Source organism: Danio aesculapii, chromosome 23 (assembly GCF_903798145.1).
Source record: "Danio aesculapii chromosome 23, fDanAes4.1, whole genome shotgun sequence".
Classification (NCBI taxonomy): Eukaryota; Metazoa; Chordata; class Actinopteri; order Cypriniformes; family Danionidae; genus Danio; species Danio aesculapii.
The window spans coordinates 38,380,224-38,452,312 of NC_079457.1; the positions used below are offsets into that span (position 1 = coordinate 38,380,224).

The 72,089-nt window shown below is 36.5% G+C and overlaps 2 protein-coding genes and 1 long non-coding RNA gene across 3 annotated transcripts; 2 read left to right on the forward strand and 1 right to left on the reverse strand.

The window, feature by feature from the left end:
• Nucleotides 1-2,902: 2,902 nt before the first annotated feature.
• LOC130216832 (regulator of G-protein signaling 17-like) lies at nt 2,903-24,271 on the forward strand. The gene is given in 7 exon segments (XM_056448714.1): nt 2,903-3,004; nt 3,006-3,037; nt 11,503-11,574; nt 11,815-11,981; nt 11,984-12,047; nt 16,556-16,601; nt 17,684-24,271. Coding segments are annotated over 7 exon segments (642 nt in total). The 5' UTR covers nt 2,903-2,932; the 3' UTR covers nt 17,873-24,271.
• An 11,529-nt stretch (nt 24,272-35,800) lies between these two features.
• On the reverse strand, nt 35,801-48,627 carry tcea2 (transcription elongation factor A (SII), 2). Its single transcript, XM_056449174.1, is given in 11 exon segments — nt 35,801-36,445; nt 38,617-38,688; nt 40,723-40,832; nt 40,835-40,868; nt 40,965-41,114; nt 41,880-41,941; nt 43,426-43,562; nt 44,472-44,565; nt 45,093-45,198; nt 47,808-47,870; nt 48,379-48,627. Coding segments are annotated over 11 exon segments (906 nt in total). The 5' UTR covers nt 48,448-48,627; the 3' UTR covers nt 35,801-36,436.
• A 2-nt stretch (nt 48,628-48,629) lies between these two features.
• LOC130217138 (uncharacterized) lies at nt 48,630-59,154 on the forward strand. The gene is made up of 3 exons (XR_008835856.1): nt 48,630-48,831; nt 58,388-58,446; nt 58,625-59,154. It is a non-coding gene; the product is annotated as an uncharacterized LOC130217138 (long non-coding RNA).
• Nucleotides 59,155-72,089: the final 12,935 nt, after the last annotated feature.

Consider the following 72,089-nt stretch of genomic DNA (forward strand, 5'->3'; position numbering starts at 1 on the left):
CAACGCAAAATCAACAAAAATCGCAAATTTTTCTTTAATAATTTTAATGCTAAATAATCACAAAAAATTAAATCTCATAAAACATCCAATTTCAAATCTATAATCAAATTATTTTAATTTGCAATTAATGTTTTAACATACTTTAGACGTTGCACACGCACATTACATTACATGGAAGTGGTGGTATTGTTTTGCAGCCTGTGCTGTAAGCAGATGCTGATGAAGTGCGAGAGATTTACATGTTAAGCCAATGCAAAGATGCCATTAGACATCCTGTGGCACAAATCAAGTTAATAGCATGCTGCGAATTGGTGTTTTGTGACTTTATTGCGCTTCAGACTACAATAGAAAGTGGGAGCAAACATCTAATAAACGGAGAAATGGAACAGACAGCAAGGTTACAATGATGGAGATTGGTTCAAGGATGACGGCCACTGATGCGACAGAATTGAAGGACATTATATTTGATTTACATTTATGGCTGGTATTATGATCGATCAAATCTAAATGATTTTGCTTAACTCTTTCCCTGTCGTTGACGGGAGAAACACTTCGCTGCAATCCATGTTTTAGGTGTATTATGGTAGGGGAAACCCCGATGCATGTCCTGAGTGAGATATATGATGAGGAGTGAAATCTGCCAAAGAAAAAATAAGATCCTGGAATAGGAGTCACACACACCTTCCTTTGGCTTAATCCCTACCGTTTTATTTCTGTTTTGGATCTTGTTTTGACAACAGACTAAATAGAAGCTATGATTTGTATCATTGTCATTACATTATATATATATATATATATATATATATATATATATATATATATATATTATATATATATATATATATAATATATATATATATATATATATATATATAGATATATATATATATTATATATATAGTATATATAATTGCAAAATTGTCAGTAAATTCTGGGAATTACCACCACAAAATCAGTCATTTTTATCACAAAAAATAAATAAAAATTGTAAAGAACTAGGGGGTCTGAATATTGGAATGGTTGCAATATTTAGTTTTTCGAAATTAATTCACCAGATGGCTTGAATAGCTCTATTGGAAAATAAATCATTCATTTAGATTGATTGGGGTCATTTTTTGATTTTTTTTTTTTAACTCTAAAACAATTTCTTTAAAACACATGTAAATGATAAACTTTCACTCTGTTATGGTTATACTTTGCAGTGACTTGTCAAATCTCAAAACTGAACTGTGGTGCTGAATGATGCTTAACTCAACATTGCAGATCCCACGATGTGACTATTCCAGATGCAAACATTGATGTCAATGCTGAAGCGATGTATTGTGCAGCCCAAATTGGAAACTGTAGACTATGCAGACATTTTTTATATAGTAGTTATTGGCAGTTCATTATATTGTTGTTTGGACCCCTGATAAAGCAAAGGTCTGAGCCGAATGAAGTGATTGAGTGAGTATATAGTAGTTTAAATAGCTGGCAGCTAGCTCTTTGCAACTCTTGGTCACCCCACAGAAGAAGCCTGTGCCCAGTCAGTACCTGAATGGGTGACCACATGGAAAGCTAGATTGTGCCGGAAGTGGTGTTAGTGAGACCAGATGGGGGCGCTCAACCTGCAGTCTGGTGGGTCCTAACGCCCAGTATAGTGAAAGGGGACATTAAACTGAGGTCCTGACTCTCTGTGGTCATTAAAAATCCCAGGATGTCCTCTCGAAAAAGAGTAGGGGTTTAACCCCGGTATTTGCATCTTTTTTTTGCAGACTTGCCTTTGTCCAATCATCCCCATATCATAATTGGCTTCATCACTCTGTCTCCTCTCCACCAATAAGGTGGTGTGCCATCTGGCGCAATATGGCTGTCGTCACGCCTTCCAGGTAGATGTTGTACACTGGTGGTGAATGAGGAGATTCCCCCAAAAAATGTGTAAATTGCTATTTAATATAAAGAATTATTATTAATATTAATTATTAAATTGTTTTTGCAACAACTAAATATCTACAATATTAACTTCAATCCTAGCTTCCCATATAAGTGACTGATTTTCTGGGGTCGTTTAGCATGAACCAAAAGCATCGTCCACATTAACTTTAAAGTACTGAACCACCGGTGATTTGAGTTAGTAAAATTGATATATAATCTTATATGAAGTCTCTTTAAATCAATCTTTTGATTCCACTTTGAATGCAATACTTGTGTGAATCATCCAAATTTGACTCCAATTAAACCGTAAAATGTCATTGTATACCAGTGAATGCTGTCGAGCTCAATCTGGCGTAATATGTCGGTTATTTTCATGACTTCCAGTAAACTAATCTCTTATGTGCTGCATTTATCCTAGTTTGACCTTTCTAGTGGTCAGATTCAACAAATGAGAGGAAAAAGTGTGCTTAGGAGTTCATAGGGCTAAAGCATCCCCATATATATTTCGGGGTTATTCTTAGGTTGATGTTTTTAGTTACCAAAGTGCACTTGTGGTGACAGAATTGAACTACACCCATATCATGTGATGTATCACATGGCCTTTCGCTCAGATTCTGTTCCCTGTGTCTCTTTACCTTGCTTTCACTCATTTTCAGCCTTTGCTCAGGCATTTACTAATCTGATTGGGGGAATCAGGTCGCATGCTCTTTATGTCCTCCTGACTTCATTCTGATTGGTTGCTTCAGGTGACAGCTTGAGTCTTGGCCCCTTCTAAAGGTGGGATCATGAGTTGAAAAAGCTAATATTTGTGATTTGTCAGAGGATTATGACCATGCGGGATTGTTTAGATGGACCGATTATGACCTCACGACCATGTGCATGTTAATTTCCAAACTCAAGTCACCAGATGTAGAGGATTTCCTGTGTGTATATGTGTGTGTGAGTAACAAGGGGTTGGGGTATTTACTCTGATGTGTGTCAGTACACAGGACCTGTCCCGGCAGACCGCGAGTCTCCGATGACGCGGAGCGAGACGTCCCCAGCCGCGCCCAGCACCCCTCCCCCCACACAGAAACCCAACACCTGCTGCTTTCTGCTGGTGCTGCTGCTGTAGCTGCTCATGGTACGACCCGCTCACCTGTGCTCTGTCTTCACATGGTACATTCCACTCATCACTGCTGCAAGTGTTACATTCCACATTCATTCCTTCGCACTGAGATTATATTGACCTCCATATAGAGCGCCATAGTCAGTGATGTATTTCTGTAGGTGTAGCGACACCATGCTTCCCACAAAAAAAAACTTCTATTGGGTTTGGATTAATTAAATGGACAGTTCATCCAAAAACGAACATTCTGTCGTAAGTTTACTCTCTCCCCTCACTTGTTCCAAACCAAATGCAAAAGAAGATATTTTGAAGAAAGTTGGAACCCTCTAACCATTTGACCCTCCATTGTATTTGTTTTCTTACCAGAGATGTCAGTGGTTACATGTTTTTAGCTTTCTTCAAAATGTCGTCTTTAGTGTCCAACAGAAGAATGTAACTCATAAAGGTTTATAACACTTGAGGGTAGGAGGGCTGCACGATATTAGAAAAAATTGACATTGCGCTATTTTGTTTTGCTGTGATATGTATTGTTATAGGAATATATTTTGACCAGAAGATTCGAATGTCTCTATTGGGAAATATTTAAATACATTTTAATCGACCGGGATGATTAAGTCGTTTTCTATGCAGTGCATCTGCATAAAATGTAAATTACATACATATAAAATTAAACAGGGCTGCACGGTGGCGCAGTGGTTAGCACGTTTGCCTCACAGCAAAGAAGGTCACTGGTTTGAGCCTCGGCTGTTTCAGTTGGCATTTCTGTGAAGAGTTTGCATGTTCTCTTTGTGTTCGCGTGGGTTTCCTCAGGGTGCTCTGGTTTTCCCCCACAGTCCAAAGATACAGTATGCGGTACAGGTGAATTGTGTATAGGCTAAATTGTCCATAGTGTATGAGTGTAAATGAATGTGTATGATGTTTGACAGTGAATGAGTTGCCGCTGGAAGGGTATCCGCTGCGTAAAACATATGGTGGATAAGTTGGTGGTTCATTCCGCTGTGGCGAACCCAGATAAAGATCCCCAATAAAGGCGAAAAGAAAAATGCACTGAATGAATAAATAAAAATGAACCACAACACGACGGCCATGTTTTTTTGCGTTGAGAGGTGCCTTTTTTGAATGGTTTACTAACAGCCACCTCGCATTTTTTAACTGTCTGCTGCGCATCGTGTTTTTACCCTTGTGCGCCGTGCGCTCGCAATTGGAAAAATGTCAACTCTGAGCGGGAAAAAGCATGTTAAATCATTTGTTATATTTGTTATATCGCGTCTCTTTCATTCTCCAATCAAATAAAAGCAGAGGCGGGTTTCCCTTGAAATGCCTGCAGTGTTTGTGCAGCCAAGGACAACTAGCGACGATGAACTAGAAGATGAACTTCTGCTCATTGTTGTGAGTTATATGGTGCTGCATTAATCACAAATCTTGAATATCACAATATTATAAATTCAGAAAATTCAAATTAACATCAACAGCAACACTCGCACTCGTTGCCTAGCATCATAAAAAGTGCACCGCGCTTCTTTTTTTCTTGTCAACCAAAAAGGCAGTGAGGTGCGGCTCGCAGTTTTGGAACGTATAAGTGCGTTCAGTGTGATCATCCCCTTAAACCATTTTAAATAAAACTGTAAGTAAATAGGGCAGGTCTAAGGGGTCCGATCACACCGAACGCACTTTTACATTTTAAAAACGCGAGAAGGTGCACGTTTTATGTCGCTATAGTAATGGCTAAATCAGCTGCGTAATGTGCACGAAATGTTGTTGTTGATATTGTTAGCATTTTTATATTTAATAATATTGTGATATTTAAGATTTAAGTCATATAGCTCCAGATAACGGAAAACAGCGACCGCTAGTCTCTCCTCCATCTTTAAAATTCTCTGTAGTTGTCTTGACAACACAACCACTGCTGTCGCCTAAATGGAAACCCCGACTCCGACACGACTGACAAAGCATTCTTTTTCCACTCAGAGTTTACTTTTTCGGCTGCGAGAACAACAGCATGCAACGGCAAAAGCGTGAGGTGCAGCAGGCGGTTAAAAACGCAAGGCGTGAAGGCGCATAAGCAGCGCGCAAATGCTCGCGGCTGTTAGTAACCATTCAAAAAGGCACCTCTCAACGCAAAAAGTGCATTTGGTGTGATCGGCGGCCCCTAACAGCATCAAGTACAGAAATTGAACCACCAAACGAAAAATAACTTGGTCATCATTGTATAAATAATACTTTTAATTTAATCATCTTTTAATCATCATGAATAATTAATTCAATGTGACTATTGTGGATACACACATTGTAATATCGATGCTCAAACGATACATTGTTCGGCCCTAGTAAATAGTGTGTGCATTTTATTTTTGGGTGAACTGTCGCTTAAAATGAAATGAGATCTCGTGAACAATAAACGTTTATGTTTAATATCTCAGACAACCTCTGTAGTCTGTTTATGCTCTTGTTAGTGTAACTGAAGCCAGCTAGTCAGAGATTGTGAGTAACCTAACTTCACTTGCCTCAAGAGATGCACTAGCAACTGAAGCTAAACCAGGGGTGTCCAGTCCTGCTCCATCATAGATAGATGTAGCAATTTATTGTCAGACGAGTCTACATTTTTCTTGCAAAACAGTATCTGTGTTGACAAACGATCAATGTTACATGCACTTCAATCAACAACACTTCAGTGAAACATTCACACAACTTCATCATAAAGCAGAACATTATATATTCAAACATATAAAGCAAAAAAAAATAAAAATCTTCTACATATTTACAGTGCATCTGTTTTTTAATAAAGCTTCTTTTAAACTCCATGATTGCCTGATAAACACAAGAGTGTTTTGGCTTGAATTTGTTCAATCTTGGGACCCTATACCTCCAATTTAATGATAACAATTAAAACTCAATATACAATAACATGGTTAAGTTAGAAATTATATTATTAGCTAATCTCATTTAAGTTTGTTATGAAAGGCTGTCAAGGTGGTTGGTTGCTGGTTAAGGTGGATTTCATTGGGGTTAGAGCTAAACGCAGGATAGTGTCCTGATTAGAACATGTTTGAACAATCCCTGCTTTAGTGTCCCTTTGTACCATCCTACAGAAATACGTCATCACTGGAGCGCTCTGTTGGTACTGTATGCTATAGATATTGTTTCATTCCCATCCCTCGGTATTGCTGTATCCCTGCTCTGCACCTGTTTTAGTGATCAGAAAACAACATAGGCTCATTCTGAAAACGTCCCCCTATATACATTTCTGGAGATCTTTAAAATGAACACTACGGAGCTGTATGACGGCGTTCCTTTTCGCGCTTACCAGCTGACCGCTTACCTCCATATAGACGGCTTCTGGCTGTTAACAGATTGTCCAGTGGTTCTCCACGTACGACTTGAGACGCAGAGAGGAGTTGACCATGATGACGTGGTTTGAGTCTGGTGAAGAACAATTCCAGAAAGCGGGTAAAACAAAAACAGAAGCCAAAAACTAAAATAAACAAGTAAATAACAGGGTGAGAATGTGGTAAAATCTGAAAACGTGGTAAAATCAGGTGAGGGCTTTTCTTTTCTTCATTGCTTTTTAAAACACTGTCGGTCGTGTTTAGAGAAGTGAGTGGACGGGTCGATCGGTGCTTTTGAAAAGACTTTTGATTGGGTTTAGGGAAGGAGGAGGGTGGGTCAGTCGTTCAGTCAGTCATTCAGTCAGTGGGCAGCGGCCTCTACTGGATTTACGCGAGAAGGGCAGGTGTGAATGGCACTTGCGAGAGAAATTTCAAAAAGTGGACACAGCGGCCTCTGGTGGATTCGCGAAAACAACTGCAAAAAAAAAAAAAACGTACCTGCTGCGACGTATTTGGCGCTCTCCAGAAATGTATATAGAGGTTTGTTTTTAGAATGAGCCTGGGTTGTTAGAAATTGTTCTTATTTTTGTGAAAGGGTCATATAACAAGAACTCAAATGTGCAATTAATTGAACATTACTCAAGCAAAGAGGTTTATATAGGAGAATGGCAAAAGTTAAACAATTAACAAATCACACATTCTTGGTTACACTGCATTTCACAAAATGTCAACTTTTTCGGAATTTGTACAGTTTATTTCTGAAACTTTGTTTAGTTTAATAATATATGTTTGCCTTTAAACCTTTCTCATCGCACCTATTTGTGGTGATTGCAAGCTAATAATTAAAGCTTGTTAATTTCTAAAAACAATGATCATCAAAACTCAATTAAGGCCTTGGCTAACTTTGTAAGTGTTCTTTAGTATGCAAATTAAGTAAATAAAGTATATGTCTATGGATCAAATACAAAAACAGTATGAAACAATTAAAGTGTAAAAAAATACAGTTTCAAATTATTTCATTATTAGAGTCTTTTCCTGAAAAAAAATCAAGTAACTTAAACATATACTAAAATCAAACTAAGATGTCAAGAGTGTAACAACAGTTCATAAGGCAAAAAAACTTGTCAACCGTATTAAGAGCTAGACTCGTTAGAGGATATTAGTACTGTGCTTGCATTATATTTAATATGCTAATTAACTGTCATTTTAAACTATCCATTATGCTTGCTATTATCTTATATTTTAGACTACTAAATTTTACCCAGTTGTCTACTAAAAGTTTTTGATTATTTTAAATCTGATCAAATTTAGTATGCTCACTTATTCATTCATTTTCCTTCAGCTTAGTCTCTATTTCAGAGGTCGCAACAGCGGAATAAACCACCAACTATTCTAGCATATGTTTTTTACTCAGAGGATTCCCTTCCAGCTGCAATCCAATACTGGGAAACACCCACACACACATTCACACACTACCAATTTAGTTTATTCAGTTCACTTATGCCCGCATGTCTTTGGACTGTGGGGGAAACCAGAGCATCCGGAGGAAAACCCATGTGAACACGGGAAGAACATGCAAAACTCCACACAGAAATGTCAATTAGCCCAGCTAGGACTCGAAACAGTGACCTTCTTCTGCAAAGCGACAGTGCTAACCACTGAGCCACCATGATCACTTATTCTTTTACATATTTTCAGTCCAGTCAGTATAAGTTTGCTTTTAGGATGACAGAACTTATTTCACCCCTTATTTTAACTCTTTATTTTCCGCGCAAAACGTTAAAGCAGACTCTAATTGCTCATTCAATTGTTTTGTGTATATATAATCATTCCTTTACATCTCATCTTTGACCCAGATTATAATGTTTTTAATTCTCATCATCATGAACCCATAAGAGAGCCTTATACTGTACCTGTTTACTTTCCTAACAGATTCTTGTTTTTCTTTTGGTTTGTTTATTTTCGCGCCAAGATTCATCAGTGTACATTATCCTAAAGTAATAAAAATATCTCTTTTCATAATCTTTCATCAAACTCTAATAACTTTTCCTTACCGTTGGTAAGGGGAAAATAACATTAACCAATAAAATCATAGCCTACTTCTTACAATACAATCAAATCCCTGTGGATAAAATCAATCCTGCTTTATTTCCGGCTGAATATTCAGTTTCACTCAGAAATACGCCACATTAAGTTACTGTATATGCTATGAAGCTCTCCCACCTACCGTGATATCAAGATCCCTCAACAACACTGTCAGTTATTTTAAGCAAGGTATATATATGATATGCATTTGAATGCAGGTGAATACATGCTTTTATGATCACACACACTTTAATTGCTGTGTTTGTGCTCCTCTGGATGAGTGAAAATTCAAGCTTATCGTGAGTCAGGAGAGTAAATGTGGTTAAGATTGCTCTCATTTCAGCAGAATCCCCGAAGGGAAATGGGAGCCGTATTCACACCCACACGTCTTTCATACACCCGCTCATTCACACTCGTTCTTCGAGCACACCTGCTGCACAGAGCCATTTACACTGACCGCTAAGATCCAAACTCTGATGACCTTCTATGACAGAGCTTCATTACAGCTGACTCTGTAGAATCAGTGGGATCCAAACAACTCTGCATGAACAATGAATCATTTATGTCTTAAAGCACAAGCAGTCAAAAAACCCTGGAATATGCATTTGAATGTTTTGAAAATAATAACTGGGGCATTTAATATGAGTGCTATGATTGGTCAGATTGCCTGTCAATCAAATTCCCTGCGAAAGATCAAAATGAAAAATTGTTATGAACTGGTTCCTTGTAGTGATTCTGACCCACACAGTGTGACAAGAGTAGCTGATTCCTAAATGAATGACTCTTATGAACCAGTTGTTTCTAGTGATTCAAAACAATACCTCATGACCGGTGCAGTTCAGCCAATTACCAAATAAATGAATTAAGTGAATCGGTTGGATTGCGCTGAGTGGCTTTGAAAGCTCTAATGATTGAGAAACAAATTGTATAATCTGTATACCTGAGACGATTGATAGATGAATGACTATTATGAACCGATTCCTTTTAACATTTCAAAGTCAAGCAGTTCAGAGGTTCTACTCATTCATGAACAGATGATTCTTAGAAACTGGATGTTTAGAGCTATACAATTTACACTCACTGGCCACTTTATTAGGTACACCTTACTAGTACCATATTTGACCCCCTTTTGCCTTCAGAACTGCCTTAATCCTTGGCATAGATTGAACAAGGCACTGGAAATATTCCTCAGAGATTTTCATCCACATTGACATGATAGCATCACGCAGGATGTGCTGCATGGCTTGCAAGTCTCCTGTTCTACCACAACCCAAAGGGGCTCTATTGGATTGAGATCTGGTGGCTGTGGAGGCCATTTGAGTACAGTGAACTCATTGTCATGTTAAAGAAACCAGTCTAAGATGATTTGTGCTTTAAGACATAGAGCATTATCCTGCTGGAAGTAGCCATCAGATGGTGGACATGGTCAGCAACAATACTCAGGTAGGCTGTGGCGTTGACACGATACTCAATTGGTACTAATAGGCCCAAAGTGTGCCCAATATCCCCCACACCATTACACCACCTCCATTCTGAACCATTGATACAAGGGAGGATAGATCCATGCTTTCATGTTGCTGACACCAAATTCTGACCCTACCATCTGAATGTCGCAACAGAAATTGAGACTCATCAGGCAACGTTTTTCCAATCTTCTATTGATCAATTAGGATGAGCCTGTGCAAATTGTAGCCTCAGTTTCCTGTTTTTAGCTGACAGGAGTGGCACCCGGTGTAGTCTTTCTGCTGCTTTAGCCCATCCGCCTGAAGGTTTGACATGTTGTGCGTTCAGAGATGCTCATACGGCTTAATTTGGTTTGTATTGAGTGTTTATTTGAAATACTGTTGCCTTTCTATCAGTTTGAATCAGTCTGGCCATTCTCCTCTGACCTCTGGCATCAACAATGCATTTGGGCCCACAGAACTGCAGCTCACTGGATATTTTCTCTTTTTCGGACTATTCTCTGTAAACCCTAGAGATGGTTGTGCATGAAAATCCCAGTACAGCTGCAGTTTCTGAAAGTCTGCCACCAACAAACATGCCATGGTCAAAGTCACTTAAATTACCTTTCTTCCCCATTCTGATGCTCGTTTTGAACTGCAGCAGATCCTCTTGACCATGTTTACATGTCTAAATGCATTGAGTTGCTGCCATGTGATTGTACCTAACAAAGTGGCGGGTGAGTGTAATTGGTGTAGTCTACCTGATGGCTAACGAATGACTGTTACAAACTGATTCCTTTTAATAACCACATCTTTTTAGAGATTGAATGCTACATTGTGAACACTATAGTCCAACTTAGTTGCAAAATGTATGAATATTACAAACCAATTCTGTTAAGCAATTCAAAGCCATAAAATGCAAACAGTGTCAAACAAATGATTCTTAGCAATGTTTTTGTTTGTGCTTTAAAAGCTATACATTGCTAACAGGGTAGTCGGACTCATTCTAAAATAAACGACTGCAGTAAATTGATTTCTTTTAGTGATTCCAAGCCATATATTGCCACCAGTATGGGCCACTGATTGCAGAGTTAATGACTGCTACAAATCAATTCTTTTTAGTGATTTAAAGCTACAGTGCGAGCAGTAATGCTGAATGCTAATATGACTCTTATTAAGATTATATCACTTCCCTAATGACTCTCATAAACTGGCTCTTTCTAGTAATTGGAAACTATACATAAGTTCCAGGAGCATTTCCCAAAAGCATTGCTAATGGAAACAAATTCTGAACAAATTATGTTTTAGAGATTCTGTGTAACTAGTGTAATCCAATCAATTCCCAAACTAGTACTACTTTTGAACCAGCACAAAGCCATAAGGTATGACTTGAAAAAATACTTATGAAATAAGGTTCACAATCACATTAGAAAACTCCATTAAGTTTGCTGAGGCATGAAAAAGTCGTCCCGGAGCAATAACAAATGCTAAGGCCTCACATGAATTGAACTTAAATGTATGTACTTGAGTGTGTGTGAGTGCGTTGTGTGTCTTGGGTGTGTTGTTTTGTTCAGGCACTGCTGTTATTTCTCAATGCCGTTTTACCACCTTCTAGTCTCACTGTTAGGAGTGAAGATGACAAGCGCGGGCGGAGGAAAGCCCAGGAGACAAAGCTGGAGCCCTTTCCATGGGAAACATGGTGAGAGCACCCACAACAACCACACATCAATCAAATCAGCATTATTAGTACACTGAAAAAAAAAATGTAATCAAAGAAATACTTCAGCTTGGTAGACCCTAAATGAACCTATTTAATTTAAAAACAGTACCAAATAAAGTTGATTTATTTACTTTTTTATTTAAGCATTCACTTTTTAATGCAATATGTTTATAGGGACGTGAATATACCTATTTGGTCTATCTCTCTGTCTCTCGCCAGTCCCAAACCGACGATGGAGGAGATTAAACAGTGGGCGCAGTCTTTCGATAAGCTGATGAAAAACCCAGCGGGACGGAACAAGTTTCGTGAGTTCCTGCGGACGGAGTACAGCGAGGAGAACATGCTTTTCTGGCTGGCCTGTGAGGACCTGAAGAATGAGATCAACAAAGTGCCATCGAGGAGAAGGCGCGTATGATCTATGAAGACTACATCTCCATCCTCTCGCCCAAGAGGTACATTTACACACATACACACACACACACACACACACACACACACACACACACACAAAGGCATTGTCAATGCGGTGGATGAACGCTTTACAATACTTTAAATACTTTTACATTTTACTTTTCAGTAGTCAGAGAAAAGATTTTTTGAATTGTTTTGAGGCTTTTTGAAATGCGTTTTACCACACATGCTCTTGTGCTTTGATAACAATCCAATCAAATGTGATGGAGGTGGGTGAGAGTAGACCAGCTCAAAGGATTTTAGATATGACATTTTGTTCTACCCGTCTGATTATACTACCAACACATTGTATTTGAATGGCGTTGGGGAGGTATTACAGCCTCCTATCACACGACTCCAGATCCAAATTTACACTAGTAGCACAATCTGATAGGTAGCATATTTGTCATCAAAATGTGCTATGGACTTTTTGAATGGGAGGAAGGAAAATCTGAAAGGGAAACACAAATGATAGAACACAGGTTACAACTCTTTTTAGTGTTGTCCATTTGAGCTTGGATGGTGCTTAAATTGCTAAGCGACCATCAGCTGTTTTCTCAGAGGAAGACAAACTGACAAAACATTGCTGCAACTCTAATACAAGTTTTATTTATGGAAAAAAAATTACAAAGCACTGCAGCGTTTGGGTGTTCTGTGTTTGTCTGAGATAATTAGTCTTACTGAAATGTTTCTTTGTATTCCATACAAGCTAAATTGAGCTGAACCTGATTTGTTGACAAATAGGTTGCTGATCCATTCCTTGGCAGTTCGTGGGTCCTTCAAAGGCCTTCTTGAGCCTTTTCCCCTTAGTAAAGAAACTTTCCAAAGACGTCTGTTTTTTACTCATTTTGCCGCTTGTGGTTTAAATTTGGGCACTCAGGTGACCAAGATGAACCGAGAGAATACGGTCATTTTTATAAATAAAAGATTGTTCAGACTCAGATAATAAATAAAACAGAAATAATTAATGATTTTTTTGTGCGGCCCGGTGCCAATTGATCCGGTGGTTGAGGACCACTGGTATAAAGTTAATAGCAACAATAGGAAGTCACCATAAAGATATCTGTAAAAGTTTGTGTGTGCGTGTGTCTGTGTCACTCGCACACAGTCAAATCAAACACGTCACAAAAACAGTTGCTGGATGTCATTCGAACATGAAACAGGGTTGTTTAATGCTGTTTTACAGATGAGCAAAGACTTTTAAACTCACATGACAATAAAAAAGGCAAAACTCTCGTAGAACAGATGCCATGGTGGTATAAATGTGTCATCAGGCCAGGTTGTAAAGGTAAAATGTAAATGTGAAAAGTAAATGTGTGAAACTGGCAACACCTCTAGTGTGCGTATTCAGAGAAAGGATTTATTAAAGTATTTGAATTCTAGTATTTTTTTTTTTTTTATGTGAATCGGTTTATGTTGGTTTGGTTTTAGTTAAAATGTTCACCTTAATGAGAAGAGATTTGAAGGATTGAGGATTTGTCTAATGTGAAAATGCATTATTTAGGGAACCCTAGCAAAAATGTAATTAAATTGGTGTCCTTTGTGCAATTAACAGCGGGGAAAATAAGTATTGAACATGTCACCATTTTTCTCAGAAAACATAATTTAAAAGGTGATGTTACCGGATGTTGGTAACAACCAAAGAAATCCATATACAGTGATCCCTCACTATAACACGGTTCAATTTTCAGGGCCTCGCAGTTTTGCAGATTTTTTTCTTGCAATTTGACATGCTTTTGTTCTACAGCGCATTGTGTTCTGCGTCCTGACTGGCTATGAAGGGGTCCGCTTGCCAAAATTACATAAATCTAGCAGTGTGACTCTGTACTCTGTGACTCTTGCTGTACTGTATGTTCGTAAGTTTCCTCTCCACAATGTCGAAGAAACATTAGGCAGCGTCAAAGGCACCTGCGGTAGCACCCTATAGGCAGAGGAAGATGCTAACCATCACACAAACAGTTAAACTTTTGGACATGCTAAAGGAAGGTAGAAGTTACGCTGCTATAGGGCACCATAATGGAACAAATAAATGAAGATCAAATGGTTTTGATCTTTGAGTTCATTCTATGATACTGGACTTATTTTTCTAAGAAGAACTTTGAGAGTGTTTAAACAAGAGAGAAAAGAGTGAAAATGGTAATGACTGTCTGAGAAAAGTGTATAAAATATGTAGTGAGGGGTTTAACAGCCTTAAAGCATCTAGAATAATTGTTAAAAATAAAAGCTAACTATTTTGCCAATTTCAGGTTATTTTTAGATCGTAACTCCCGCAAATAACGAGGGACCATTGTATGCAAAGAAAACAAATCTTAATCGTTTAAACGGTAAGTAAAGCTTAATAAAACGAAATGACGCAGAAAAAAAAAGTATTGAACACTTGAAGGAAGGTGTAGAAAGGCGGTAACAGCCCAGACAGCTGCTGAAATCTCTCAGTACTTATTCAGCAACTCTCTGCCCTTTGTCAGTGTAAATTAACATCAGCTGCTTCATTCCAACATCTACATTAGCAGGATGATGAAGATGAACCAGGGTGGACATTTTAGCAAGACAATGATCCAAAACACAGCCAAGGAAACTCTTAAAATGCTTTCAGAGAAAGAAAATAAAGCTGTAGAATGGCCCAGCCAATCCAATACTTAAATCCAATAGAAAATACAAATTAAAGCTCTAATTTGACAGACGAGACCCACAGAATCATCAAGATTTTTACACTTTGTTGAGGTCTGTGAAAAACACACACTTGGGCAATACATGTAATTCATTCTCCACATGAGAGACGATTTTAAGCTGCCATCACCAAAAGCCTTTGATATAAAGTATTAAATGCGTTTCAGTAGTTTTTCCACTTCCTCCTTGTGTCATTTCATTGTTATTACGCATCACTATTGTTTTAGATTTTTATTTTTATGTTTGTATTGTTTGGGTTTGATGTGACGTGTTAAATACTTGGGGTGTTTTCACATCTAGACTTTGGTTTTGGAACCTGGCGCGTTTCCCCAGTTAGCGCAGTTCGTTTGGCATACTGTATGTGAATCCAGCAATTGCGCTCGGATCCGCACCAAAACAATTGGTCCGAGATCGCCTGAATGAGGTGGTCTCGGCTCTATTGAAATGAACTCTGGAGCAGATCGATTGTAGTGAGAAAGCAATACAATCCAAACCAGGCTAGAATGGATTATTAACCAGTGTATTATGGATATGTAATAGGCATATGGCTATACGAAGAGAGAATTATGAGTGGGGGGGGGGGTCATTCCTACCAGTAAATGTGCGTATCATGTCAAATACGAAAGAGAAAGCATATTAACTATTAACATAAAGCCTATAGTGCATAAGCCAACTGCGATGTATGAGAAATTCTTACCTCTGATTTATATTTGGTGACAATGTCTGTGGGTGTCACTATTCAAAATTAAAAGCACAGCTTTTCGCTTATAATGTCTTATTGCTCATCGTCATAAATTAAAATAAGTATGCATGACAGCTGAGCAGGACTCTGCAAAACAAACCCTGATGTGAGGAAAGTTTTACTTACATGTGACTTGCTTTAGCTATTTTGGTCCTTTTAGAAACTTTGCTGTGTGAAGTGCACAAAGTGCAACAATGTAACAATTGTCATCCCTGTTTCGGAACAAAGAATCAATCCACAGGTGTGAAAGCACCCTTATTTTCCGGCTGTATGTATTGATTAATAAAGATAAATCCCCCTCTATTCTGTTATTAGTGTTTTTTAAAATTATTTTGATGAAAACCACAGGAAAACAAGACATCACACCGTGTTAGTTTTTCAGACATTGTAAAAATGATTATAAAAGGTTACCGTCCAACTGATGAGTAACACTGCTTCACAAGGTATATTCACCAGTGCCAATTTTAACACTCATTTGGTGCTCGACGAAAGTTAATTTTATCCTCTCTAATCAAGCACCGAATATAGGCTAATATCCATAAAAGTCCAATGGTAAGTGCAGTGGAAAAAAATCAGTGGCTGTTCTTTATCACCTCTGTCTTGTCTCTTCTTTCTGGAATGCAGATTTTAGGCTCTCTGATTGGCTACGATCAGACCAATGAGCAACTACAGCCTAATTTTTTTGTTTTTTTTTTTAAACCTACGCTTATTTAGGTGCCTGGCTTGAGCTTCACACCACCAAATGTAAAAAAGTAAGAGCTCAAGTGCGATAATGAAATGAGGCATGAAGGAATTCTGCCAAATGATTGAAGCTTAATGATTTATAGAGCTCATTTCATGAGATACATGAACACTAGCACCATATGTGGATGTCGATCCTGCTTTCTGTTGGGAGCTGTTTATGTTTGGTCTCTTGTTGGTGCGAGACAGCAGGGTGGACGTGTACTTTACACACTATCATTGCATTCTCGCTGTGCATGTGTGCTGTTGGTATGCGGTTTAATTCATTGTGTTGACGTGTTGGATTCGCCTTTTGGCTTTTTCATCGCCAGAGCCAGAACTCACACCTTCTAACTCTGCTACTTATTTTTTTTTTTAAAGGCGGCTGAGGAAAAAAGACTTTGTAGAAATAAATGAAGGAGCAAAGGTTGAGCAAAGGAAGCTATAAATTGATCCCTGCTGGACTCACTACTGTAAAAGAGGTTTATATAAATAGGCTGTGGAGCGAGTGAGTTGGATGGATGTGGTTTGTGTTGCCCTGAGCTGCTAGTTTCAGTATGTGTGTGCACTGTCGAGTGTCTGTTATGACAGTCAAAGGAATCACTCAATAGAGTCATGGAAGTAAATCCAGTAGAGAGATCAGAGTCATATTTTTAGTCTGTGGATTTAAAGTAAACTGGTTTCTCTGAAGTTTGATATGTTTGTGGGACTTCTGAGTTACACTGCTTTTAAAAGGTGATTATACGTTCGCAGTTTGGATATATTTGATCAGGGATATAGTAAGCAGTATCTAATTTATTCCTGTGATAGCCAAACTTTTCAGCATTATTTTCAGCATCAGCACTCCAATGTAACAAGATCATTCAGAAATCATTAGAATATTCAGATTTTAAAACCTGTGAGACATTTGTCGATATACATTTTAAAGAGTAGATGTTCTCTTCACGTTCGCGAGAGTTTCCTCCGGGTGCTCAGGTTTCCCCCACAGTCCAAAGATCTCTCATCTAAACTTCTATCAGTGCTTTAAAGATGGTTGTGCTTTTTTATAACCAAACTAACAGAGTTGACCAGAACGTAGGGCCAGACTTTTTTTTAAGATCTGAAATGATAATTAATACAGAAAAATTACTAAACACAAAATTACTTATGTAATAATATTAATTAATAACATGTTCTTCATATCTGTGGACTCAGCAAACCTTACAGTATATCAGGAGTTTAAACCAACAAGGATTTAAATCAATGTTTTTATTGCCTGAATAACAGAGACACATGCTGTAAAGACTCCTCCTTCTTCTGGAAGAGGGGCGGGAATGCAGCAGCTTATTTGCATTTAAAGAGACGCATAAAAAATGTTTTTGCTTCCACCTAAAAAAGGGAATGATGCAAAAAGTTATTTAGACTTACAAACATATTCTGGGAATGTCTGACATTCTATAAAATCTTGGGCATGAAAAAAAACAAAAAAAACATCGGTTTTAATATTCTCTCTCTGTCTCCATGTTGTAGGTGAGTCTGGACTCTCGCGTGAGGGAAGTGATCAACAGGAGGATGCAGGATCCCACCCCTCACATATTTGAGGACGCACAGCTGCAGATCTACACCCTCATGCACAGAGACTCCTACCCACGATTCCTCAATTCCTCCGTCTACAGATCACTGGTGCAGGGGGGCTCGCGCTCCTCATCTGAGTCATAGACCCCCGACCTCTTTCTCTCGCTCTCTTTCTACACATTTCTCTCCATTGCACAACCACTCACGGAGAAAGTGCTCCTTTTTTGTGTCGTCATGGATTATAAGCATTCTTTTCTTTGCTTGTTGAGGGAATCCCTCAATTCTTCTGAGCCTACACAGACTGAAACTGGAAGACACAGGGTTCTAATGCAGTTTTCATTTCATTACCCCCAAACCCTCCCCCCCCCCACATCATTCCTAGCATATGTGCCAGCAGCATCAACTACTGATTTTCACAGCCATCTTTTTTTTTTTCTCACGCAAACATGCTTCTTTTTTCTTCTGGTATCTCTAGTTGAAGAGAGCTGAGAGGGCCTCTGCAATACCATACACTGGGGTGGCCTGACCAATCAACTCCTCTCTCCTCGCACCTCTGTGGTCTGATTGGCTCAGTGAGACGATTGGCTGTATCATAAAAGAAAGAGATAGCACTTTTTCTGACTAGTTACACACATGCATCTACATTTATTCCTTTAGCACACAGGTGTCAAACTCGGTTCCTGGAGAGCCGCAGCTCTGCACCCTTTAGTTCCAATCCGAATTAAACACACCTGATCAAACGAATTAGTCCTTCAGGCTTGTTTATACTTCTGTGTCGAGTGAACGGCTTGACCCATGGCACCTGCCTTGCACGTAGTCGTGCATTGATACGCTGTTTGTGTTGCTCTGCAATAACACTTCTAAAACGCTAGCTGTTTTTATGTTCCTCTGTGTCAAGTTTCTTCGCGGGTGTTATGCTACAAGTAGACTAAATTCGTTCATTCAGAGGTGGGAACTGGCGGACGTGCAGCAACTTTAATTATAAGGTAAACCCAAAACAAAAGTCTCCTTCACGTGACTCGACACTTGTAAACAAATCACTCCATCGGGCTTGCGGCTCAAAGTGTAGCAGAGGCCAGCTAGTGAAGTGCCGTGCAGGTAAACCTCACTCCTCTGACCTCTAAAAGGTGCTCTAGCGACGGCCGCTAGAGGCCATGGTCTTTAGCCTCCTTGTTAGAGCAACCAACTCCCATGCGGACAGTCGCCTGTTCGATCCCAGATCAGAACAGGTTGGGTGGTTTAGGACCGGCAGAGTTACATTAGCACCACCCACACACATCACCACTACCAAGCCGACCAATCACAGAGCTTTCGCTATGCGTAATTGCAACGTGTAGTTACATTTTTTGAGAGGTGCTGTCAGCACCGGCGTCTGCCACGGCGAGGGCTATGCGACTGTGTGCTTGATGCAGAAGTATAAATCAGCCTTAAGTGTGTTGAAGCAGGATCGGAACTAAACTGTGCAGGGCTGCAGCCCTCCAAGAACTGAATTTGACACCCCTGCTTTAGCAGATGCTTTGACCCAAAGCAACTGAATGTGAATGAATGAATGCAAATCAGTTTCCACGATATTTTCTAATTCGCTGCACTGATTTTGAGGGAAAATCTGCTGAGTTGATTTGAATTTGATCAAACTCTGAGAACTAATCTCACATGGGTTGCCTTTAAAAAAAAACAAAACAATGCTTTATCTTTGGGTGGGTTTCCGGTTTCTGTATGTGGGCCTGCGGAGTTTAATTACCAGGGATCAATAACATAGGAGAGAGAGAAAGAGAGAGAGGACAACCACCAGTTTTAGAGATTTTAAATAAACATTAAAGAGAGAGAGATGGGAGAATGCCATGGTCTTACTTAGACTGGTCACTCACATTTTAAAGCGAGTATTTTTAATGTTATTTATTTTTGAAACTGTGATCTAATCTTTTTTCCTTGTACATACATTAAAGAGAATCTGGAACATATGCGACATACACCGAGCAAGCTGTTAGTCCCGAGTGCTCAATTGCGCTGTATTTCTCTCTGGCCTCACTGTGTTCGAGCGTGTGAATGTTTATGAGGTGTATGGTCTGAAAAATCGCAAGTTTGTCTGGCGCCTCCTGTAGGCAGTTTCAAGTACTGCAGTTCTGCAAGCTGTTTTTTTCCCCCCTTTCAGTTCTGCAAGCTACTTCACAGTGTTGTCCGTCATTAAGTCAAAAGCAGGGGATTTTAGTTTATATTAAAATCAAAAGGTATGGGTCAGTAGTTTGTAAACAAAAAACCTTAAGTCGTCTGTTAAACAACTTTCTAAAGTTGCCTAAATGATGATGCCCAACATAAATGTATGTTACCATTTAACTTTTTAACTTTCAGTGTTTGAGTCCATTTTTTTTCACGATTTAAAGAGAATAGCTTTTATTTCGAGCTTTATTTGACCGTATAAATAAAATGTTGCACAGGTTTTATAGTGTTGTACAGGAAACTTAAAAAAAGAAGCCATGAGCTGCTGTAAAATCATTTAAAACTCCTCTTGTTCACACGTGATGGTCCAGTACACCTCGTTTATTCACATTTAATGCATTTTTATGCACTTGTGTTATTGTTTGTTTGTTTTAACAGATGCCTTCAACAGCCTTTAAGAAAGTATGATCATGGGAGAGCAACCGGATGGACTGACGTGAACACTGTGAGCTGCGTTACCGTTCCAAACTTGTGCGTCACTAAATATTTCAAAATGTGAATCTGAAACCAACCGGTAGTGTGTGAGCGGGTCCACAATAATACAGGAATTTTGTTACAGTTGGTGTTTTTATATCAGCACTGATACGAAATCCCCACAGGCAGTGTTTCTCAACCTCGTTCCAAGAGGACCACCAGCTCTGCACATTTTCCATGTATCCCTAAACAAACACAGCTGATTCAGATCATCAGCTCATCAAGAGAGACAGGTTATGGGTGTGACAGACAAAGGAGACATCCGAAACATGCGGTTTTGGCGGTCCTCCAGGAGTGTGGTTGAGAAACACGACCCTAAAGACTTAGTTTGAGCAGAAAAATCTTCTCATTTCACATTGAAATGAAGTAAATCCTCCACATCCGCCGGGTACTTCTTGGTACTTATAGGATTTGGTTGATTGTAAATAAATATATACTTACAGCAAATAAATGTATGATGAACTAATGACTCTAATAGTCATATTTTAGTCACATGTCGATTTAGAGGAACTTCATGTACTGTAGTACCAAAAAAAAAAAGACTGATGCCTTTATTTTACTTTTTACCATCAGTTGTGCATGAAGATGTAAATTCTGGAATATGTGTGTAAAATATGTGTGTGTATATGGTTATGTACATATATTTAGTATTCCTCTTACTGTCCAACATGATGTGACCAGTCTAACTTAAGCCAGATGGAGTGTATGTATGTGTGTGTGTGTGTGTGTGTGTGTGTGATAATAGCGAACTTTCATAAGACGATGGGAGAGAGATGTCAACGTCATTGCGGCTTTTGACAGCGAACATTCAATTACACAGGGATACGCACAGTTACACAGAGTCCCGCTCTTTAAAGCATGAGGAAAACTTGCTGGTGGACCTCTCAACATTTCACATGCACTTTGCGTTCACACTGAAAGCGGTTTAGAGATCATCGTACTGGATTCTCACTTCAGTATTTGCTGTTCAGTCGTTCACTGTTTACATTTAGAGACATTTAGATGCATTTTCAGCAATCTGATCACAAGTGGAGAACATGATATAGATGTGAACTAGTCTAAACAGGATTGAACTTGTCCACTTTTGACCACTTTCAGTATTCAGTGGGATTGTGTTAATTGGGGTCGAATGTATTAAAACAACTACAGAAGGGTCTCTGAAAAGACATATTAGTACCAGGTGGAAACATGGCCTTGGATGGAAAGTTACTTCAGTTTGTTTTGCAAATCGCTGTCAGTGTGAACACTCTGCAACCAATGAAATGCAACAGGTTTAAACACTCCTGTTATATTTATTGATACTGTATACATGTCACATAATAATGTATGGCTGAAGCAATATTTAAATTCTGATAAATAGTCTTATTTTTTATTATTTATGATATTAAAACGTGATAAACATTTATAAAGTCAGTATTTCAATGCTACAATTGAATTTGGGTACCGGTTTACCCCACAAGTCCAAAGACATGCGCTATAGGTGAATTGGGCAAGCTAAAATTGTCCGTAGTTTATGGGTGTTTCCCAGTGATGGGTTGCAGCTGGAAGGGCATCCGCTGCGTAAAACATATGGTGAAAAAGTTGGCGTTTCATTCCGCTGATTAATAAAGGGACAAGCCGTAAAGAAAATGAATGAATGAATTTAGGCATCACAAATGTAAATATTCATTTAGAGAACCGTTTTCATTTAGTGATAAAGATTGCATTATACAATAGCGAAACAAGAATACGTAACTATTTTTACATTTATCAGCTTAGTGATTAATTCGTATGAATTAATACAAGTTCAATCATACCAAAATGGCCGATTTTTAAAAGGAGGTGTGGCGCTAAACCCCACCCGTAAATCCAGTCATCATTGGGAGATGAGCAATTCATAATAAAATGTATGAATGAGATCTTACAAATTCATACGAATTAGCCGCTAAATCAAAAAGTTACGAATTGGCATGAGATAGTGTTGAAGTAGCCGGGTTTACATCCTGAATCTTTTCAAACTTTGCAGAAATGAAGTCATTAAAAAAATCCCAATTGTGAATTAGGTGCATTTCATTTAAACACATTCGTATGTTATTTAATATGAAACTATTCAGATAGCGATCTGTGACGCGGCAGTAATATGAACAGTGGGCACAGCTGGGCACCGTGGGCAGCTGCCAACTTGTGGCAGATAGAAATCTGTGATTAGAATTCTAAAATACATGGCGCAGCATAGCACGTCGCTGAGCGGTGCTTCTGGGTGTGTGACCCCATTTAGAGTGGCTGACTGTAGTATTGGTAACCTAGTAACCAACAATAAACAAGGCAAGCTTGATGGAGACAGCTGATTGGTCACCTGGGTCTAATGTTTGCGACAGTTTATTTAGTGAATTTATTTGGAAAAAAAATCCTTTTTTTGCAGCGTTAAAATTGTTAAAAATCCATTAATTAGCAAAAAAAAATTTTTTTTTTATTCAAAATGTTGGATTTTCTTTACTCGTTTCTCATGTGAATTTTCAAAAGGCTCATTAACACAGGATGACGGAAACCCAGCTAGTGATAATACATTATTTGTATTTGCAAACATTAAACCACAATTATACTATCACTTTACTTACTACTCAATATAGGAATATAAAATCACCTTTTTCCTGCCAAATTTAATCAACGCAGAGCAAAAAAAAAAATTGTCTTGCCTAAATATTGTGCAATTGTAAAAAAAAAAATAAAAAAAATAAAATTATAAAAAAGGTGAAGCAGCAATACAATTAAAGTCCCCAAGAAATCAAAACTAACCATATGATTGTTAGCTCACATTGCTAGTTTTGTAGTGAACAATGTATCTGTGCATGTCATTAAGAAGAAAAAAAAGTTTGTCCTTGTAATCTTTAATTGAGATCTGAAAATACATTTCCCTTTTTTTTTTACCTGTTAAAAATATCAGATTAAATGCATCTTAGGAATTGGAACAACCTTACAACATCTTAGGAACAAACATACAGACACCTCCTCACCATTTCTGTTTGTTGTCTAACAGCCCAGAATAAGTATGTTAACCACGCCCCTTCTGGGCTGTTAGACAACAAACAGAAATGGTGAGGAGGTGTCTGTATGTTTGTAAAAACTCTCCCCAAACCATTTCCCCATATTTCTGAATGAAAGGCCTACTACATATAATCAGCTCGCAGTAGAAAAAAAACAAGCCACGCCCACTGTTTTGTCATTTAATATTCCGTTTCTTTAGGAACTGCGTCAGAAAACAAAACAAAAAAATAACGATTGCAGCTTCCAGGGACTTAAACAAATACTATGATACGTGACAGCACCCATTATCAAACTGTAAAGTAAGAATACAAAATGAAGTGACACGTACCCAGTATCGGAAATCATAACAAGTGTTTTAATATGTTGCGTCGCTAACTAGCAAGTGTCCTCATCCTCTTTCAACAGTTGCACAGACCAGACAGACCTACAGAGTATTCGGTTGAAGACGGGGACTGTGACCTAAAGCTGCTTATGTTTACATAGATTTCTTTAAGGTGCCAAAATTAATCTAGCCTTCTAACAGTCTCAAGCTATGAAAATATGAGCAGAGGAGCGAGTCTGTCAACATCCGACGTGTTTCCATCATCTGCGTCACACACTTTGTTACAGTATATTTTGGTTTCACCTTCATTCGCCCTTTCCTTCACCCTTTCTTATGTTTTCTCGGGCCGCTCTGTGAGATTTCCTCATTGTCGATTTTGCAGTGCCATGACATACAGCAGTGAGATTGGCCCCTGACTCATGGACTTCTATGGACACTTATTTATTGACATTAGCATTATATTTTGTATTAAAATAAATCAAGTTATGTTTTAAAGATTACGCTTATGGATTTCTGGACCAGTTTGTTTTTATTTTTTGTTTGTTTTCCGAAAGTCAGTGACCATTACTGTGTAAGCTCCCCTCCCCCGTTTGGGTGCCACAGCAGGGCGCCCTCTTCAGGTTGCGGTCGGAGCCAATTTGAGGCCAGCACATTGCCGGAGATGATTTCATCAAGAACTCATCTGTAATATTCCATAACCTCTTGACTTTTTTTTTTTGAATGTTTTTTTAAAGAGAAGATATGACTATACGGATAATAATAACAACAACAAAGATGTTTGTGTTATTATTTATTTGCAGCTTGCTCAGAGATTACTGTAACTGCAGCCTCAACTCTACCTAACCTCGAACATGGGACGATGAATTGAAGTATAGTGATTAATTTTTCAAGTTTTGAAAAAAAAAATATATATATATATTTTACATTTGCATCTTTAAGATGAGAAAACAGTATGGAAGTCAATGGCTACCATTTTCTGACATTCTTCAAAATATCTTCTTTTTTGTTCATTAGAAAAACAAAACTTAAACATGTTTGGAACAAGTGAAGGGTGAATAAATGGAGGAAAGAGGGATAGGATAATGAATCGATGTATAGTGAGTGATTCGTGGATTGATTGATTTATTTATTTATTTATTTTGGGGGGGGGGGGGGGGGGGGATCAAACATTTGCATCTACAGTATAAGATGATAAAACACTATAGAAGTCAATGGCTACCGGTTGCTGACATTCTTCAAAATATCTTCTTTATTTTTCTGTTCATTAGAAAAAGGAAACCCAAACAGGTTTGAAACAAGTGAAGGGTGAATAAAGGAGGCATGGGACGATAGATCGATGTATAGTGAGTGATTATTGATTTTTGAAGAAGAAGAAAAAAACATCGTCATTTGCATCTATAAGAAGATAAAACACTATGGAACTCAATGGCTACTGATTGTTGACATTCTTTAAAATATCTTTTTTGTCCATTAGAAAAATGAAACAAACAGGTTTGGAATAAGGGGACGGTGAATAACTGAGGGATGGGATGATAAATCGATGTATAGAGATTCATGGATTGATTTTGGAGTTTTGAAAAAAGATAAGATATAAGAAAAAAACACTATGGAAGTCAATGGTTACCGTTTGTTGACATTCGTCAAAATATCTTTTTTTTCCATTAGAAAAACTAATCTCAAACAGGTTTAGAACAAGTGAAGGGCGAATAAATGAGGGATGGGACAATAAAAAGATGTATTGTGACTCACTGATTGATTTTTGAAAAAAAAAAATAATAATAATAAGTAAATAAATCAACATTTGCATCTATAAGAAGATAAAAAAAACAATGGAAGTCAATGCCTACCAGGTTCTGACATTCTTCAAAATATCTTTTTATGTTCATTAGAAAAAACAAACTGAAACAGGTTTGGAACAAGTGAAGGGTGAATAAATGAGGGATGAGTCAATAAATCTATAGCTACTTGTTTTTGACATTCTTCAAAATATCTTTTTTGTTTATTAGAAAAAACAAACTGAAACAGGTTTGGAACAAGTGAAGGGTGAATAAATGAGGGATGAGTCAATAAATCTATAGCTACTTGTTTTTGACATTCTTCAAAATATCTTTTTTGTTTATTAGAAAAATGAAAAAGTTTGGATAAAGTGAAGGGTGAATAAACGTGGGATGGGAAGATGAATCGATGTCTAGTGAGTTATTCATGGAATGATTTTTTTTAAATTTCGAAATAAAAAAACAAATAAATAAAAAAAAAAAAAAAAGAAATCGACATTTACATCTATATAAAAAGGAAAAACACTATGGGAGTCAATGGTTACCGGTTGTTGACATTTTTTAAAATAGCTTTTTTTTTGTTTATTAGAACAGATTTGCATCAAGTGAAGGGTGAATGAGGGATGAGATGATAAATCAATATAATGTAATTCACAGATTGATTTGAGTTTTGAAAAATAAATAAATAAATAAAAACATCGACATTCGCATCTATAAGAAAAACTATGAAAGTCAGTGGCTACAGGTTTCTGACATTCTTCAAAATATGCTACTTTATGTAAATAAAAACATGTAAATTTAAACGAAACTCAAACAGGTTTGGAATAAGTGGAGGGTGAATAAATGAGGGCTGGGACAATAAAAAGGTGTATAGTGATTCATGAATTAAAGTTTTGAAAAAATAAAAATAAAAACATCGACATTTGCATCTATAAGAACATAAAAAAAAAACTACGGCAGTCAATGGCTACTGGTTTCTGACATTCTTCAAAATATGTTATTTTATGCTTATTAGAAAAATGAAACTCAAACAGGTTTGGATCAAGTGAAGGGTGAATAAATGAGCAATGGGACAATGAATCAATGTATAGTGAGTGATTCAGGGATTGATTTATTTATTTATTTTTTTTAGACATTTGCTTCTTTAAGAATATAAAACACTATGGAAGTCAAAGGCTACTGATTGTTGACATTCTTCAAAATATCTTCTTTTTTGTCCATTAGAAAGAATGAAACCCAAACAAGTTTGAAATAAGTATAGGGTGAATAAATGAGGGATGAGTCGATAAATCGATGTATAAATTCAAGGAATGATTTCTCTCTTTTTTGTGGTGGTGGTGGTGGGGGGGGGTGATAAATAAATAAATAAATAAATAAACATTTATAAATAAGCATATATAAGAAGATTAAAAATACTAAGGAAGTCAATAGTTACCAGTTTCTGACATTTTTCAAAATATTTTTTGCTTATTAGTAAAACGCAACTCAAACAGGTTTAGAGTAAGTGAATAATCGATGTATAGAGATCGATGGAATTCTTTTTTAGGGAGGGTAGGGATAAATAAATAGACATTTGCATCTATAAGAAGATAAAAAAAAAAATACTATGGAAGTCAATAACTTTAAGTAGAGTAGTACATTTCAAATGTTTAAATTTTATATTTATTATATATATATATATTAAATATATATATATTAAATATATATATATATATATATATATATATATATATATATATATATATATATATATATATATATATATATATATATATATATATATATTATATTTATATGTATGCTAAATTAAACGTTCAATTTAAGATCATGGTGACATTACAATGAGGTTGTATTAGTTAACGTTAATGTAACGTTAATGAATGAACAATATATTTATTACAGTATTTGTTCATTTTAAATACATTTGTTCATTATTAGTTCATAACTCATGGTGCATTAATAAGCATGAATTCAAATGTTAATAAAGCATTAGTTTGAAGTGACCTCAAAAGCAGACTTCCAGATCGCTCTCATAGTGTAAACAGTCAATCGCTAATTAATTGACCATTTAGAGATGTTATCTCAAACATAAATCACAAGTCCAACCCAAAACACTGGGTCAATTATGAAATCTGAGTTAATTTTTTTAATGTGAAAAGCATATCGGATGGTGCTTCGACACAATCTGCATTGTAAAAGCGCTATACAAATGAAGGTGAATTGAAGTAAAATGAGTTGAATAAAAAGCAAGGGGAAATTTGTGGATTTTTGACTAGCAATAAAAGCTCTAGATAATAAAAAAAAAATGGCTTCCTAATGTTAGTGATAAGTGTTGTGAATTTCTCTGGTCTGGCTCACAGCACCAAACTGTTGTGAAATTCTAAGTAGAGCCCAAAAAACCAGGGAGAACTTTCGGGTTGTCATCAAAGCAGAATCCTTTAATAAGAAGAACTCAGCGTGGCTGTGGCATCAACGAAAGAAAACTCCCAACTGTACAGCAAGCACTAGGTTGTTATACATTTTACAGACAGTAATTCATGTAGGTGGGGACGGTCTAAAACAAAGCATGCAGATTAAGTGTTGTTGTCGGCAGGGTCATGCAAGTCTGCAGAGTGGATGATAACATCATGATAACCTGCCCAGCTACTGACCACATAAGTTAATCAACAAAAGGCGTTTCTTCTACCTGAAAGTATCCGAAGACAAAGGCAGAAAACAGTGTGCAAATGATGTTCTGGAGACAGAAACCGTCTGACCAGTTGACCGAAAAGAGAAAACAATAGACACGGCCGTGCTGTGAAACTGACAATTTGCATTACTTTGGAGACCGTCAGGGCTCAGGAAACCAAGACATTTTAAGGTCCGTCACACCCTAAAAACAACTTTTCAGTAATATATAGATAATATAAATTTATGTTCCCACATAAGTCAAGTTGGCCATATCATTTTTGACTACAGAGATTTACTTTTATAATCCTCATTCTAGTGTTGATTGACTCCTTCAAACAGCAGGACTAACCATAACACCATACAGTATTGGATTATTGATAAGAGAATCGGAAAATGCTCAGTTTTTTCCAGGCTTGGTTCATTCTCATTGCCATCACTAAGATCATGTATGGAGACGTTACCTTATTGCCAAAATAAACATGAACCGCAGTCTCTGTACATTCTGCTTCTGCAGTGTTGAGGACTGAATGCAGTGTACAGTATAAATGTTCAGTGTGCGTATCAGCACTGTTGGAACATCTGTGTTGCATAAAGTTTGAATGTATGAAGGAAAAAACAAATGGCTAAAAATGTGAGACGGAAATACCAATACTGATAGACATTTTCCCCTCCCCCTTCGGGTTCCACAAACATTCCTGGAGTTCAACATGAGGCTCAGTTCAAGCTGCCACTCCAGCTAGAATCTGACAGTAGACGGTTGTGGTGATAAAGAGTCCAGAATGACCTGTCTTATGTACATAGATGATTAAATCCCAAGGAAACATTCTCAAAATGAAAAACGTCCAGTATAAAAGATTCACAAAAGGGGTTAGTTCACCCAAAAAAAAAGACAATCGTGCATAATAAGTTCCCCTGAGACTTTCAGTCACCTGCGGTATACAAATTAAGATATTTTAGGTGAAATCCCAGAGCACTGTTCTGTTGTCGTGCTAGGTCTCGCTGCTGATGTATAGGACACGTCTGCGCATTGATTCAAACAGAAGCCGTTTTATATTGGCATCTGGGATATACATCAGTGCGCATATTCTCATTAACATGTGCCCTGAGAAGACACTAAAGAATATTGAATAAAATCTTTATTGTGTGCGCACGAAATAAAACCTCATACCTTCTTAACATTACGATCTCTTGCGTCTACGAGTCAGAGCGCTCTCAGATTTCATCTTTCTTGATTTTATCTTCATGAACGAAGATCACAGGATTGGAATGACATTAGTGTGATTAATTGACTATTTTAATTTCATTTTGGGGTCAACTATACTGTTAAAGGGCCATGAACCCCCCCCCCCTCCCAATCTCAAATCTGTAGTTTCAAAAAAGTCCAGCTTTGTTTAGGTGGGAGTGGCGAAAGAGGGAAGGGTTTGCATGAAAAGGGGAGTTTCAGTACATGCACAACAGCGAATTTTCGCAGCAGGTACACATACACAGACGCAGGGGAAATAGACTGTGACTACTTTACATGGACTGCATGAATGGTTTACATGAATGATGCAATATTATGATTAAGGTGTTTACATGAGTTGCTTTTTGAATATTCCTTTCATGATCCCATTTTACATGTTATAGCACATAATTCGAATAACATCATTGCATCATTGCCACGCTATCTTCATTACCCCGGAGTTTCATATAATTTAGAGTGTTTCATTTTTAATTTGCCGACTTTAACTGCAGTTTGGCACTTTCACTTTCATTCAGCAACATTTCATGCATGCCCCCGGTGACTAACGAGATATTGGATGAGAGCTGGAAGAGAGCAGTTTTAAATGGAATTTCATACCACACGCCAAAATTTCACTCCAAAACTTTTGTCGGTAGATGCAATTACTCGGTAGGTGTAGAGAATAGCGTCAAGTGAAGCTTCATAAACTAATTTCGAGAGGAGCACGTGATATGATTGAGCACGACCGGTCGCTGATCTGTAATCAGTAATAATCAGAGTGATCCTAGTTTACTATAAATGGATCATTTTCTTCCTACTGCTCTATTTTCGTTTGGAAAAATTCCCCCTTCCACCCCATCTCCTCCTTTTCCTCCCTTTTCTAAAGGGGGAGCTCTCGAGACCTACCTGATCTCGGATCTCCTGATATGTTTAATGACCGGGCGGGAGCCCTGGGCTCAAATTCTCTCCCGGGACAGCATGCCAAACCTGCTTTAAAACACCAAGCATATCTAAGTGGGAACTCTTGAAACAGCCGTGTGCGCGTGTATAGACTATCCTGTCACAAAAGTGACTAAAATCATACGCGCCGAAAATCCTACACGACGGTTATAGTTTGATTAAGGTGTTTACATTCGGAGAGCAGCATTTAGTGGATCTCTGAGTCCATAATATTGTAGTGATGTTAACGTACTGTAATCTTAGTACATAAATTATTTTGACTAAGGTATGTCTTAAAAAACTGAAAGAGTACTGCTGACGATACAAACTAACTTTGCCTCTGAATAAACAAGCAATGCACAACAATTAACACCAACTGGAACCGCGTCTTTTTTTAAAAGGAGACTAGTGGCAAATCCGGATTTCACCATTTCTAGATGCGAAAAGCTCTTGGGTAAAAATTTTTCCTTACAAACATATTTTTGCCATGTGTTAGCAGACCACTGTAATTCACGGTCAAATGTGGGTCCAAACGCAAGCTGTGCTCTCGTCGCAGGAAAATGGAAACAAAACCTTCGTTGCGGCACATTTATAAATGTAACACTGACGACCCATGTCTCCGAACAATACTTCTTCTTTCACTTGTTTTAATTACGGTTGGCAAAACAATGTGGCATCTCTGCCATCTGAACACAGTAAAAACATTCTTCGAAGCTTTATCATGCATATTAGGTTGCACCTCATTCACAATAGAGTGCGCTGATTGGTTCGAACCAAGTCTCCCTCATGAATTAATACTGAAAACTCAAAGACATCACATTGTACTGGCCAGTACAGATATCCAGTCTCCACACTGGAATTCATACAAGGATCTTATGGCCGTGACATAGCTTTAAAATATCTGTTCAAACTGGAAGAACGAATTTGCTCTAAATAATGCAAACACAACCAATGTTCACTTTTTTGTGAAAGATATGGTGTCCTAATAGTGTCCTAATAGTGTTTTTAGCATAGTGTTTTAGTGTTGTGGTACACTTTGACCATCTTTGGCCTTACTGAAACCATGCCACCAATAATTGAGGCAGTTCTGAAGGCAAGCAAGGTGTACCTAAACGGTGTTCAGAGAATCGTAATTAAGACACATTAGAAACATAAAAGCTCCTGGAGAACGACTGCTAAGCGAACCGCCGGACATGCTTTAGCAGCTGTATCTTATGCAAGTCACAATGGGTCAGTTCTATTCTCAGATTTGATCAAGATGCGCTTTGTGATACGATGACACTACTGGGATGTTTCCAAAACATAGAACGAGTTTCATGTGCAAGTCCTCAGGATCAAAGAGATCAAACGTTGGATCAAAACATTAGTCTATCAAATCCTGAAACAAAGGTCTCTTAATACTGTATATCACACAAAGGACGTCACTGGAGCACAGTTGTTCACTCTTAGTTCTGAGAATTGACCGACTGCACCCTCTAGTGGAAAACATCTGAAGCACTTAAAAAAGAAGGATAGTTGAACTTAAATATACAGCTCTTCTCAAAGTTGCAATTCAGTGATTATTTAATTAATCTCATGGCCTTCCAAACCCATAAATAATTTGGAATTTAGGAATGCAGATGACGTCACTTTTAATCAAATCTCTCTCTCTATTTGAAGTGTATTCAGCCAAAACTCTGATACTTCAGAGCACATATGAATGTGCTAGACACACAGCAAGTGTTTTTTAGCCACCAATAAACTTCAGGTAAAAGGTTAATGTTACTATTATCAATTTCATAAGGTTTCTGTTACAGCATCGATGTTGCAATTTAATTAAACTATAATCAATTAAACAGACTTAAGCATTCACCTAGAGTGCTTTTACATCTTTGGTTCGGTTCATTTGGTCCAGACCAAGGGCAACAAATGATACATTGTGTAATTTTTCTGCCGTTTTTTTGGGTCCTTTTCACACCACACTGACTGCTTTGGATCTGGACCAGTTGACAACCAAAATGCAGTCATGTGACAAAATCCACATCACTCATTTACCAGATGTTATTGAATGCATTTCCTAAACTGCTTTTCGATTGGTCAGAATTAATGTGTGGGAAAATGCCAATGGAACTCCCACAAGTAAACAAACCGGCAGACCCAAAATGACACACTAACTATGGAGAGACAACACTTTACACAAACTATACATTTTGAGAATGAAGCACGGCTACGGCTGGAAAACAATGTTTTAATGCATTGCAAATGGCGAAGGAGCATCGCAAGTCACTTGAATTAATTTAATTTAATTTTAATTTAATTTAATTTAATTTAAATTTAGGCGTGAATTAATTTAACCTAACTGCAACATGGTCATCTTTCAGAAATATTACCAATGATCCATCAGGTAATGTTTTGCCTCTCTCTCGGTTTAAATTTGTTGGTAAAGACCTGTCAACATATATTTTTCCTCCACACCCCATAAGATAGGACAGCGCATCGGACTACGGCAGCTGGATGGTTGGGACTGTTTTAGTTCTGATCATGACCATGCTCTCTTTTAAGGAGTTCTCGGTTCTCTTTTTCGGTTCGCTTTTGGTGCGAACTGGAGTGGGGTTGATACATTCACGCCTGCCCAAACGAACTGCACCAAGAGAGAGAACCAACTCTAGTGCGATTCAACCAAACAAAAATTAGGCCAGTGTGAAAACACCCTTAGTTGTTAAAGCGTAAAATAAAACAAGACTGTTTGAAAATACTGTGGTAAAATAGATTTCCATTTTTTTAAAGACATGGGGTGGAACAAGGAAATTTAATTCAGTGCTTATTGTCTGGTCTGAGGCCCATTTACACTAATGCATTTTAGTTTTAAGACGCATAACTTTTGCTAAGGTTGTGCCTTCTCTCCACACTACACCAGATTTTTCCAAGTCCTGAAAACGGAGCGCTTTGAGAACGCAGAAGCCGTTTTCATTTTAAAATGCTGCTGCTTTGTGTTCGTGTGGATGGGGGGGGGGAAACAGACATCTGAAAACAGAGGCATGGCTAAAGACATTCTGATTGGGTTTTTTTCTCAGTTCTCAAGTGTACAAAGTTCAGTTTTGCGTCCTTTCCTTGTAAGTTCAGACTATGCAAATTTGATATGGAAAACAAACTCCGCAGGACAAGTCGGGTAAATCTTCAAAGGGAACAGTGTAGTTTATAACGTCATTCACATCACCATGGCTACGTTGTTTCACTTTCTTAACAATAAAATGAAAACATTAGATGAGGAACTGCCTATTTTCATTTTGATATTAACAACTTAACAGACACCAAAACTGAACAAGTAATAGATTCAAAAGAGCTAAGAGTGGTTAGATAGAGACAAGATGAATTAAATATCACATTTAACAATGGTGAGATGAGATCCAGCCCAGGTGTGTTTGTGGTCATGTGATTTGCATTTTCAGCAGTATAGTGTGGATGGAGATCTTTTCAGAGATGCTAGATGAAACGCCAGTGTGGACATGCTAAAATGTATTAGTGTGTAAAATGTTTCCAATCTAAAATGTATTAGTGTAAACGGGGCCTGAGCAGTGTTGACAGATATAGCTGACTTTTCCCGCCAAAATGCAAAAAAATATTGGATTAATATTTTATTTAATTTAAATTTATTTAAATCCAAATTAACCTAGTTACTTTAACTGTCATCATTTTTAACCATACAGCAACCAACACCAGCAGTCACAGAACCACAACATAACCTAGACTTATCGAAACACTGCCCCCCTCTCACCCACACACTGCACTTAATGTTTTACTTTCGAAACAGGCTATAAATTCATCCCATTTGGCATTTTAAATTCTTTGAACATAATTAAGTGCTGCTTGTCAATCAGACAACACTTCTATGTTTGTTCTTGCTGCCAATTGTGTTTAAAAATAATTGATCGATAAAAGTGTCATGATAAACCGCTGTGAGTTTAACTGCAGCCGTGCGAGATGTGCGTGCACGCAAAGGGGATTCAGATTTGTCCGGAGAGTCAGATTTTGATACAACTGTCCTTCACCTCCTCTTGCGGGTAGGCCCACACGGTTTGCGCTATACACTGCAGTTAAACTGTGTGCTTCTACTAATTGAATGGAGCAGAAGCACACAGTTATGTTTTGTTGAATAAGTTGCATATAAAAGTTGCATCCCACCAAAATTATCAACACTGTGGCATTTTTTACCCGCACAACCAAATTCAAAACCACCCAATCTGGCAACACTGGGCCTGAGACCCACTTAATATTGTATCTCAATCAGGCAGTGAAGATTTTTAAAGAAACCAGATCTTATAGACAGTGATTTTATGATGGCACGACAGTTTACTAGAATCATCTGAGCTGGCTAACTAAAAATTAAAAGTCCCTGTACATATACACATACAACAGGGGTCACGGATTCATTTACATTTACATTTAGTCATTTAGCAGACGCTTTTATCCAAAGCGACTTACAAATGAGGACAAGGAAGCAATTTACACAACTATAAGAGCAGCAGTAAATAAGTGCTGTAGACAAGTTTCAGGTGTGTAAAGTCTAAGAAGCAAAGCATTAGTAATGTTTTTTTTTTTTTTTTTGAGAGAGTACAGTTAGTGGTATAGCCAGAGAGGCAGTTGCAGATTAGGAAGGAAAGTGGAGACTAAATAGTTGAGTTTTTAGTCGTTTCTTGAAGACAGCAAAAGATTCTGCTGTTCTGATGCAGTTAGGGAGTTCATTTCACCAACTGGGCAGATTGAATGCGAGAGTTCGGGAAAGTGATTTCTTCACTCTTAGGGATGGAACCACAAGACGACGTTCATTCACAGAACGCAAGTTTCTGGAGGGCACATAAATCTCAGGAAGTGAGAGCAGATAAGAAGGAGCAAAGCCAGAGGTTGCTTTGTAAGCAAACATCAGAGCTTTGAATTTGATGCGAGCAGCAACTGGCAGCCAGTGCAAACGGGTGAGTAGCGGAGTGACATGTGCTCTTTTAGGTTCATCAAAGACCACTCGTGCTGCTGCGTTCTGAAGCAGCTGAAGAGGTTTGATAGAGTTAGCTGGAAGCCCGGCTAGTAGAGAGTTGCAATAATCCAGTTTGGAGAGAACAAGAGCTTGAACAATAAGTTGAGCTGCATATTCAGATAGGAAGGGTCGGACCTTTCTGATGTTATAGAGTGCGAATCTGCAAGATCGAGCAGTTCTAGATTGTTATTAGGAGCTATAATGAGTTTATATGATAAATTGATCAGTTTTAGTTTTCCGCCCACTGCTATTACACAACGTCTGAAAAATCTAAACCATTGTTTATAAGCTATGATCAGTTTTTTTTATTTTAATTTTGACTGCTTGTGTTGTCCAATCAACTTTCACCAAAAGAAATAGGCCTATATGGTGTTTGAAACTGCAATGCTAAAAAATATAAATAAGCACACTGAAGCCAAAATATTTCTAGCCAAATTTACTGAGACAAAACAGTCCAACTATTCATACAATACATATGAACCTTCAATCATATTCTACATGTTCTCCTTGTCTACAAGAAGCAAACTAGCGCCTACCTTGAGGCTCAAATATTAACCATAATCCTTTAAGACTTCCTAACCTCTGGAAAAAAGCAACCAACATTTCAAGATTTGGTTAAATAAATCATCCGTGAAGTGCATAAACTGCATATACATATGAAAAGCATACGTTCAAAAAAATATATATAGTATGATTGTGTACAAATTCTCTTTTTTTAGCAATTACTTGGCACTCATAGAAAAAAAAAAGGCACAAGCGCTATCAAAAGGCAAAGCAAGACTGAACAAGCCAGCTGACTTATTAGGTCTAAACTATGGGCAGTGCATGAAAGGCAATGATATTACACCAGTAAATAAAAAAAAAAAACAAAGAAAAAAGAAAAATACAGAAAGTGATTCCGCAATAGCAACACTCATTATATATTACAAAGCTATGAAAACGAATGTATACAAAAGACATTAGATTTTTTTTCTCAAAAGAAAAAAAAAAAAAGTTCTTCCTTACACTGAGAATTCAGGTTATCCCTTCATATGAAGAATCCTGCTCACTGTAGCCTTTAACAAAACTAGGAAGAGAGAGAAAGACAGAATAAATATAGCTAATTTAAAGATAATAATGCTTAACACGCTAACCAACTAACAAAAAGGCAAGATCTTAAAGAAAAAATTAAAAGATGGAAAATGTCTTAATTGACTTGAGTCAATATTTAGGTTAAATACTGTATATTTACTTAAGAGTTTACTAACAGTTGCACACTCTCATCAAGTTTGTTGTTTATAGACAAGGTTTGCATAGGAAGTGGCATACCTACAGTATGTTTTCACCCCCAGTATTGGGAAAGGTTACTTTAGAAAAGTAATGCATTATAGTATTGAGTTACTCCCCAAACTAACTCACTAGTTGAGTTACTTGGTTACTTTTTATGGTAAGTAATGCATCACGTTACTTTAGGTACTTTTGCATTATACTTCTTCTGACTTGGCTGAGGCTTAATCTCTTTCAGAACTTGCAGGGTTTTTTTTTCTTCTTTTTTTTTTTTAAACCTTGCAAAAAAAATAATTAAATGTAGTACAAGGTTATCTTCTTGGGACTTCCTGAACCCAGAGTCGTACAGTATATGGTGTTTATACAGATTAATGAAAGTTTAAAGCAATGCGTTTGCTACGTCTGTACTTTTTGTATTATTAACAAGTAAAATCGCCGTTAATTCAGATAATCCTCTTTTCCTTTTCTTCAATGCGCTCAAAATAATGAGAATATTTTCATCACAGAAATGTAAGGTTCTGCCGTCTTTATTTCTGTTCTGTTTATTTATGTTAAGCCTGTTTTATATATATATATATATATATATATATAGTGTATGTATGTATGTATGTATGCGTGTTTGAACTTATTACATTTAAATATAATAATTCTTGCAGCTGATTATTTTATTTATTTATTTATTTATATATATTTATATATTTATATATATATATAATAAACAGCTGCAGGTATTATTATATTTGAATGTAATAAGTTCAAAGAGTTTCAAATTGTCAATTAATATTGGTAATAGCTTTAAGTAAAAATTTACGTTTAAATTTTTACATATACATTTCATTTAATAAAAAAGCTAACATGAGTCTTGTAAACATGTTTCACAACATACAAGAATATTTTCTTTAAGTTATTGTACCTTCTTAAACATTTGCAGCAACACATTCATTTAAAGTCCTTTCAGTGAGTTATATCTCTTAATCTTTCAGTTAATCACTCACTCCCTATGGTGAGAAATTAATCAAATTGACTCTCGTATTGTGTGATTGACTGATTGCTGGACGTTTCATACTCTCAGGTGAACATGGTTCGCGTTTTGTGAATCAGGACTAAGAAATAAAAAATAAAAAAAGATTATTATGAAGTAAAACTAAAAACCCTTGATATAAACTTAGTGAACGCAAACCACAATCTGCCCTACATACTGCATCCAATATTTTTCGCACTTTAAAAAAGAAAATTTTTGGAAAAAAGTAAAAATAAATAAAAATAAATATAATAAATCAACATAAAATAAATAAATAAAAATTAAACAAATAAATTGATTATTCCTTCATAGTCAATTTATGCAAGTTAACTTTATGCAAGTGGTTTATGAGTATGCTGAGTAAATAGTGCCATCATGTGGCTAGACTGTACCAAAAAGAAACAATGTACATGTACAGTTGAAGTCAGAATTATTAGACCCCCTTTGAATTTTAATTTCTTTTTCTTTTTTAAATATTTCCCAAATGATGTTTAACAGAGCAAGAAAAATTTCACAGTATGTCTGATAGTATTTTTTCTCCTGGAGAAAGTCTTATTTGTTTTATTTCGGCTAGAATAAAATGTAAAGTTATTAATTTTTTGAAAACCATTTTAAGGACAAAATTATTAGCCTCTTTAAGCTATATTTTTTTCGACAGCCTACAGAACAAACCATCGTTATACAATAACTTGCCTAATTACCCTAACCTGCCTAGTTAACCTAGTTAAGCCTTTAAATATCACTTTAAGCTGTAAAAAATATCTAATAAAATATTATTTACGGTCATCATGGCAAAGATAAACAGGGGGGGGGGGGGGGGAGTAATAATCCTGACTTCAACTGTAAAAACATGTAAAAACGCATTGGCATTTTTCAGTCATTATAACTCCAGATATAATTCATGTCACCCAGTGACTGGTGGTCTTGCAGGAGCGTAAGGGGATTCTTACCTTCCAGCGGTTTCCACACTCGTTGCACAGCACGAAGGTGGTCATGGGTTCATCAGCGCTGCGTGTTTGGACCTGTAGAGAGAATAGCATTACATTCCTGCTCCTTACATGCTTCAGTGCAGATTAAGCCCACTCCCTTGCTTTCAGATGTGCGAGTGAATCAAAGACTTGTATAAATTTGCTCCGAGCACAAAATATGGGGCTGTTTGAGTTTTAGAAACTTGATCTATCCTGGTTTCTCTTTTACAGTGCGGCTTTGCATATCCTTTATTACATACAGACAACATGTTGTCAAAACTATTCCCATTCACATCAATCTGTGAAAATGACTAAAAAGGCTACATGCATATCAAGCCAGTAGAGCACATGCGTCAATCCAGTTCCTGGAGGGCCGCAGCTCTGCACAGTTTAGTTCCAGCTCTAAACTAATTAAGTCCTTCAGGCCTGTTTGAAACTTACAGGTAAGTGTGTTTGAGTAAGGTTGGAACTAAACTGTGCAGAACTGCGGCCCTCCAGGAACTGTGTTTGACACCCATGCAGTAGAGGGTGATGTCACTTTGTTAAAAAAAAAATATGGTCCTGTAGCAATAAATAAATGTATACAATTTCATAATTATTTACTACAAATGTCCGCATATGTGCAGATCCAGTTTATACAGATGTAATAGACATGCATATTACACCACGTTCATAATTGTTTTGACAAGACAACAGTATCGTTTTCAAAAACTTGCACTTTAAGCCTTCAAAACAACACTGCTTTGTAATTGGCAAATTGCTTGAAAGGCATTTGGGTTTTAGTTAAAAAAGTGCCGTGTTAACATATAAGTTATGAAAAATACGATGAGGCAATTTCTAGCTCATGTTTATCCATATGATGTTAGTAAATAGCAAGCCATTTGAAATTTTAAAATAACAATAAAAAAAAAATCAATAAATATAAGATTAAGATTATCACAGTATTTTTAGATTAATTTGATAGCATTTTGATTAGCCTAATTAATAAAAAAGAAAGAAAAAAGCCGGTGCTTCTTCATGCACTAATGGCAATGACCATGGTTCCGATTTGTATTGAAAGAGCACCTATTTTACTCCTTTTACAAGATGTATAATGAGACTTTTGTGTCTCCAGAATGTGTCTGTGAAGTTTCAGCTCAAAATACCCATCAGATTATTTATTATATAATGTATAATCTGCCCATTTCAGTGTCTGAGGACTATGTACATCAGATAAACAGCAGTCAGTGATATAAACAGAAACGGATGAAGCTGAAATAAGGTCATTCGTCATTTGTCATTCGTCAAAAAGTGGCAAGTAAGCTTATTTCATGTATTTGTGGTGGAGTTTATTCAAGCCTTTCTGAAACGATAAGTCTCACACAAACACTGTTTGCAGTACACACATATGCGCGTTTACTGACACCATGCGGCCGTGGTGATTATAGCGGTTAAGAATTAAGTAGCGATTTTACTGTTTTTATTACAAACATGCTCTGTTTTAAAAAAAATTTTAACTTATACAATTAAGTATTGAGGTGCAACTGGATCACAAAGACTTGTAACATGTTTTAATCCCAGTTTCTTTGCAAAAAAAAAAAGTTCTGTGGACACACTTTACCTACACACAGTTCTGAACTACTGTCCGAATGTTGATTTTCATCATAGGTGCCCTTTTATACATGAAATTTGGATTTGTTTTGGTTAATACAGTTGTATCTTTTTTTAAGCTGGAATGTGAGCAAGATATCTAGAAAAAAAATCTTCTTGAGCTATAGATCAATGCATCATCACGAGTAATGGCTATAAATTTGATTTAACTGTGTGTGCTTTATTTCATGCTTAATATGCTGGTAGCCGTTGACTAATCAAGATTACAGTTTAGCTAAAAATCTTTTTTAATGCTCTACTCAAGAAAAGAAAAATGTCACCATCTTGGATGGTCTAAAATTGATCAAATTAGTAGTAAATTTAAATTTTTGGTGATAATGTTTCTTGAAGAGTATAAATTCTTGTGTGTCCTCGTCAAATTAATAGTCGTTTATACAATGAAACCAAGTATAAACATCTGTGGTTATAAAAGTGTCTTTAGCTGCTGTTACAGCATACCTGAGTGTAAGTGCAGTTCTTGCCCTTGCATTTTCCACAGACGAACATGTCAGTCTCTGTTCCGCCCACTTTGGAGAGCTGATGCTCTCGAATGGACTCCTTGGTCAGCGCTTTCTGATCTCCTTCAGCTCAGGGCTTGCCATCTCCTGCCAAACACGCAATTAACACAAACACACTTCACGTCCTCTAGAGACAGGGCTGCTATTTAACACTTTCTGAGCCAAAATCAAATCCAAACGAACCTCTGCAGTCATGCTGGCGATACGCTCGGGACAGATGTTTCCACACAGGACGTTTCGCCGCAAGTCTGGGTTCTTTTGGTCCTTTAGGTTGGAGATGCGACTCCTCAATCTGGTCTTGTACTTCATGTCGGTGGATTTGAACTCCTGATAGATATGTGCATCACGGAGACCAGTCAAGGAAGTACAGTTGTATTATTTGACATTGTTGAAGAATGCCAATTTTAAGCTGAAATAATTTCTCTTTTAAATTTGCAAAGAGAAAAGTGCGTTAAAATTCTTTGGTAGAAAGTGAAACAAAAACATTGCCGTATTTATTATTATTAAGAAGTTATCCTGTGCTAATATTATTTGGCTTATTTTGCATGCTAATTATGAATCCTGACATAAAAAAAAAAAAAAAACATTACAGAGCTGGGATGAATCAAAATTAAATTTGTCAATAGCTCCATGATCAGTAGTAAATCTCCTCCAAAAGACCAGAGGTTGCCGAAACTCCAAATACCCACAAAGAAGAAACCCAAGAAATTCCCATAACCTTACATTATAAACAAAAGATTTAACTGGATTCACTGATTCAGCATGACTTATATTATTAACATTTTAGTTATTTTTAAACCGATGTTATGATGTGAGTGTGGTGTTAAAACATTAATATGGTATTAAATGTTAAATGTGTGGCATTTAAGCTAAAATTCAATAATAATCACAGCATGATTACCTTAATTTCCCCATCGTCTGATTAAATTGATTTTGAACTTGATTTTGTCTGATGAACTACGACTACAAGTAATTGTTGCTCAATCTGAAAGCACATTCTGGAGATTAAGCAGATCTGGCTTTACTGACAAAATGCACATGGAAATGGTCTTCAACACTACGACTACCAGCCCTACAACACTAGCTTTTGATGTGAAGGATATAATCTTCGATCTGTGCCGCCATGTGTTCACAGTCTGCTCCAATCGTCTGGTAATCACCTGAGAATATACACATAATTTCCATGAAGCAAGCAAAAACAATTATAATAAAAATAATAACAACAAAAAAACATAATAATAATAAAATAAAATAATAATAATAATAATAACAACAACAACATACAGCTATGCAATGGAAAAATCTTTACATTTTCTTGACACAATATATAATATAGTATAACAGAACTTCATACACCTACAACTTTGACACCTACAGATCCTCCATACATGACCTGAACAAAACGCATGCAACATTTTTTTAAAGGCTGTTTCTCTTAGAATAAATGCACACATCTGTACACACCAAAAATTGCTTGTTCACTGAACATCATTAGGAATAGAATGATCATTTGTTTACACTAAATTCAAATGAGAGGTTGCAAATAAGTTTAATTTATAAATTTCAACATTTTAAATAAATTTTACATTTTGTATCTATCTCTTAATTGTATATACATAAATATATCATTGTATGGCATTCTATAGAAATATAAATCCTATATTTTTAGAGAACAAAAAAACAGATGGGCTGTGAGGTGTGCGGGGTGTACCCACTTATACTGGACACTGTGTTGATGTTTCTAAAAACTATGTGCATTACCTAGACCAGTGTTTCCCAACCCTGTTCCTGAAGGCACACCAACAGTACACATTTTCAACCTCTCCCTAATCAAACACACCTGAATCAACTTATCATAACATCAGAAGAGACTCCAACACCTGAAGTTAATGGGTCAGAAAAGGAAGACATCCAAAATATGTACTGTTGGTGTGCCTCCAGGAACAGGGTTGGGAAACACTGACCTAGACAATATTATGTATGTGACTCTTACAGGTCATAATGGCCTGCAACAAATTATGTAGGTTAAATATATTTATTTTAAAATGTACTTTATTATAAATACATGACAAAATCACATACTTTACAAATATGCTAAATTTGCCCAAGTAGTTCCTAACCTTTTTAAAGTATTATTTAGTCCACTGAACACAAAATATGATTTTAAATAAAGCTGAAAATACTAATAAAGTCAGTGGTTACAAGTTTCAAATTGTCTTCAAAATATCTTCTTTTGTGTTCAACAGAAGAAGAAAAATTACAATATTTAGTTTTGGGTGAATAACCATTTTAAAATCCAATAATTTGGGATAAATCATTGGAGTAAACTGACTTAGTCAAAACCAATAATCATGACCACTGTGAAGAAACTTTATTTCTAAATATTAAATAATTAAAATTGAATTATAAAAATAATATATAGAGAGTAAACAAATGGAATATAGTAAAACCATTCAAATCAAATTAAATTTGAACTACAGGATTTTTTTTAAATGTCAACATGAACTAGAAATACTACCAGATCTTCTCTTATAGTCATATTTATAACACTTAATTTCAGCATTCCCTTAATTTCAATGATTGAGTAATGGTAAGTAAATAAATAAACAGCTTTTACAATGCTTTCAGTTGTTTCAAGACTCACCATCAGTCTGCAGGGCTGCCACCAGTAGCTCTCTGCATTTGGTGCGCACACTGTCCGTGGTGACCGGGGCAGGTGGGAACATAGTAAATTTAGGGGTGACTGGGGTGGTGGGAGTTTTTGGTGTCTCTGGTTTGTTACTAGACAAGAGGAAAAAACGTATAACATTTTTAGAAAACTGATTAAAAACATGCATCATAATAAAAGACATACACAAAACTGAGTGTACTAAATGTTTGCTTGTAATGTATACAAACAATTTCATACTCGTCCCACTGCAATGCAGCTGGTTGTATATCAGCACTGCTGTGATGTATGCTTAGGCACAAGGGTGCAAAAAGCTACGCATTCTTAAATTCTACTAAATCACTCACCAGCCACTTTATTAGGTACACCTGTCCAACTGCTCATTGATGCAAATTTCTAATCAGCCAATCACATTGCAGCAAGGCGATCTTGCAGTTCAGACCAAGCATTATAATGGGAAATAAAGGTGATTTAAGCGACTTCGAACGTGGCATGGTTGTTGGTGCCAGACGGGCTGGTCTGAATATTTCAGAAACTGCTGATCTACTGGGATTTTCACGCACAACCATCTCTAAGGTTTACAGAAGACTGAAAAAGCGTTGCCTGGTCTGATGAGTCTTGATTTCTGCTGCGACATTCGAATGGTAGGGTCAGAATTTGGCATCAACAACATGAAACTGTGGATCCAACCTGCTTTGTATCAACAGCTTACCTGAGTATTACTGCTGACCATGTCCACCCCTTTAAGACCACAGCGTACACATCTTATGTTTACTTAATGCACCATGTCATAAAGCATGAATCATTTCAGACTGGTTTCTTTAACATGACAATGAGTTAATAATAATAATACATTTTATTTATAATGAGCTTTTCTCAAACCCAAAGCTGGTTCACTGTACGCAAATGGCATCCACGGTCACCAGACCTCAAACCAGTAGAGCACCTTTGGGACGTGCAGCCGACAAATCTGCATTAACTGCATGATGGTATCATGTCAATATGAAAGAGACCCTACACACCTGGTGTCACTGGATCCAGGAAAGTCTTTAGAAGACGAGGACTGGAGAGGCGATTCTTCTTTCTTCTTCTCTTCTGGTTTACCCTCTGAACCATCTACCGAAATAAAGATACACAGTCCTGCTTTAACACTTTCACTTAATTCATGATTTCATCAGTTTCTTGAATGTGAGGCCATGATGGAAATATTCAAATGTAAACAACATATATTGTATGAAACTACTACTGAGCATTATTTATGTACTACTGAGCTTGATTACGCTGTATAAACCACAGATAAGCTGCTAAATCATATAGAGAAGAAATTAGTAAGCATAAGAATAAAAAAATTGACTAACTGACTTTAGTAGGCTCTGTTCTGCTTGATTTGTATAAATGTGTTTTTTTTTCAGCCAAAACATGCATTATTGATCATTTTTCAGCAACTGAAATCAGCATAATTCTAATACAGTAGTAAACAATGCCGCTGAATCAAATTAAACTAGTATGTTCTGCTCTCCAACATAGCCAACATAATTATTATAAACACAATAAATGCAGAAAAGCAAAATGAAACTTGTCAGTCTTCATCTTTTAGCATTATTCACGGTCTCTTTAAGGCTGTGTGAGAGTAAAAGCAGTACCCAGCAGTTTCTTCCAGGCCTTGATAAGTGATTTGGCCAGAGTTTGCACCTCTTCGTCTGAGCTCTGCTTCCGCACCGCATTTACTGACATCCCAATCCGAGTCGACTACAGTGAAAAGATCACATCTATTACAAAACATTGAATACTTGACTGTTCTGATACATTGCAGCTCATTATATACAGTTTGCATAAATAACCAGCACCCAATATCTAAATATCATGCTCTGACTAACTGATCAGACTTCTGCTTTAAAACAGCTAATATTAAAATATCATATTGTCTTGATAAACTACCGTTTTAAATGACTGATTTAGAAAGACAAAGTCAGATCTCTGGGGTATTTCCTTCTGCACAAGATGCTCTGTTGTGTTTTAATTTCTCCTCAGGGACCAATAAGGGCTGTTTGTCTGCACATTACCTACATCCACATTGACTAAATCCATCTCAGGAGTTTTACAATAAAAAAAAACAGTAAGTATTTTGCTCATCACTTAAAACAAACTCTAACTGAAATAAAATAAATATTATACAAATAAATGCTTGTAAAAATCAATTAAATTCAATTAATGTTTATCTGTATGGCACTTTTTACAGTGTAGATTATGTCAAAGCAGCTTAACATAGAAGTTCTAGTAAATTGAAATTGTGTCAGTCTATTTTTCACAGTTAAAGTTCAGTTTAGTTCAGTGTGGTTTAATTTCACAGCTGAAAGTCCAAACACTGAAGAGCAAATCCACCGATGCGCAGCTCCACAAGTCCCAAATCAAGCAAGCCAGTGGAGATAATGCATTATATTTTTGTTTGCAGTTATTTCTCATATTCATTTGTTTAAAATACCTCAACTGAAATAAAATACACTGACTGTTTAGGCCATTTGATAATGTATGGTGAAATAAATATTAAAATAAAATTGAAGTAAATAAACTGTGACTATTTTGACCCAGTGTTTGCAATATGTAACATAAGCAATATGATTAAATCATAAATCAAAAAAAAAAAACATGGCTGATACTAAATTGAAATCATAGAGTGCACTGGAAATGGAAGCACATTGCAATGAAGTTTAATTTATGCAAATTGCTCTGTTGTGTGCTTTTTATCCAAATCAAGGTAAAAATGGCCTAAATAAATAGCACTTGTCTGTTTGAGGGGTGACATCAGTCTGCAGGATGGATTAGGTGTGCAGTGCTACATTTCATTTAAACATCCTAAAAATTGCCAAATGCATGACACTATAGACCATTCTCTTTGCAAAAACAGTGGTCCCAACGCATTTCCTGTTTTACATTTTCAAATTTTTATAGCTTCCGTGAATCCAAATATGTCCACATACTGATAAATAAGGTTATGATAGCTGTTTTAACATTAAGTTTAATTTGAATTGCCTCTTGCTCAGTGGTGGAAAGACTACTGAAAAATCATACTTGAGTAAAAGTACCATTACTTGCCCGAAAATGTAGTGCAAGTAGAGTAAAAGTATCTGTTGTTAACATTACTGAAAGTATGAGTAAAAAGTAGTCCTCTTAAAAGTACTCAAGAGTAGTGAGAATGGATGATTATGCTGCGGTCACACTAGAGTTTGTGCGTGCAAAATTCTGTTGAACGGCGAACTGAAAATGGGCGGGATTAAACAAGATTATTAGACATTAAAAAGTGAGCAATTGGTGCATGTTTTAAATTTCTGTCCAGGGAGGTCATGTTTTGATCTGCGAATTTCAATCATGTGATGTGATTTCGCAGGTCAGAGTTCACAAAGCTTGAACTTTTCAATGCAGCAAACTGTGAAACTTGTCGCACGATCTTGCGTTTCCGGTCTGACGCATTTGCAAGCTTATGAATGGAAGTTCATGGGGAGAAAAGTGCAGTGTGACTGCAGCTTTACTCTGTGAAAAGCTGATGCATTTACATGCAATTTGTGTGTGTGCAAACGTAACATTCTGTAGTGCATTTAGTGATTTTTTTTTTAACTCCATTTGGAAATTTCAGTCATCATACAGTAAATACCCTTCATCTTCTCATCAGTGACAGTCTAAACAGCCTCTGGGTCATTGAGTAAAGATTTTGGACATCATCTAGAACACTTAATACTTTCTAACGGTTTTCTGCATTAATAAAGCGTCCATGTCTTGAGGTTGTTCCCTATGATGCGATTTACTTTTCTATGTATGATTTGATTTGGACAGGAATCACAGGATTTTTTTACTTAGCCAATCCCCATAGACAAGAAACATTTAAATTCTGACTGCAGGTTGAAGGAAAGTAGTGGAGTAAAAGTACAGATAAAGCACTAAAAATTTACTCAATTACCTAGTAAATTACAATTCCTGAGAAAAAACTATTCAATTATAGTAATTTGAGTATTTGTAATTTGTACTTTACATCACTGATGTTGTTACAGTAATGAAATAATTTGATGATAAGCAGGAAATGTTCTTTGGGTCAATGACATTACCACATTGAAATGGTCTATAGAGTTGATTACATTTTTATGACTGGATTATGAGAATTTGCTTGAGATTTCAACATCCTATCCTAAATTTGGGATTGGGCCGAACTAATTCATTCAGATATTTTATGCTGAATTTTCAGTAATAACAGTTTGCCAATCAGACCCCAGGCTGGGGATTCCCTGACAGAAAGAAAAGAGTTGATTATATAATCAAGCATAGCAGACGCTCTTCCCACAGATGCTTTCTGCAGTCTATATAGATACCTGTAGGGTCTCCAAAGACATTTGCATGTTCTTCAGCTCCTGAAGCAGGTCAATGGCACCATCCTAACCATAAAAACACGAGGAGGTGAGAAACAAACAAACTTAGTAAACAATTACTACAACAACTTCTCAAATGCGTAAGTAAACACTAGCTTCTTCAACTATAGCTTGGTTTACATATAAACACAGACAACCTGTACATAAATGCTGTGTTTTGGGGACGAAACTGGGACTGACTTGTGTGAAGTACTGGATAAATGAGTCTTTTGTTAGCGCTGGAGAAATTTGGAGAACAACCAGCTGCCAGCTCATCACAACACACAAACGCTTCAAACATGAGAGTAAAAAAACGAATGAGTGCTTGTCAATGGAGACTGACCAATGAGAGCACACCGGGCGGTAGTCTGGAATAGGATGAAACAGGTGATAATCACACACACCAACTAGTCTCATGCTGGTTTAACGAATACAAACATGAAAGAACGCGTGGATCGAATCAACAATTTTCTCCTGCCTGTTTTATTCTTATCATCAGATGCTGACGTTACAGAAAAAAATGTGTCACACTTACGGTGTTTTTTTTGTGCACCATTTTGTCCAGCTTCTTGGCGATGCGCTCCACTTCTTGGTCCTTCACCATGTTTGCAGGTTTAGGGCTGTTTGATGGCGCCCGGTGGCCAAGCCTCCATTTATGTGTGAAAATGCGCCCGTCTCTCTCTGTGTGTGTCTCTTTTAGTGGCAGAATGAGGTGAATCCACTGCCTTTCTCTCCGCTCTCGACTGTTGTTGGATGGTTGATTCGCGAGCGAGTTGTTCTTTAGAGTCGAATCATTTTAAAGAATCACATGAATCTCTTCATGAATTCGTTTACGGACGAGACTGAATCAGTAACTGTGCTTCTCGAGTCAACAACTCACCAATTCATTTGAAAATCATTCAAGAACATCATCTTTTCCAGACTTTTGAATTCGTAATGAAAGAAAATTAAGCTGGTAATCATTTTGAGTGACCAAATGGGGTGAAAGGTAAGTCATTCATTGTGTACTTCAACGTTCCTGGTCATATGTTTCTGTGGGAATTGTCAACATAAAAGTCAAAAATGTTTCAGGATATGTCTATGCTTGTGGGCCACTAACTAACTAGGTCAATGTGAATTAAAATAAACACATGTGATAGTTAAACAAAAGGTTAACTATTAAAGTTTTGATTTTCTAAAACTATTTTATGCCATAGAGCTGTCGTTTGGTCACGTGATGACATTAACAAAAATCATCACTGATTTGTTCATTCGTAAGAATCGATTCGCGAAAATGAGCTCATAGTTTCTGTTTCGAAGCAGGGTGTTGTGGGGAGTGGAGTTTATTCACCACAGAAGCAAGCAGCCAGTTTGGTGTAACAAAAACAAAACAATAACAACTATAGGTTATTAAGGAAACAATGCAGTTCTAACACGAATTACAGAGTTTTTAAATTATTTGACAACTGCAATTGTCGTACTCCAAAACTGTATTCGTCATCCATAAAGGGATTATATTATATTATATTATGTTATATTATATTATATTATATTATTCATTAATTTTCTTTTCGGCTTAGTCCCTTTATGGGTCGCCACAGTGGAATGAACCACTAACTTATCCAGCATATACTGTGTTTTACTCAGCGGATGCCTTTCCAGCTGCAAGCCAGTACTAGGAAACATCCATACACAATCATTCATATACATACACTATAATAGATAACAAGTTAAATTCATAGGCTAAATAACTTTTCACAGAATTAAATAAATCATTTGAGTCTATATTATTACATTTTGCTATTATGTTGCAAACATTTCCTTATTTTAATGAATAATTCAACATACAGTACCTCGTTTCAGTACTTGTTTGTATTACAAAAATGAATACATTTTTAAAAACTTTACCTTTCATATAATCTGAGCACACTTATGGTTAGTCAAGAGCATTTTATAGACAGCTTTTTTTAGGCTGCTCAAGTCAGTTAATTGAATTTAATTTAATTAAAGGGTCTTTTCTTTATAAAACAAAAACAAAAAAAAAACAATGAAGCAATGAATACAGTAAACTTGTATAACATTATGATAATAACATGTGACAGTATGATTTTGCATACTTTGTGTTGTTTCAGCAGCTTTTAGTTTAACAGAGACTGGATTAATCAGTAGAGGGCGTTATTGTAACAAAAGTTATGAACTTTTTGGAAACCTAAACCAAATTGCGTTTATGAATGTCCTTGCATCGATTAGACAAATGGTTTTTAAACAGGGGCCACAAGGGAGTGCTAAGGAGTCTGTGGAAATGTTTGAAGAAAACACATTAAAGGGACAGTTCAACTAACATTTTTAATTTACTCACCGTTTACTCGCTTTTAAGTGGTTCCAAATCTTTTCTTTCTTCTGTTGAAAACAAAATGATATATTCTGAAAAAAAGCTGAAAACCAGTGTCATCCAATGGTAGGGGGAAAGTATAAGATAGATGTTAGTGGTTACAGGTTTTCAGCTTTCTTCAAAATGTCTTCTTTTTTGTTCAACAGACGAAAGAAGCTCATAAAGGTTTGTAACAAGTGAGTAAATGATGACAAAATACCCCTTCAAACTAAACAATAAAATAAAAATCTGTTAAAACTATTATAATAGTTTAATAAAGTCTCATTAAAACATCGTATTTCTTTAAAATTGAGATAAATAAACCATTAGTAATAAATAAATATAAATCTTTAATTAATATATATTACAATAATTATAATAATGTTATAATAAAATGTAATATAACAACACCAGTGACAGTAAAAACAATAATAAAGTAATAATAATAATGAAAATATGAATTTATTATTATATACAAATATGATTTAATACAATTAAAATAAATTATTGATCTAGTTAGATTAAAAAACAATCACTGTATAAATAGTTCCAATAAATTTGGTTTTGTATAAAAAAGGAAATGGATGTCCTTTACATGTTAGAATAGAGGTCATCATGCAAGCATAATCTTATTTAGGGTCTGTGGTACTTGATATTTTTATTTTACATCATCTTTAGATCCTTATTGACCTGCTTTTAGTAAATATTATGACCTAACTTAGGCTTTCACAATGTTGTGATGGAATAAAAACAGTGATGCAGTTTGGCTCAGATTGTGTACACACATTATGGCTCAATGTTGCTAAAAAGGGATTTAGATGTACACTTTTACATTTTACTTTCAAATAAGTGCAAGACATTTTGTTTTTTTTTATTATACATTAGAAGTATCTTTTAGAATATGTATAAAATCAGTTCATTAGCCTGTTTGATTCATAGTCAAATTAATCATTTAGTAAGCTTTCAAATTAAGGAAATGTAATAAGCCAGAGACACAAAATATAGCTATCAAAAATGTTGAAGTAGAAAATATTGCACATTCTTTTTTCGACTGTTGTGCAGCATCTGTTCGTTTCTAATTCCGATCAATACAGATTTCAGCATGTTCCGTGACTCTAAAACAATAGTGACATGCTGAATCAGAGCTGTGAGCGTGAATGTCATATAATGCCCTGTTAATATACAGTTGCATTACGAATAGAAAAATGCAGTGTAACCTATTAGGAATTGAATATTTTTTTCGATATTATAAACCCATCACTATTACAAATGTAAAAAATATATATACAAGTTAGATTTTCATGCGATAATCTGTGTAGGCGCATTTTATATTTTTTAGATGGGAAACCACAGGCAAGGATATTTGTGGTATTTAAAACATTGAAAACTGTTTTAGATGACAAAATATCAAATGAAATGACATTTATATTAATTTTACATCCTCTTAGAGGGATTGTTCACCCAAATCATTATTTACTCTCTCTTCACTTGTTCCAAATCTGTTTGAGTATTGTTCGTCTGTTGAACACAAAGGAGGGTAATCTGATAAAGAAAACTGGAAACCTGCATCTTTGACTTTCATAGTATTAGTTTTTCTCTAAAATAGAAGTCACTGGTTACAGGTTTTCAGCTTTCTTCAAAATATCTTTTGTTTTCTACATGAAAAGAAATGTATAATTATTTGGAACCACTTGATGGTGAGTAAATCATGAGTAAATGTTCTTTTTTTGTGAACTATCCCTTTAAGTTCATTTTGACCTGCATTTTCTTTTATAGAACATGAACTTCAAACGTTCACATTGTTTAAATTACAAATATTTGCTGTAAAACGATCAATAATATTTGGCTTAAAGTATTAAACACTTTTTAAAGATTAAGCTTCACACATGCACACACAAATGTCACGCACATTGTACATTAAGGCAAAATGATGCAAAACTAAAGGGCCCTTAAAAAAATCGTTTTCCATTTTTGTTTATACATCATTTTTGGTCCAGTGCAAGAAATTATTGATTGGTCTGATTTTTAAAAAAGGAATTATAATAATCTGAGATGCACTGAATACACTGTAAAGCATACGTTGCTCTTTTAAAATTAAGTTAAACCCATTTAAATTTACAAGTCATTTTAATACTGAATATTAATCAGAGATGCACTGAATACACTCTAAATCATGCGTTGCTCATTTAAAATTAAGTTAAACCCATTTCAATTTACAAGTCATTTTAACACTGAATAATAATCAGAGATGCACTGAATACACTGTAAATCAAACGTTGCTCTTTTTAAATTAAGTTAAACCCATTTAAATTTACAAGTCATTTTAACACTGTATTCAGTGCATCTCTGATTATTATTCACTGTAAAGCATACGTTGCTCATTTAAAATTTTAAGTTAAATCCGTTTAAATTTACAAGTCATTTTAACACTGAAAACGTTGCTCTTTTAAATTATTAAGTTGAACCTTAAATTGAAGTAAAAATTTTAAGCTGACTTGAATCATCAAGTTAAAATTGTTTAATTTAAAAAAGTTGAAACCTGATTAACTTTCTAAATTACGTTAAAGTAACTTAAAAACGACTTAATTTTCATGTTATTTAATTTTTTACAGTGTATTTATGCTTAACAGCATGCTTGATTCATAAAAAAATCATAATATACTAACCATTCAACTTCCATAAAATTCTGTCACCATTTATCCATTTGTTCCAGTTGAGGGTGAGTATATGGTGTAAATGTTCACTTTTGGGTGGACTGTCCCTTGACTGATAAAAGAGACCCTCACAGCACAGCTGAATCAAAAATGATTGTTCAAATATACACTCACACACACTGTTGTGGAGCATCTGTTCATTTCTGAGTCCGATCAATACAAATTTCTGCATGTCACGTGAAGCTAAAACAATAGTGACACGCTGAATCAGAGCCGTGAGGATGAATGTCCCATAATGCCCTGTTGAGCGTGTGGTATGTGCACACACAGGGCCTGACGCCTCAGTGTTTGAGTGGATTTGACAGCGAGGCCTGTTCTCCAGCTGAGGAAACCCCACCTCAGTGTTCAGAGAGGGGGAAAGTCCCCGAAACGGGCCGCCGCTCAGGCCTCAGTCACTCGGGCAGGAAAGCCGCTCTTCATCACCCAGCTGAGGTCATCTCTGATTATAGTCGATCGGCTCCCGGTTCCTGCCATACAGGCCCTGTTTAGAGGGATGCAGGCGGTGCCATTCTTGCTTTGGACTTTTGTGTGGTATAGAAGTGTGCTGATTGATTGAGGTGTGTGTTTATTTCACTCGCCTTATCAGCGTGAGGCGGTTGCTGGACATTAATCTGTCATCATGGGGTCAAACTGATCTTGAATGGGACGTGCAGTAATAATCATTTTTAGCAGTGTTGACTCTTTTATGCTTTCTTTTTTTCATTCATTTTGCTATTTGTTTTGTATACTGTAAATACAGTCACTGGACACTTTATTAGGTACACCTTAGCCAATCGCATTGCAGCAAATTAATGCATTTAGGCATGTAGACATGGTCAATACGATCTGCTGCAGTTCTAACAGAGCATCAGAATGGGGAAGAAAGGTGATTTAGGAGACTTTGAACGTGGCATGGTTGTTGGTGCCAGATCTACTGGGATTTTCATGCACAATCATCTCTAGGGTTTACAGAGAATGGTCTGGAAAAGAGAAAATATCCAGTGAGTGGCAGTTCTGTGTATGCAAATGCCTTGTTAATGCCAGAGGTCAGAGGAGAATGGCCAGTCTGGTTCAAGCTGATAGAAAGGCTGATTTCAACAGTTTAGGCTGGTGGTGGTGGTGGTGTAATGGTGTTGGGGATATTTTCTTGGCACATTAGTACCAATTAAGCATTGTATCAATGCCACAGCCTACCTGAGTATTGTTGCTGACCATGTATATCCCTTTTATGACAACAGTGTACCCATCTTCTGATGGCTACTTCCAGCAGGATAGCGCACAATGTCATCTCAGACTGGTTTCTTGAACATGACATTGAGTTCACTCTACTTAAATGGTCTCCGCAGTTACCAGATCTCAATCCATTAGAGTAACTTTGGGTGGAACAGGAGATTCGCCTGATGGATGTGCAGCCAACAAATCTGCAGCAACTGCGTGATGCCAATATGATCGTCAATATGGAATATTTCCGGTACCTTGTTGAATCTATGCCACGAAGGATTAAGGCAGTTCTGAAGGCAAAAATGGGTCCAAACTAGTACTAGTAAGGTGTACCTTATAATGTGGCCGATGAGTGTGTATATTAATTCTCAAATTGTGATTAGTAACATGCATTGATAAGAACTTTATTTGGACCAATTTAAAGGTGTTTTCTCAGTATTTAGAATTTTTTTTTTTTTCAGATTCAGATTTTTGTCAGATTCCAGATATTCAAATAGTTGTACTGTTTCTGGATCTAATATAACAAAGGATGCATCAATGGAACGCTTAATTTTCATAATAAAAGTTAATAAATCTCAAAAACAATTGACACCAATGACTGGTTTTTCGAGCCAGGGTCATATATGTAAAATATATCTACAACAACTTTTTTTGTAGTTTGATTTTTAGACAGCATTTTACGTAAGTAATGTGTTCCAATTATCACAAATGCTTGATTTGGAAGATGGTGTAAATTGTTAATTAGACACAAAATAAGCATATTATTAAAAAATAATATTGATAAGGTTGTTTAAACAAATATGCACAAATATAACAATAATTAGTTGAAGGCTAAATTATTATTCTTCCTGTAACATTTATTTATTTATTTATTTATTTATTTATTTATTCATTTATTTATTTATATGACACTGGGAAAAATTCTATGATCTATTAGTCATGACAGCAAATGTTTTTAGTTCATTGTAACTTATTAAAAATTCAGCTTAATTTTAAGGCAACCAAGGATTTTTTACAGTGTAAATGCAGTGCTCAGCATAACTGAGTGCACCCCATTTTGAAAATAAATATTTTTATCCATTTCTCTGTAAATATAGGCAATGAATTTTGGTGCATTTATACGAAACAGATTTGTTAAACAGATATATTTATTAAAATAATATTTTAGTCACCAGTATTTTAGTATTTAGAAATTGATTAGATAATACAATTAAATTCAAGCAATATATATATATATATATATATATATATATATATATATATATATATATATATATATATATATATATATATATATATATATATATATATATATATATATATATATATATATATATATATATTGCTTGAATATATATAATTACATATATATGTAATTATATATATAATTACAACCTACAAAATTTCAACTAAATTGAAAAAAAAGAGAGAGAACTATTTTTTTTTTTCTTTTTTAAAATTTGTATTTAATATTTTTCTATAACATACATTTGGGTGTACTAGTTTTTGGACAGTTATCGTAAGTTATTTTGTTAGATAAGCTCCAGATTTGGCTTCAGTACTGACTAATATAATGTATATGTACAAATATTATATTGTATAGCTTCCTATGATTTGTGAGGGGTGTGTATGTGCTGAGCCCTGTACATTTTTTTTTCTTCTTGAGAATGCCTTTTATCTTGAAGTTTGGCTGGAATAAAAGCATGAATAAAAAAAGGCTCAATATTATTAACCTTCATCAGTTTTTATGCTTTCTTTTCGATTGAGTACAAAACAAACCACTGTTGTTTAATGACTTGCCTAATTAACAGAACTTGCCTGGTTAATTATTCAAAACATATTTACATATTATAGTTATAGCCAGCCATCTAGCAACATTAATAAAGCATACATAAATGAATACTGTACACACACAGCAAATATGATAAAGCCTCACTCAAAAGCAATGACATTTGCAGCTTGTTCAAACTACTTATTTAAAATGAGCTGAAACAACACAATTTGTTTGGGATTTATTCATGTTATCCCAAACAAATCCATTGTGTTGAAACCAGAATTTTAGGTTTTACAGTGCTTATATTTTATAAATATATATATATATATATATATATATATATATATATATATATATATATATATATATATATATATATATATATATATATATATATTTGTTTACAGTATTGATGTATTTATATAATATAAATGCATGCCTGCTCAAAGGTTATCTCTGAAACATAGTTAAACAGTGATCTAGCAACATGTAATAAAGTAAACTTAGAAATAAATACAGCAAATATGCTATTGTACTGATTCATCACGCAATATTAAAGAAAGAACCCACGTTTACTGTAATAGTTTGAAACATTAATTCAGCTCTGCTTAAATCCCGCAGGGGAGCAGAACTGTGTGTGTCTGAGTGGGAGAAACAGAGAGAGAGTGACATCTCATGCATGTGTGCTGAGTTTAAACAGATCGCTCTGTCAATAAGCACTTTCAAATTGAAATCAGATGCTGACCACTTCAAGCCCCCGACCTACATCCTCTTTACAATCACAGAGGAAATGTAACATGGAGCTGCGCGACCTGTCCAGTGCAGTCAAAGAGACCATCTGTAATTGCAAACAGTTTTAGCAACCAAACCCTGGGCTTGGAAAATCATCATATGAGACGTGTCTTTACTCTAAGCACTCTGGTGTGCATTTATTCCTGACGACTGATGCAAGACTATCAATGAATATCACTGAAGCAGAAGGTGAATGTCAGCTAGATGAACGCTAATTGTGTTTATTTAGCTCGCTGATCAAAATATTGCACCATGACATTTTTCTTTTCATGGATTATGTCGAAAAGTATCAAAATGCTGCATCATAATATTTTAGTTTTTTAATAATAGCTTTAAAAGTACTAACATATTTCATCATAGCAATGATATGGTTTAGTGTTTGTTACAGTTTTACTCAGTGGCTTTGGTGCATTTCCCACAACAAAATGTAAATAGTGTTGTGAGAAGTGCACCAAAGCCACTGAGAAAAACTGTAATATGCTTAGAAGCACCAAAATGTTGAATCATACCATTGTTTTATTTTTCACTATGCCTAAAAGTCGCAGAATGTTGCATCATAATATGGCTTATTTTTCTAACAAAATGCTTAAAAGCACAGAAATGTTGTATATAGGGACTTTAATTATTTATTAAAGAATTATTTAATTTAAAAAGTTTTTTCTTACTTAATTTTTGTCTTGTTTCAAGTCCAAATATTTACATTTTAAAGCAAAACTAGACTATTTGATTTACCCCTTTGGCAGATCATTTAGCTTGTTTTAAAGTATTTTTTAAATTATTTTGACTTATTTCTTCTGAAGGTGAAAACAAATCAATGTTTTTTACTTGATCTTCGAATTTGAGATATTTAGACTAGAAACGAGACAAAGTAAGATTATTATTAATATTATTTTATTTATTTTTTTTGCATTGTGAATATTTCATTTCTGTACCTGAATAGTGTTAGCTTACACAGAAAACTGTCAAACAGATCTATTCAAAACATCTTGTGAAACTGTGTTCATATCATAAAGTTTATCACAGAAAAATAAAACATCTCAATATCTGATTTTTCCAATATCGTGCAGCCCTTCTTAAAAGAATCGGAAAATTGCATCAAAACACAGATATGGTTGTTTTTCTTGTAAATAATGCCTAAAATGATCAACATATTGCATCATAACACTGATATGGTTTAGTTTTTTGAATAACATGCTTAAAAATATCAGAATATTGCATCATAACATTTACATTTTGCATCATAATAAGGTTTACCTATTTGAATAATGATAACATATGCCTTTTTAATAGCTCATTTAAAATATTGCATTGATATGGTTTTGTTCTTAATAATACTGGAATATTGCAAGATCTGATTTTTCCAATATCGTGCAGCCCTACTTAAAAGAATCAGAAAATTGCATCAAAAACACTGATATGGTGGTTTTTCTTGTAAATAATATGCTTAAAATTATCAACATATTGCATCATAACACTGATATGGTTTAGTTTTTTGCATAGCATGCTTAAAAGTATCAGATTATTGCATCATATCATTGACATGGTTAGTTTTTATTTTAATTTATGCTTAAAAGTATCAACATGTCGCATCATAATAGGGTTTAGCTATTTGAATTATGGAAATAATATGCTTTTTAATAGCTTAACTAAAAAAATTAATAATAATGCTGAAATATTGCTTGAAGTGAAAATCATCATATTTGTTGTGTTGCAGGCGACTGATGCAAGATTGTGAACAAATATCTCCAGCGCAGGCCGAAGCAGAAGGCGAATGTGAGTTAAATGAATGTTAATTGTGTTTTTCTCCATCTCTGCGTAGACCGAATCATGTTCTCATGTTACCTTTCAAACAAATGTAGCTTTCCCTGGCCGTCCTCAATATGATAACAAACTCCAGTCTATGCCATATTTAATGTCTACAGTAATTTTTCATGGTGTTTTTCACTCTCAGGCAGTGCGATACCGTAAAACATGTGAGCCCGGTCGAAGCGGATGATGAGTTACATAAAAAGTCAGGCAGAAGGGGACTGAACATCATCCAAGATCTTATTAGAGACAAAGAAGCATTCTCCTCTTCTCTGTCAAGGGTCCTCTCCGTCTGAAAGGAAAGTGCATGTTCTTGATTTCTAACACATGTATCAGAACACATAAAACAGTGTCTGTAGGACTGCAGGACTGCTCTTGATGTGCTGGGAAAGAGAGTTTAGGCCAGCGGTGATTTGCGGAGCCCACATTACTTATTCCGCTCTGATCGTTTTCATCCTCAAATACGCTGCAAGGAAAGTCAGGCTGATCCTGCAGGACGCAGAGACTCTAAACAAACATATTAGTGGTGTTTGTTTGCTTTCTGGACAGCCATGGGTAATGTTGACTTGATTACTTGCACTCCTTTTTTTAATTGTATTTAACTGACAGCAAAGACAAAAAGGAAATAATCATGTAACATATAAATGTATTTTCTAGTTCCACAAAAATGTTAACTGGTGCAACCATTTCAACATTGATAATAATAATTATTGTGATCGTGAAATCAGCGCATATGTTACAATGCACTCATGACTGGTGTACTGATGCTAAAAATGTAGCTTTGCATCCCATAAATGAATTTTATTTTAGAATATAATTAGAAAAAGGTTATTTTTAAAGAAGTTGCTCACCTTTAGAATTTTTTCGCTTCCACTTCCAGTTGGTGTTCATCGGTGTTGCATGTAATGCATTACAATATTGACTCCACCAAAAAGTAACTAGTTGCATTTCTTAGTTCTTTTTTATGGTAAGTAATGCGTTACGTTACTTTTGTGTTACTTTCTGTTACTTTTGCGTTACTTTTTCTGATCTGGCTGAGGTCTTCTTCTTCTTCTTCTTCTTCTTCTTCTTCTTTTAATAGAAGAGTCAACAACCCACTGTATAAGCTTCATTTACCTTTAAAAATAAATAAATAAATAAATAAATGAATGTAGGACAATGTAATCTTCAGAGAACTTCCTGACCCCAGAGCTAAACATGTTGTGTATACAGATTAACAAAGTATATAAAGTTTAAAGTAATGCGTTTGCTTCTTTTGTACTTTTTGTCTTATTAAAAAGTAAAATCACTGTCCATTCAGATAATCCTCTTATCCTTTTCTTCAATGCGCTCTAAATAATGAGAATATTTCTATCTGCGAAATGTACGGACCTGCCATCTTCATTTCTGTCTGTTCCTGCATTCTCCCATTGTGTGCAGGATTTAATGTGACTGTTTATTTTGATTCAGCAATTTTTTAAAAGCGAATTAACTAAACTTTCCAAAACTTTATTCAGTTAAACAAAGAGAAAACTGAAGTCTGGGAACAGGTAGATGTTCCCAGGTACTCAAGGTGAATGCGTACCTTGGCTCTAAGGGTCAAATAACAAAAAATAAGGTCAATAATCTAGTTTCAGTAGTCATGTCAAAGCAGTAACTAGATCCGCATACTACCATTTTAAAAAACAGTGCAAGAATTAAATGCTTTGTTTCCAGTGAAGACTTAGAGAAGCTTGTTCATGCATTTATCACCAGCACGGTGGATTACTGTAATGGACTCCTCGCTGGCCTTACTACCATATAAACTAGAAATCCCAAGGGTTCAGTCAAAGCACGGTGAATCTGCCTTCAGCTATTATGTCTCCCATACACCACCCCCCACCCCTCCCCTGACTCCTGGAATCAGCTTCCAGAAATGATCAGATATGCTCCAACACTAGATACATTAAAAACCAGACTGAAAACACATCTGTTTAGCTGTGCCTGTACTGAATGAGCACTGTGCTGCGTCCAACAGATCACACTGTTATGCCTTTCTTTTCTTTTTCATTCTTTTATAACCTGTTTTAACACATTTTAATCTGTTTTTATCTGTTTTTTATCTGTTTTATCTGATTTATTTTATTATTATTTTATTTATTTTTTTTTTTTACTTGTCTCTTTTATTCCTGTTTTTGTGAAGCACTTTTTAAACTTGCCTTTCCCTTGCCTAAACTTAAAAAGTAACTCGCGTTACATTTTTTAAAAAAATGTACTTAATATTTTTAAAGAAGTGCGTTACTTTACTCATTGCTTAGAAAAGTAATATTACATAACTTGCGCTATTTGTAATTCGTTATCCCCAACACTGATGGTAATTGACTTACATTGTACTTTTGTTCCTACTAACTAAGTCTGTGGTGACCATCAACTGTTTGGATACTAACGTAATTTTATATACACACATATATAATTTTATTTATTTATTTTTTTTTACAAAATTATTGAATATGACTATAAAATATTTTTTCACAGTTAAAATCACTGTTTGTGTATATTTAGATATTTTGTGTTTCTAAAATATAAACAAAAATATTATTTTTAAGACCTAGTGCAGTATTTTAAAATTGTATTTGTTTATAATTTGGTCACACTTTATTTTAAGATACAATTCTTACTCTTAACAGACCATTAAGTGAATTAAGTGGAAAATATTATACATATTTCTTAAACATCTGAATATAAAATAAAACGTGCATGTGCAATCCAGTAACAAAACAACCCTCGTTCTGCCACCTCCTGTCTACTGCCCTCATTCCTGCTTCAGTCCTGTGAAAACACTTTCTCTCTCTCTCTCTCTCAAAAAGTAACGCCTCAGTCCTAAAACCACCATTAAGATCTGTCTCAAGACACCACTGTCAGCTTGCAGACCCGCTTGAGCAGTAAAATAAAGACGTCCGGCGGGTCTGCCTGCTCCCCCTCCTCCCCCTCGTCCTTCAGCCTTGACCCTGTGCTGGTCTTTCCCTCGGCAGCTCTCAGCGGGTCACGGAGCTGCTGTGTGGAGTCTCTGTGTGGGAAGCCGTCGCTCCTCTCACTCTCACACGCACCTCCGCGCTCTTCCTCTTCACCGCTTCCTCCTGCTGCCGCCCGTCACCGCTTGTGCTCACACACACGGCTTTTTGTTTTGTGTTTGGATGGTTTTGTTCTGTTTTCTTTCCCCATCTCTGCCTCGCTCTCCTCGTCTGTCCTCAGGGATTGGCAGAAGAATAGCGGGACAGTAAAGCTGAGGTGTTCGCATTTCCTCTGGCTCAGTGAGGGCTCCTGTCACTCTCGCTCTTCCTCTTCCTTCATCATCTTCATCTTTTAAAAGCAATAGTTCAGCCGCCATCACATCATTTATTCGTGTTAATTGGGGTAGTTCAGCCAGAACTTAAAATTGTCATTATTTATTCACTTGTTCCAAACCTAAGCCCTAATTCAATAGTATCTGATTGCAGACTTGCGTATGCAAGGTGAGACTTGCAATCTCAGACACAATACACTCAGTGGAGCTAGTGACATCACTGTAAAGGGTGGGGTTAGGTGTGTGCGTTAACGGATTACAAAACACCAAAATACTTTTGAGATGTTGACAGCCATATATATGTCCAACACAATCTCACGGCAGTTCTTAACTTTTTGATTTAGTGGCTAATTCGTATGAATTTGTACAATCTAATTCGTACATTTTCGAACAATTTGCACATCCCCCAATGACGGTTGGGTTTAGGGGTGGGGTTAGGTGCCACGCCTCCTTTTTAAAATCATACAATTCCGTACGACTAAACTCGAATTAGCCACTAAACTGACAAAACATAAAATACTTACGTTTTCTCGTGAGATCAGGCTGAAATGTCCCACTTTGCTAAAAACACTATTAGGACACATATATTTCACCAAAAAAAAGTGAAAATAGTTTTTTTGCATTATTCAGAGCAAATTTGTGGCAGGGAGGTTGTTTTGTAAATTCATTAATTCACGAGGAAGACTTGATTTTAACCAATCAGTGTGCTCTATTGTGAACGAGATGCAACTTCATTATTATGCATGATGGCTTTGAAGACTCCTTTTACCTGTTACATTGTTCAGAGAGACGCCACGTTGTGTTGCCAACCGTAATTCAAACAAGTAGTAGAAGAATTGTTCGGAGACGTGTCGTCAGTGTTGCGTTCATAAATGTGTCGCAACGAAGGTTTTGTTTCCATTTCCCCGCGATGAGAGCACATCTGTGGATAACAGGTGTCTGCTAACACGTGACAAAGCTGGACTCGCCCATTTTCCTGACTTTTTTTAAAATAGAGATGTGAAAACACCCTGCTAAGACAAGGGGGGTGGGGGGTTATGACCCTTTAAAAGCTTTGCATGCAGCGCACCTTGCATCTGCATCCAGACACTTCTTGCCTTATCTCACGAGGAAACATAACTATTTTACATATTGTACGAAAAGTTGCTAATTCGTACAAATTCATACGACTTCATTCATATGAATATGTAATATTTTTAAATGCAGGCATGCCCCCAAAACCCTTCGGGGATACTAAAATGTGTGTATTAGATAAATTAAAGATTGTAAATTAATACAAATTAACCATTAAGTTAAAAGATTACAAATTGATGTGCAAACACAAAATAAATGCCGTGTCTGAAAGCGTAGACAGATGAATTGTTGCCTCGCTTTCCTGTTAACCAGAGACTGTGGAGTAGGCGATAAATGTAAATGTATAAATAAAATGCAAATATGCATCTGAGAGTAAGTGCCTATATATATATAGTAGGTAGTGCTGTCGCCTCACAGCAAGAAGGTTGCTGGTTTGAACCTCAGCTGGGTCAGTAGGCGTTTTTGTGTGGAGTTTGCATGTTCTCTCTGCATTCGCGTGGGTTTCCTCCGGGTGCTCCGGTTTCCCCCACAGTCCAAAGACATGCGGTACGAGTGAATTGGGAAGGCTAAATTGTCCGTAGTGTATGAGTGTGAATGAGTATGTATGGATGTTTCCCACAGATGGGTTGCGGCTGGAAGGGCATCCACTGCGTAAAACATGTGCTAGATAAGTTGGTGGTTCATTCCGCTGTGGCGAACCCAGATTAATAAAGGGACTAAGGCGAAAAGAAAATGAATGAATGAATATATATTTGTGTGTGTGGGGGGAAGGGGGTGCGTGCCGCAGTACAGCTTTATGTCTAGCAACGCCCGTTAGTGGCTAAATTGTACGAATTCATACGAGCTCGTATGAAAATGTACGATTTTAAAAAGGAGTGGCACTCAACCCCACTTCCGAACCCAACTGTCATTGGGGGATAAGCAAATCATACTAAATTGTACAAATGAGATCATATGAATTCATACGAATTAGCCACTGGATCAAAAAGTTACCAATTGTGCTATCGTGTTGGATAATTACTGAGCGCTCAAGTTTCACTCTTGGTATTTAGACAGTAAGACACTTTTCCTACATGTTGAGTATAAATCCTATGCACACGATTCCCTGAACTTCTGGTAAAAGGTTAATGTGACTATTTTTTTTATTTCATTGGGTTCCTTTTACAGCTTCGATAATGTAATTTAATTAAAATATAATCAGTTAAATAGACTTAATAATTTGTTTAGTTTTTCAAGCGTGAAATGAGATGAAAGGCTGTTTAAACAAGCGCTGTGAAGAGCAGCAGGGGAGCGCAGAAACTCCTTTGAAAATACTGGAGGAAAATAAATTTCCATATTTTAAAGACATGGTGTGGAATAAGGGAATTTAATGTCGTGCTTCTTGTCTGGTCTGAGACCCACGTTTATAAATCAGGCAGTAAAGATCATTTCATTTTTAAAGAAACCAGATCTTAATCGCTTCAGTGTTATAATGACATTTCACCAGAAGAGCTTGAGCTGGCTTACTGAAAATTAAAAGTCTCTGTGCATATACCCTGTTGACAGAGAGCTCCATCTTTCATGCAAGCCAATGCAAGCCAAGAAAATGCTAGAGTCTCATACACAGAGAACCAGAGATGGCAAAACTAAACTGTACTCGAGTACAGATACTCATGTTTAAAATGATGGTAACTCTGGTAAGTTGAAGTACTGACTACACTTTTGTACTCAAGTAAAAGTAAAGAAGTATGACCTGAAATATGTACTTAAGTAAAAAGTATTAATTATTACTACCTGTTTTAGTTTCAGAGAGGTAACTATACTGTACATCATATACAGTTGCGCTCAAAAGTTTACACACCCCTTGAAAAATGTGTCAGACAAGTTCTTCAAGGGGTGTGTAAACTTTTGAGCACAACTGTATAAATCTATTTGAAGAGTTTAGATGCAAAAACCTCTAAATGTCCTTTTGATACTCTAATGTGTAGGCTCAGAAAAGTTACTTTTATATTGACGAATAATTTATAACAATTGCCTTTAAAGTGAAATACTTGAAGATAAACATAGGAAGCTGAGAAAAATGCTAATTTTAGGAGAAAATTTCAGATGGCATTTAGAGGTTTTTGCATCTGAACTCTTCATTTGTTGTTTGTGTTGTTTGTTTACAGAGTATTGTGTATAGTGTAACGGGTAAAATAATTTAATGCTGTTAATAAATTTTTGCACCATCTTTTTTCATGTGATAAATGCCTGATCCTTGGCATTGTGTTTTTATTCATAAATCACCCAGTATTAATACTTTTGATGTTCTATAATATTTATCTAACAATCTATCTACAAAAAATCAATAAAGACAACAGTGTATATACCAAGCGGCAACCTCCCGTTCTCCCTCATGAAGTAAATACGGAAGTAACTGAAACTGCAATTCATCGATATTCTGCTAGGCCTGGCTCCATAATAGAGCAAATTTCTATTGAGCCCACTGTTAAAATGGCCAGTTTTACAGCAGAAAAAAAAGTTGTTTACAGCCTGGTACAAAGAACGATTTTTGTTCATATAGCTAATATACCCTTCATGACAACTGTGAGGGGGGTGCATTTTTTTTTTTTTATATATCTCATCTGTTTCATTTATATTAAGTTATATTAAGTCTGCATAATTAAGGGTGGGGCCACATGAGTGACAGCTAGGTCTTGCCGGTTGCCATCACGTCACCTGATTCTGGCAGATTAACCGCTGAGCTCGGCATACACATCATGTTTTTGTGTTGTTTTATGTGGCTTTGCACAGTTTGCATTTTCCTCCTTTAAAAAAATCATCGTAAGAACAATGCTTAGTGGCTCTATGTATTACAACAGTATTTTTAAAAGACTAAACACTTGATTGATATGCTGTACAACCAAGCACATGTGGTCAGAACACAAACAATTCACAGGTGATAAAGTATTAAGCATTTCTTCCAAAGAAAAGCCTGTCTCCACTCACACTCCGCTTCTTTGCCTTTGTTTGGTATTCCCCGGTCAGTGCAATAACGCAAGAACAAAATGGCGACGGTGGGCCACGCCTACTTGTAGCTTCTTTTGCGCTCGTCAGAAACCTATGGGTGACGTTACGAATACTACGTCGATATCTTTAACAGTCTATGGTATATGCACGTTAAAACTTCCAAACCGCTTTTTTTTTTTTAGAATTCTGCATTAGAAAATATGGACTTGTTGGAAATAAACCTCATCGCATAACATATTCATAAATGCATCTTATTATCGAATATAAACATAAAATCAGACATGTTTATCGCTGACTCCCTCTGTCTCATTCATGTTCGCCATTCTTGCCGTTCCCATGGTGCGTGATCAGAGGTTGAAAAGGCCGTACACTGCAGCACAGGTGTGCAATGACAGAAATAGATTGAATCAAAAGGCATTCAAATTGCTTGATGACAAGAAATACAGTAACATAGATCACGGCTCAAAACGCATTTAAACAAAAGTAACGAGCCCGATTTAAAAATGTAAGGAGTAGAAAGTACAGATATTTGTGTAAAAATGTAAGAAGTAAAAGTAAAAAGTTAAAAATAAATAGTGGAGTAAAGTACTGATACCAGAAAAATCTACCTCAAATCTGCTAATGTTCTCCTAAAAGCCCCATTTTATTTTCTATATCACTTGTGTTACTTGTGCCATGGCACGTTCAGCTCTTCTGAAAGGTCACAGAGAAGATAAAGCCGTAATCCATCTTATCATAAATTGTTTTCACATTGTTTATGATCCACTTCCAGCCCCATGCTGTTTTATTTTTACTTAACTGAAGGCTCTAATTCTTTGCATTGATCTCCACCCACCACTGCTCATCACCGCTGAGATTCATCTATCAGCTGCTCTGGGCTTGAGTCAGTGTGTATATGGAGCTCTGAGCGCTGGCTGGAAGATATTCGTGATCTCAGTGCGTTTTGATGGAGAATTTGTGTGAGGAACGGACAGATGCGGGACGGGTGGCCGTTATATATTTCAGCATGCCTGCACTCATTGTTCGGGTCTTGTGGCATGTCAGTGTGGCATTGTTTTTCAATGACCTCCTGGGAGTGTGTGCGAATATATGTGTATTTGTGTGTGGTTGGGGGGGGGGTTGGTGAGAGAGAGAAAGAAAGGGAGAGAGCATGTGTGGCCTCAATAGAAGCCATGGCTTTAATTGGTTTTAAGTATATGCTATGCTTAAGTGTATTTGTGCGTCTGTGTTTCTGTGTCAAGATCATACATGCCAGGTCCTGCTTATTTGCATTTTTAAAAAATACATTTATATTAATTTATTTAATAATAATAATTATTATTATCATTAAGAACTTTGAGCAAACCCTAATGGAGGATGGGACAATAGCTACTTTTCCACTGTTGGCCCAGGGCTTTTATTGCGCTGGCCGGGGCCAATAGATTCAGAGCTCAAGCAGCTTAGCCGAATCATACTGTATTTTCACTTCATACTGTGCCTGCAAATGTTTGAACCTTTTTTTGAATTGTACTATTGTGTGTTGATCTGTAGCTTCCAAGCTTGGCAATGACGTATTTTATGATACATCCTTGTTTCAGTTGCGAACGAAGGTGAAGAGGGTTGGGGAGTCGCTGAGGAAAGTAAAAAGCGGGTGTGGGGAGGAGGAAGGTCAGTAAAATGAGGTGCTGGATCAGATTTCAGACTGCACAAATCAAGTCCTGCGTTGACCCCAAGGAAACCCGGACAATCCACACCCCAGAAGTTAGCGTGCAAATGTGAATGACCTACCCACACACTGCCATGCTTGCTTTAGACCTTTCATTTGAAACGCATCTATTGAGGCCACGTGGTCTATGTTCTCCAACTTCATTGTTGCCATGGCCGTAAGGAGCTGTGGCTGTAATCCACAAACTTGCTGGTGAACAATAAAAGTAAGGTATGCCGTCAAACTGAAGGCTTAGTTGGCTTGTGAGACTCCCGAAGCTGCTGATGGATCAGGACAGGTTTAACATGATGCAGCTCGGGCAGTCGTGGAACCAAAACTTGGGCCTGGGAGTTGTTTAAGGAGACCATGGAAGAATACTATTAGTTGCCTCAAAGAGATTCTGGCAAACTGTTCAGCATCTCAGGAAGGAGAAGCAGTTCTTCATCAAAGCTGTTTGTAGTGGAAGTGGGGAGCTGTTGACCTTTAACTGGGAAGGTTGTCTGACAGTGGAAGTAATACTTAGAGGATCTCCTTAAGCCACCTGTCATGCCATTGAGGAAGCAGAGGTGGCAGATGCAGGGGTTGATTTGTCCATCATCCAAGCTGAAGTTTCTGAGAATCTCTGCAACTCTACAGTGGTAGGGCAGTGGGAGTGGATGAGATCTGCCCTGAGCACCTCAAGTCTCTAGGTGTGATGGGACTGTCATAGTTGACACTTCTCTGCAACATTGTATAGAGTTTGAGAACAGTGCCTCTGGACTGGGCAAGTGGGGTGGTGTTCCCCATTTTTAAGAAGGGGACCAGTGGGTATGTCCCAATTATAGGGGAATCTATCTTCTCAACCTCCATGGAAAAGTCTATGCCAGGGTCTATGCCAGTGCTCCATGAGTTTGCCTGTGTCCTTCATGGCATTCTGTGGCTGGTGCTCTGGGGCTAGGGGTTTGAGGCATGGTGTTAAGAGAGCTGTCTGTTCTCTGTATGACCACCCTGCACTGGACAGGGATGAGAATCAGCACCTCCAAGTATGAGGCTATAGTGATTGATGGGAAAAAGGTGGCTTGCCATCTTCAGGTTGGAGGAGAGTGCTTAACCTATGTGGTGGAGTATGAGTATCTTTATGTTTTGTTTATGAGTGAAGGAAGGATGGAGTGTGAGAATATTGCAGTAGCAGCAGCAGCAAAGTAATCATTGTACCAGTCTGTTATGATGGAGAAGATGAGCTCTCGATTTACCTGTCAATCTATGTTCATACTCTTACAAAAGGCTGAAACGTGTTTCCTTTCCAGGGTGCAACTTCAGAGATAGGGTGGGGAATTCTGTCACCCGGGAAGAGCTTGGAATAGCCTCACTTTTTCCTTCACATTGAAAGAAGCCAGATGCCTACCTTGTGGAGGTATTCTAGGCTTGTCCCACTGGGAGAAGGCCTCGGCGAAGACCCCTGACATGTTAAAGCATTTATGACTCTCTGCTTACCTGGAAATGTCTTGAGATCCCTTGGATATAGATGAATGTAGGGCTGCACAATTAATTAATTTTTTCATTCATTTTCTTTTCAGCTTAGTCCCTTTATTAATCGGACGTCGCCACATCGGAATGAACCGCCAATTTGTCCAGCATATGTTTTACTTCCAGCTGCAACTCATGACTGGGAAACACTCATACACTCTCATTGACACACATACACTATGGAAAATTTAACGTACCCAATTCACCTATACACCGCATGTCTTTTGGACTTGAGGGGGAAACTGGAGCACCCAGAGGAAACCCACGCAAGCACAGGGAGAACATGCAAACTCCATACAGAAATGCCAACTGACCCAGCCGGGGCTTGAACCTTCTTGCTACTCACTATGCCACCTGCACAATTAATAAAATGTCTAATTACAATCACAATTACCAATGCCACAACTAAATAATAGTTCGAAGACACGATTATAAAAAAAAAGTAAAAATAATAATAATTTAATCTGCATGCATGAGATCATGTTCCCCTACTACTAAGGTCTTATGTTTTTTAAATTATGGCATGTCATTTCTGTCTCTATGAGGTTGTGACATGTTTACATGCTCAGTGTAGCCTATATCAGTGTGTGTGTTTGACGTCCCATCAATCAGCGCTAAAGTTAATCTTTCACATAATAGTGGAAGTTCTACTCATTTAAATGAACAAACACAGCAGTGAGAGCTAAACACAAACTCGAAGTGTCAAACTCGTCCAGCTATTTATGCTGTCATTATTACCTGGGTTTTGATATCGTGAGCACACATAGGATCAGAAACGTGCACACTACACATTTATCCATGTTTTAACTATAATTAATTAAGATTTTTTTTAAATTTCACAGTCACTGGACCTTAGAGCATGAATGTACACAGACATTCTGAATAAAAACCTACTTCAGAGTGCTCTTGACCTCAGACTGGGTCGACAGTTCATCTTGCAGCAGGACAATGACCCAAAGCACACTGCCAAAATATCAATAGAGTGGCTTCACAACTCGGTGAATGTCCTTGAGTGGCCCAGGCAGAGCCCAGACCTAAATCCTATTGAACATCTCTGGAGAGATCTGAAAATGGCTGTACTGTCGCTTCCCATCCAGCCTGATAGAGCTTGAGAGGTACTGCAAAGAGAAATGGCAAAATTCCCAAAGAGAGGTGTGCCAAGCTTGTGGCATCATATTTAAAAAGACTTGAGGTGAATCATCAAAGTATTGAGCAAAGGCTGCGAATACTTATGTACATGTGATTTAATTATCTAATTATCTAAATAATATGTATCTATAAAATTATATATTTATAATTATTAATGTTTTCAAAAAAACATACAAACAAAAGCCCATAGACTTCCACATTTCTTTCTCTGCACACAGTACACAAACTCACATTCACAGCCATACCAGTGTCAGCACAATTCCCAGAAACAGTCCATTCCTCCACCACCCTCTCAGGGCCTGCAGCGCCTCGCTCTCCAGAGAACAGGCATGCCAGGCGCCAGGTCCATGCACACATACGCACACCCACAAAAACAGACACACTTACACACACACACACACACACACACACACACACACACACACACACACACACACACACACACACAGAGGACATGTCCACTGTCAAAATGCCACATTCTCATTTACACTTTCTCCTCTTGTCCGTTTCAGCCATGTGCGTTTTGTTTGTGAGTGTTACAGCGGTTGTAGTATGCGAGTGTGTTTTCCCCTGCTGCGCTGGACTGCTGACTCAGCAGTGTGTGGTGTCTCTGTGCTTTTTAGTGTGTGTGTGTGGCCTCTTTGCACTTTATTTGCCCTGAGATCTCACGTTCAAACAAGCCAGCCACTGCCCAGCACAGCTAACTTCTTTAAACAGTGCATGACGGGTAGTTTTATGAGTGAGACGGTACCCTCTCTGTATTTAAAGGCTAATTTCATGAGCGTGTGTTCATGCTGCTCCATGACAGCGTGAGTGTTAGCTGTGCCAGTTAAAGTCTATATTTAACGCTAATTGTTGAGGAGACGCTTTGTTTACCCCCTCTGGAGCCATGTGGCTTGTTCGGTACCTAACCAAAGTATTTGCTGCAAGTATACAGTCACTGATGCTTAAAATATGCTGAGATGTTTTATGTCGACATGTTCGAGAATGTAGCTACAGTTGTGTAAAATGAACATTCTTGGATTGTTTGTCAAGCCTTAAGTTATTTAAAATATATAGAGCTTTCTAATGTAGAACAAAAAATAAGAGATACAGTGTTCTCCGTTTAGATCAGTGATGATTTTAATAATTTTGTATATTTTTGTTTACTGAATAAAAACATCACACAGTAGTCACACAAATTAGTCACACAAAGCCATGATGTGAAGTCTGATTTTTTTTTATTTTAAAAGTCACCTATGATGAAAATCATCTTTTTTAAGCTGTTTGGACAGAACTGTGTGTAGGTATAGTGCGTCCACAATCATATTAGGGTGATTTAAAGACAATACATCTTTTTTTTTACTTCCTGAGATTAAAATAGGATCTAAATCCCTCCCATTTTGAGGCTCACCGCAACGTGACTTAGGAGTGCGATTTTTCCCTGCCTACTGAATTGATTGACAGCTGCGTATTAACATGTCTTAGTAACGCGTATAATCATATCAACAAGACAAGACGTGAGCAAAGCAACTGGGATAAAAAGATCTGTTCATCTTTCTGTGATCATCAATCATCAACAAATGTGATCAAGAGTGAGCTTTACAAGTTTAAAACGTTTTTAAAACAGTGCCTGTCTGTAATGAATAACAGCGATTTTACCGTCTTTATCACCACAGACGCGTGTCAGTACAATTATAAAGAAGTCGCTTCAATCCCGGTTTGTGGACGTTAAATCAGATTCGTTTGTACATTAACATAACGAATATCCATACAGCAGTGGATATTAACGTGTATCCTGTCACATTTGCTGTGCAAAGCTAAACGCGCATGCTGTGTGTGTATGTGTGTCTGCTGTGTGTGTGTGAACTTTGTAATGACATTGTGTGTGACTAATCAAAAGGCTTGAATTAACTCCACAACAAATAC